General features: G+C 41.9%; 1 protein-coding gene across 2 annotated transcripts; it reads left to right on the forward strand.

Moving 5' to 3' along the window:
* Positions 1-18,200: 18,200 nt before the first annotated feature.
* BBIP1 (BBSome interacting protein 1) lies at positions 18,201-38,909 on the forward strand. Of its 2 annotated transcripts, XM_069239400.1 has the most exons (4): positions 18,201-18,330; positions 22,999-23,136; positions 29,744-29,809; positions 37,554-38,909. In XM_069239400.1, the coding sequence occupies exons 3-4, from the start codon at positions 29,764-29,766 to the stop codon at positions 37,721-37,723; spliced, it is 216 nt and encodes a 71-aa protein (XP_069095501.1). In that variant the 5' UTR covers positions 18,201-18,330; positions 22,999-23,136; positions 29,744-29,763; the 3' UTR covers positions 37,724-38,909. The 2 variants fall into 2 exon arrangements, with proteins under 2 accessions (XP_069095501.1, XP_069095500.1); XM_069239399.1 differs by lacking the exon at positions 22,999-23,136.
* The last annotated feature ends 33,180 nt before the right edge of the window (positions 38,910-72,089 follow it).

Raw genomic sequence — 72,089 nt, forward strand, 5'->3', positions numbered from 1 at the left:
TTTAATGTCATGGGAAGCAGAAAGCTACCAGACTGGAATTAGACATATGAGGCACCAATAGAAAGGGGAGAGTCACCCCCTTCAAATGATACTCCTCTACAATGGATTCCTGCTTGAGGGATCACAGTAAGGATTGTCTACCATCTTACAGTAATAACAAAAGGCTTGTGAAGTATAATATCCTGGAGTAAGTAATGAAGGCTATGACAAGCCAATGATTGTGGTGCACAGAGCATGTCTTGTCTAGTATCTGCCTATTGTTATTACCATACCCTTTTTGCCTTGATTATTTGCTTAACCCCTTCGCTGACAGGCCTTTTCCCCCTCCTGTGCCGAGCCTTTTTTTGGCTATTTGGGGCAGTTCGTGCTTAGGCCCTTATAACTTTTTGTTCACATAAGCTACCCACGCCAAATTTCCGTCCTTTTTTTCCAACATCCTAGGGATTCTAGAGGTACCCAGACTTTGTGGGTTCCCCAGAAGGAGGCCAAGAAATTAGCCAAAATACAGTGAATTCTTTTTTTTTTCAAAAAAATGGGAAAAAGGGGCTGCAGAAGAAGGCTTGTTGTTTTTTCCCTGAAAATGGCATCAACAAAGGGTTTGCGGTGCTAAAATCATCAGCTTCCCAGCTTTCAGGAACAGGCAGACTTGAATCAGAAAACCCAATTTTTCAACACAATTTTGGCATTTTACTGGGACATACCCCATTTTTACGATTGTTTGTGCTTTCAGCCTCCTTCCAGTCAGTGACAGAAATGGGCATGAAACCAATGTTGGATTCCAGAAACCGCAACATTTCTGAAAAGTAGACAAAATTCTGAATTTAGCAAGGGGTAATTTGTGTAGATCCTACAAGGGTTTCCTACAGAAAATAACAACTGAAAAAACAAAAATATTGAAATTGAGGTGAAAAAATCTGCAATTTTTCTCTACGTTTTACTCTGTAACTTTTTCCTGCAATGTCACATTTTTTAAAGCAATATACCGTTACGTCTGCTGGACTCTTCTGGTTGCGGGGATATATAGGACTTGTAGGTTCATCAAGAACTCTAGGTACCCAGAGCCAATAAATGACCTGCACCCTGCAGTGGGTTTTCATTCTATACCGGGTATACAGCAATTAATTTGCTGAAATATAAAGAGTAAAAAATAGCTATCAAGAAAACCTTTGTATTTCCAAAATGGGCACAAGATAAGGTGTTGAGGAGCAGTGCTTATTTGCACATCTCTGAATTCCGGGGTGCCCATACTAGCATGTGAATTACAGGGCATTTCTCAAATAGACGTCTTTTTTACACACTCTCTTATATTTGGAAGGAAAAAAGGTAGAGAAAGACAAGGGGCAATAACACTTGTTTTGCTATTCTATGTTTCCCAAGTCTCCCGATAAAAATGATACCTCACTTGTGTGGGTAGGCCTAGCGCCCGCGACAGCAAATGCCCCAAAACACAACGTGGACACATCCCATTTTTTGACAGAAAACAGAGGTGTTTTTTGCCAGGTGCCTACCTGTAGATTTTAGCCCCTAGCTCAGCCGGCACCTAGGGAAACCTACCAAACCTGTGCATTTTTGAAAACTAGAGACCTAGGGGAATCCAAGATGGGGTGACTTGTGGGGCTTTGACCAGGTTCTGTCACCCAGAATCCTTCGCAAACCTCAAAATTTGGCTAAAAAAAACACATTTCCCTCACATTTTGGGGACAGAAAGTTCTGGAATCAGAGAGGAGCCACAAATTTCCTTCCACCCAGCGTTCCCCCAAGTCTCCCGATAAAAATGATACCTCACTTGTGTGGGTAGGCCTAGCGCCAGTGACAGGAAATGCCCCAAAACGCAACGTGGACACATCACATTTTTTGAAAGAAAACAGATGTGTTTTTTGCAAAGTGCCTACCTGTAGATTTTGGCCTCTAGCTCAGCCGGCACCTAGGGAAACCTACCAAACCTGTGCATTTTTGAAAACTAGAGACCTAGGGGAATCCAAGATGGGGTGACTTGTGGTGCTCTGACCAGGTTCTGTTATCCAGAATCCTTTGCAAACCTTAAAATGTGGCTAAAAAAACACATTTTCCTCACATTTCGGTGACAGAAAGTTCTGGAATCTGAGAGGAGCCACAAATTTCCTTCCACTCAGCGTTCCCCCAAGTCTCCCGATAAAAATGATACCTCACTTGTGTGGGTAGGCCTAGCGCCCGCGACAGGAAATGCCCCAAAACACAACGTGGACACATCACATGTTTTTAAACAAAACAGAGGTGTTTTTTGCAAAATGCCTACCTGTAGATTTTGGCCTCTAGCTCAGCCGGCACCTAGGGAAACCTACCAAACCTGTGCACTTTTGAAAACTAGAGACCTAGGGGAATCCAAGATGGGGTGACTTGTGTGGCTCTGACCAGGTTCTGTTACCCAGAATCCTTTGCAAACCTCAAAATGTGGCTAAAAAACACATTTTCCTCACATTTCGGTGACAGAAAGTGCTGGAATCTGAGAGGAGCCACAAATTTCCTTCCACCCAGCGTTCCCCCAAGTCTCCCGATAAAAAAGGTACCTCACTTGTGCGGGTAGGCCTAGCTCCCACGAAAGGAAATGGCCCAAAACACAACGTGGACACATCCCATTTTTTTTTACAGAAAACAGAAGCGTTTTTTGCAAAGTGCCTACCTGTAGATTTTGACCCCTAGATCAGCCGGCACCTAGGGAAACCTACCAAACCTGTTCATTTTTGTAAACTAGAGACCTAGGGGAATCCAAGATGGGGTGACTTGTGGGGCTCTGACCAGGTTCTGTTACCCAGAATCCTTTGCAAACCTCAAATTTTGGCAAAAAAAATCAAATTTTCCACACATTTCGGTGAGAGAAAGTGCTGGAATCTGAGAGGAGCCACAAATTTCCTTCCACCCAGCGTTCCCCCAAGTCTCCCGATAAAAATGGTACCTCACTTGTGTGGGTGGGCCTAGCGCTAACGAAAGGAAAGGGCCCAAAACACAACGTGGACACATCACATTTTTTCACAGAAAACAGAGGTGTTTTTTGCAAAGTGCCTACCTGTGGATTTTGGCCTCTAGCTCAGCCGCCCCCAGGGGGGGCAGAAATGGCCTAAAATAAATGTAACCCCCACCCCGCCCGGGGAGCGACGCTTGTCTACGGGGTCGCTCCCCTTGCCTGACGGCACGAAAAAAAAGATCCCTGGTGCCCCTTGGGGGAAAATTTACCTAAAATCTGCCAATCTGCCCCCAAAGTGGGCAGAAATGGACTAAATACAATTTTCCCCTCCAGGGGAGCGACCCTTGCCTAAGGGGTCGCTCCCCATCTCTGAAAAAACAAACAAAAAAATAATAATTGCCCTGGCGCCTAGAGGTTTCTGCCCCCCCTGGGGGCAGATCGGCCTAATAACAATAGGCCGATCTGCCCCAATGGCCTAAAATAAATTCCCCCCCAGCCCCTCCCCAGGGGAGCGACCCTTGCCTACAAGGTCGCTCCCCTTGCGTGACGGCGCAAAAAAAAGATTCCTGGTGCCTAGTGGTTTCTGCCCCCCTTGGGGGCAGATTGACCTAAAATCGGCCGATCTGCCCCCAAAGCGGGCAGAAATGGCCTAAATACAATTTGCCCCTCCAGGGAAGCGACCCTTGCCTAAGGGGATGCTCCCCATCTGTAAAACAACAACAACAACAACAATCCCCGGTGCCTAGTGGTTTCTGCCCCCCTTGGGGGCAGAGAGGCCTAATTAAAATAGGCTGATCAGCCCCCCATGGGGAGCAGAAATGGCCTAAAATAAATTTGCCCCCCAGGGGAACGACCCTTGCCTAAGGGGTCGCTCCCCTCACGTGAAAAACAAACAACAACAAAAAACTCCCTGGTGTCTAGTGGTTTCTGCCCCCCTTGGGGCAGATTGGCCTCATAAAAATAAGCCAATCTGCCCCCAAGGGTGGCAGAAATGGCCTAAATATAATTTGCCCCCTTGGGAGCGACCCTTGCCTAAGGGGTCGCTCCCCACACCTACAACAACAAAAACAAAACAAAAAAAAGGTTTCTGCACCCAGGGGGGGGCAGAAAAGGCCTTAAAAAAATGCCCCCCATGGGAGCGACCCTTGCCCAAGGGGTCGCTCCCTTATGACAATTTCCACAAAAAAAAGACACCCCTGGTGTCTAGTGGGCGTTTCAAAAGCCGGATTGCAAGCAATCCGGCTTTTGAAACGCTTGGAGAGACTCCAAAGGGAAGGAAATACATTTCCTTCCCTTTGAAGCCTCTCCAGGCCTCCCCACGTGATCGAAAGAGAAATGCAAAGCATTTGATGTGGGAGGCTCTGTGATTGTCAGCGCGTGCTCGCGAGCTGACGTCACAGGGGGGGTGGGGGGGTCGGGGGTGGAAGGGGAAGGTCTTCCCCTTCCCTCCCTGACTTGGGGGGGGGGTTGGGGTGGAACCCCATAGAGGGGCTCTGTGACCAGGACGTAATGGTTACGTCCTGGGCACAGCAGCACTGTGCCTCAGGACGTAACCATTACGTCCTGGGCACAGAACCGGTTAAAGACTGATATATTTTTTGCCCTCATATATATTTCCTTTTCATGTGTGGTCTTACCAGAGACCCATACAGTGTTGATAGAGTCCTGCAGACGAAACGTGTTGGCTTCTTCTTTCATGGCTGCTATAGTGTGCCTGGAATAATTAAATTAAAATAAAACTCCTACTATTACAGACTTACTTATTTGTACTTTACAGCCACCTAACATTTTGCTTGTGTTCTCCAATATCTTTTATTTTCAAGTGTGATAGTGGAAGCCTCTGTTAGACCCTACGGTAACACCTGTTGGTAGCAGGGTCTCAGATGTCGTTTGATATGCACATGAATGTTACAAAATTCTTTACTAAATATACTGTTCCTTTGGCCTTGGTAAATATACTATGCTGACTGATACTTCTGGATGTGCAAGAATTTTATCAATTGCTACCTGTACTTATTGTCAAACTACCACAGGAAGACTGATGTCTTTCATTGACTTTCAGTTGGCCATTATTGATAGTCTTATTGCTGTAGAAGCAGCAGCCTCCAATTCATCCGATGTGGAGGATGATGCAAAGCTGTAAGATCTCTGGTTCGTTGGCCAGATCCATGCAACAGAGAAAAAAAGTAATCACATCACCCATGCAGAGTTTTCCCTTAACAAGGGAAGATGTGGGTGACTTGTTAATACTGTCACCAGTGCTCATCTCTGCCAGACCTATGTTTTCAAACTCTCTTCATTTTGTACCCCACCAAAGTGAAGTTCATGGAAACTGACTGAAGCGAAGCAATCAGATTAATAATTCGTATGTGCCTTTAAGTGGCTGTGTCTGGATAGGTGCCTTCCATGACTTGACTTGCTATGCAGACTTTCAAATTGTTCCATCTAATTTGGAAAAACTTTCTAATAGGTCTCAACCAGAGATACAATGGGCCAATATTGTTTTTCTTTCTAAATTAGAAATTAGTCATTGAGTGTTCATTGACTCCAATAAATAGGTACACATTGCTAATAGCTGTGGCCTGTTAGCCAAAATTACACGCTGTCAAAATGTGTCCGATGTCCATCTGCCACACAACAAATAAATTACAGTCAATGCACTGCACATAATTCCAAACCTTAAGGTCCTTACATTTTAGTGGAACTGCATGTTAGGGAACTTAGGGAAGTATGCCCCAGCATGCTTACCTTAGGTTTCAAACTTAGTTATGCTCACACTGTCTGAGAGATGGATTTACAAGACATCCTCGCACGGCCCCCAACTTACAACCATGCAGTGAAAATAGATGGGCTTAGTGTAGTGAATACTCTAAACGTGCATAAAAGACAAGTCTTGCTGAGTCTAAGCAGGCTGCTACAGAGTCATTAGTAAAGGTTAACATGGCACCTGCACTGTAATAGCCAAGAATTCCAGAGAGACATGAAGAGGCAGTCAAAGCCTAGGCAGGTGCTCATAGGCATCTTATTTAAGTGGAAAACAGATGGTCAAAGTAGGAGTGATCCACAGATCATTGCACTCATCAACATTCACGTCATTCTACAAACCCAAGCCTATCAAACCATGCATACAGGTCTCCTGTGATGAAGAACGCCAAATACGTAGATGAGGACCTTTCTTTTTTTTCCCCAGTCACTTTTTTTTCCTATGGCCAGAAACTAATTTCAAAAGTTATATCACATCTATATCACACTTTTCTTTACTTTGATCATTATTCCATTTATGTAATTGCTTTCTTTATGAGAGAGGAAAAGTTGACACTGCATCAAACTGCATGCAGGTGAATTAATGTAGGGTGTAACTGGTATATTTGGGCTTGGGCTTGGCTGCCACACTGGGAACCCTACTAAACCCAGACATTTCTGAAAACTAGAGTGCTTAGGAAGGGTAGTCTAACTTACATGGATGCCTGCAAACAAGAATGGGGGAAAACTGTGACAACAAGCAGTCAATATGGTCTTTGCATGGTCCCTGATTTTGTCCTTTTTTGTCTCGGGTAATGCCAAGCCATCCAAGTTGAATACCGTTTTTCATCAGAAGTGTGGGAATGCTGGGTGATGGGAATTTTTTGGATCCCTTCAGACTCTGAAACTTTCCCTTGCAGAAATGTGAGATTTTAGCCACAGTTTGAAGAACATTCCGAAAATATGCATGTCACATCACTATAGACTTCCCTGGGTGTCTATGTTTCAAAAATGCCTGGATTTAGTAGGTTTCTCTGAGTGGCAGCACAGCCCATGCCATAATACTGCTGCATCTAACATTTTTTTTCAAATGGGTCAATTTGGAAGGCGAAAACCAGTCTCCACATAGTATTTGAGCGTTTGCCTGTCATGGGCACTTGGCCCGCCCACACTAGTACACTAGTAGGGTACCATTTTTTCAGGTGAAGTGTGGGAACATAGAATAGTAGAGCACTTGTTATTATCAACTGAAGCTCTCTCCAGTTTTTCCAAATGTAACCCTACATGCAAGAAACAATACATTATAGCAAAATACCCTCTGAAATCGAATATGGGTAGCCCCAAATTTAGAGTTGCATAAATAAATAACCACTATTCCTAAACTCAGTATCTAGGGCACATCTTTAAAAAAATGCTGAGGGATTTTCCATACCCATTTTTTTCCATTAATTTCATTTTATCTTATGTACGGAGGCATGGTCAGCACGCCTTGAAATATGATTAGAAGCTGGAGCTTGGTTGTTGACCCTAGGTATTTGGACAAACAGCAGACACTAGTAACCTTGCAGCCAGAATGGGTTGACTAACCTAACATTATGGCCCTCATTCTGACCCTGGCGGTCTTTGACCGCCAGGGCGGAGGACCGCGGGAGCACCGCCGACAAGCCGGCGGTGCTTCAATGGGGATTCCGACCGCGGCGGTAAAGCCGCGGTCGGACCGGCACCACTGGCGGGGTCCCGCCAGTGTACCGCGGCCCCATTGAATCCTCCGCGGCGGCGCAGCTTGCTGCACCGCCGCGGGGATTCTGACCCCCCCTACCGCCATCCAGATCCCGGCGGTCGGACCGCCGAGATCCGGATGGCGGTAGGGGGGGTCGCGGGGCCCCTGGGGGCCCCTGCAGTGCCCATGCCACTGGCATGGGCATTGCAGGGGCCCCCGTAAGAGGGCCCCTACATGTATTTCACTGTCTGCTGCGCAGACAGTGAAATACGCGACGGGTGCAACTGCACCCGTCGCACAGCTTCCACTCCGCCGGCTCGATTCCGAGCCGGCTTCATCGTGGAAGCCTCTTTCCCGCTGGGCTGGCTGGCGGTCTGAACGAGACCGCCCACCAGCCCAGCGGGAAAGTCAGAATTACCGCCGCGGTCTTTCGACCGCGGAACGGTAACCTGACGGCGGGACTTTGGCGGGCGGCCTCCGCCGCCCGCCAAGGTCAGAATGAGGGCCTATATTCCTTATGTAAATCGTCCATTGGGACAGAAAATTACAGTTGAAAACGTTACCTATATCGAATTCTGAAACTTATTTTCCATGTTTTATTTAATTAATCTAATAGTTTGTTTGAGAAAACCATGACAAATCAACATGGTTCACACTTGCTTCCATCACAAATTGTAAGTATGTAAAAAAAAACAAAAGTAGGAAAAATTTACTACTACTTAGAAAAATGCAAAAGCTGTGGTATTTTTTTTTAGAACTTTGCTTATTTCGGGTAGCTGGGAAGATGATAATCTTATTATAAAAAATATATATATATATGCTTTTGTTAATAGCACTCTCCCCCTACCCCCATTTCTTTATTAAAAATCAAAACTTTTGTTAAGCAGCTAAGGGCTTAAAAAGATCAAGATTCTGATTCAGAGGAGGACTTTATAGAAAAACCCTTAATATGCTGAGAGGAAACCAGTCAGTGTGATAACATATGCCAAACATTAATTCTGAACAGCTGTATATATCACTCCGGTGCATCTGTACACCAAAAATAATCTGGAGCAACTTGATTCATTTTACCTACATTGTGCTGCTTTCATTATTTCACTGATGTGCTTCCCAAGTTTTCAATGATGTCCTCAAACGTGCTTAATCTCACTCCTAAACACATTCAATAGTTGAGCGCTCTGTGCAGAGCACAACTCGAGGTACATGTGGGTGGACGCTCTCCCCTTTGCGACGATGATGGGCCCAACTGAAATATGCTGAACTTGCCTAGTGTAATTTTCCAGCACCTGGACACATTCAGATGGATGTGCACATTGTCTGCTTTCTGCCCCCGGCAGCAACATGCTGGCAGTTAAGAGGCTTTTTTATTTTTCGTATTCAGCTCAGGGGTGTGCAATTTAATAAAATATCTACTTGTCCATGGGACGGGTTGCTTCTTAGATCTACTTGTCCTGTGAAAAAATCTACGTGTCCCTTTGGTGCCACGTAGTGTGGGGACAAATTATGGCAGCAATCTTATTATGCAAGAGCTCCGATAATAGCCTCTGTGATGTCAGGGCTACTATTATATTAGGGCTGGAATACTTGCAATTTCAATCCCTAGTACAGAAATTTCCTTATTCTGCCACCTTTATGCAGAGCTACATACCAGGGCTGGAGGAAGAAGTAAGCAATAGTTCCAGGACTTGAATGCCTTTGAGTCTGCAAGCCTATGAACTTGCATGTTTTAAGGATTTTCACCAGCTTTTCTCTAATCTTTTGCCATAATGAGAAAGGTTGGACATTTACTCCTTACAATGGCAGAAGTAGACGTTCTTCCAGGGTTGGGGAAAAAAGTGTTTGGAGGGAAACTGAACTTGTAAACGCTCAATAGATTTTCACATGAGCAAATCAACACATGCATATTTGTTCGTGCTAAAACACAGTTCACAAATATTTTCTAGCAGTATGATTTCCTGGTCTACTTCTATAAGTTTGTTTGAATTCATGAAATCCACTAATTCAAAGATATATACCATGGGTGCACTGTTGTGACTTTCTTGAAGAATTGGGCCCGTAATTAGGTCTGGCATTAACAAAGACATTTTGTTTTTATTAAACTTCTATTTCTCTCTCTATCGGCTGGCTTTACGGTGAGTGATCACATTCTGCTCTTCCACAAGGAGCATATTAGCATACAAAGTAGTTTTGTTCAGTGCGAGGAACTACTGTGGTGTAACAAAAGTGGAGGGGGCCTCTCTGCAAAGGACATGGAGCCCCCCCTCGTCCAGACTCACTCAGGGCAGGTACTGTGCTGATGGTGCCCACTGGCCTTTGTTGCGTTTTTTGAGACAAAAATATTTTTTTTTTCTTTTTGCAAGTGTTTGTTACAATGGTGAGGGCCAGTCAGCTCCCACAACAAAAAGGTGTGACAAAAGCCATGTCAAAACAAGACACGCATTGACGAAACCAAAAGACTCGCAAAAAATGTCAGATTGGTAGGCTTTGCCAGAGCTTGTTTATTTTCATGCTTCCTATAATACTGTTGAAAATGGCTACACTGATTTTTTCATTAGGTATATTTTTTAGCAATACTAACATGCATCAACACATTTTACTAAATGACGCTTCAAAGAAATAGCACCAAAAATATCATAGGGGCAAAACACTTTTTTCCTACGTGCATTTCTTTCTGAACATTTTATTTTGAAAGCAAAGAATAATCGCTCTTGCTTATAAGCTTCTGCAAGTGTTTTCATCTAATCAGAGAGCATTCTGAGAGCATTATATTTAGCCTCATATGGTTAAACTTTTCAAACTTGTGTACACTTTTCTTTTTTTACTGGAACCACTGTATGTAATACAGTGTGACCTTAAAAGATTTATTTACAGCACTCACCCTAACAATGAAGCCTTTCCATTAATGAACCATAAATACAAGTTCCAATAGCATTAACATGAATACACACATTACCTCAATTGCAGACAGTTCCCTTCCCTGTACACTGGCAGCCAAAGGGCCTGTGCTGCAGGGAGCTGGGCCCACCTGTCCCAAGGACAAAATAAACAGGAAAATGTGTTGCCCTTGACCCCAAACAATATGTCCCAAGCATCGGGCAATAGGAATTCCACATCCCTGCAGGTGGGCCCAAGGCAAAGGTCGGAATTAAAGCACCATCAGTCAGCCTTTTCTTCAAGTAACATCCTGGCAAGTGCTATGATTTACAAACAATCTTTTGACTTTTTTCACCTTCTATATAAAGGAGATGTATGCACTATAAGAATGTCAGATGTATTGTCTTTACACAAATAATTTAAATACCATAATTTTATTTTATTTCTTTTATGGAGATACCTATCCCAATGTAGGGTGTCAGAGAGCTTTACATCACACATATTATACACTGAAAATAAATCATACAAGTGTGTAAATCAATGTGCATGTTGTCTTACATTAGGCAATGAGGTTTACAAAGTGTAGGAGTCACACATCATCCTTCATAGCTCATTGTGCCAGCTTATAAGAATTGCAATTGATGAAGTGCAACTAACAAAAATGTTTTTTTTAAACAGATTTTATTGAATTGTGCACGAAACAAACAAGCAGCAATCTCCATTATTGAATACAAAGTAGTCAGATATTCAGTCAACAGTTAAACTTCCCTCCAAGCCCTCCCCACCGTTCCTCCCTCCTTATCTGGAAGCTAAAAACCAGGGACAGGAGTGGTCTGTTGCTGTTAGGTCCATTAAGCAGTCCATGGTAAGCCTTTCAATCTTACCTGGGCCTTCAGTCTGAGAACAGCAGATACATTATGATTATACATTATAGAATAGTTATCCCTGATCTGGGGTGGTTGTCCATCGTCACGGGACTCACATAAGCGTTCCAGCCAGGGAGATGTCCGGGTGTGTTAAACTTTCCACTATTGCTCCCCACACTCTAGCCATTTCCATGGATCCCCAACTGCCTTTAGCTTCAACATATCTCAGTGTTAAATGCAGTGACCCACTTACCTATCAACATAAATTAAAAATCTGTCATCTGCATGCTACACCAAGTGCTTTGCAAAAGACACATTATCTCTCTATGCTAGTTTGAGTCAAAACTGTGTCTAGACAAAACACATATCTCTTCAGTAAATTCATTAACCACCATAGTTATCTTACAATTTTTATTAGGCCCTGAAAATTACTGGGCACATGAACATCTCTGCAGCCGGTGCCTTAACCCCATAAGATATTTTAAAATGCAGCCTAAATTACCAATTAAGCCAAAACAAATGTCCTGGCACATTTCTCCTTGTTGCTATTGTGGCAGAGTTTTTTTAAGTTGACTGCCAGACTTCTTTCCATGACTCTGTCCCTCATTACTCCACCCTCTTTTCATTGCCACTCCTTGACCACCAATTTATGGGTTACCAGAATAAAGTTTTTCAAATTCCAGCATTGCTTTAAGGATCACACACAAAAACGTTTCAAGCCTTCCTCGCGTCTGCCCTGTGATTTTTTCCCAGCATTCCCAGCACCAGAAGCCCAGAAGAAAGCAGCAGGAAGATTACAGAAAAATGTCCACCCTGTGATTCTCCTTGAATGTGGCATGCTATAAATCCGGAAGATCAACATTCATTGCAAACCATTTAAAAATGTGAGCAGCTAGAATATGATTGGAGCTGGAGCACACACTGCACATGGAAAGAAAAGAAAGAAAGAATCCAGAAGTAGATTGCTAGTGGAGAGGAGTCTGCTATATCCAGACCTTCATTCCACCGCTTGGTAAGTACTATTACCCTAGCCAGAATTCACAAAAAGAAAAACTATACTTTATCTTTGGACAAAAAGCTGCCCTTGTGACGCAGCACCTGCTTGGCTTGCAGCCTGATTCCAAGGGAATGTTTCCAACACCAAAACTGGCTCCAGCCTTGCTTTTAAACACCTGCTTTTCAGAAATGGGTGAGCTAACCAATTAGCAGGGAGAGCTTGTGCAAGTTCTGAGCCATGAAACTGGAAAGCAATTCATGCATCAAAATATGCAAAGTTGCTTCACAGTTCAAAATCGTATACTTAGTTCAAATGCAAAAATGTTTCAACATAGTATTTCAGATTGTATCACTGCACTTACTAAAAGTGATACCTTAAATTTAATATCAACTCAGAAACATTCATGCCCACCTCTGCCCTGACAACAATGCTATCAGTGAGCTAAGAGGTAAGTCAATTGTCATGAGCACTGAACATATGTGGCCTAGGTTCTTATTGTGTACCTGGATCAGCATTATAACCATTTAAATCACACACAAGAGAAAGATTTATCCAGGATCACACAATTTGGTCAATTGTGGAAGCCAGGATTGATCCCATGTTTTCAGTTTTCACACTGTTCAAATTAGCCATTGGGAAACATTTCTTTATTTTTCCTGTTTTGCATCAAAGGTCAATCTTGGCACATGTAGTTAGAGCATGGGTGGGAGGCAGAATCCATATTCAAGTAAAATGTCAGGTGAACCCTATAAATTGCCTAGATTCTTATTATACATGGAACAACATTATAGTTGATTAAAACACTTAAAATAGTTATCTACTTACCACTCATAGCTATGCCCAAGTTCAGCTTCCACTTATTGCTGCATGTTTGTGAAAATACATAGCCCAATGTTTGCATTGCTTCATGTTTGGTCAGTACCACAGACTGATGCACATCTATTTGTCAACTTGTAGAAATCCTATGCATGTTTCTTTGCTTATCCATGCCACAATTGTGAATTTTTTTCCTTCAAAAAAGGACTGCCTTACATAATCCTGTTTGCTCTTCAGTGTTACCCAAATATTTCAGTTTGGGGTTTTATGCAGAAGTATCTAAATCCATCACACACAAAATGATTTCCATACATTTGAAATTATGTGCTTTTTTTACCAACTCCACTCACTAAATGTTGAAGAGCTGTTGTCCTTGAAAGGAAGACAGTTTGTATTTTTTTTATAGCTCTGTGCATTGGATATGGCAGTGTTAACATTTACCAAGTTATTTCCCTGTGTGGATATGGCTGTTTTTGTTCTTTGCCCTTCTGACCCATACCTACTGTAGCAATGCTGCAGTCTGTTGTATCAAAACAATAATACAGGGTAGCTTTACAATTAAAATGTTGTGAGGTCTGGCACGCTGATGTAATTCAGAGATGTGCTATGTATGGGATAAAAGATCATGCATGTTTACTCAGGGCTGGGTCCTTCAGGATGAGGTTACAGTGAACAGGTGAGCCCAGAGGTCAGTGTTGCTGAAAACAAGCATGCTTTCTACAGTGTACCATGTTGGCAGTGTACCATGTCAAGAATGTGCAAAGTTCTTATTAGCAAGCATAGTTTAATATAGATTTCGAGTACTGGACTTAGTTTGTGGTGTGTCACTCTTCCTACATATCCACACTTGTGTGGTTTTTCTATTCAAGCTAGCAGTATTTCGTTGTGAATCCAATATTGTTTTGACAGTGCAAGTTAGGGCTGGAATTGCATAAGTTCTTCTATTGGGAGTTAACTTCATTACCATTTCCTTCTCCTCCTTGGACACTGGGTAGCCTAAACATGTTTTGGTGTGGGGCTGAGCCTGTTAATGCAGAATGTATTAACCATTCTTTGCCAGGGTATTCTGGTATCACTGATTCCAGGGTTTGCTGTCCTTCTGTTGTACTGGTGAATGAAAGGGTGGTATAAATATACGTATGCCAACCATACGCACAAGAGAGATGTCTGCTGTTAAATGTGGAGGAGACAAACTTTTGGAAGTGTAGTTTGTAATTTGCCAGAACATAAGTGCAGAACCCCCAAATGTTTTCTTGCAGTCCCACTGCGAATGACAGGGTTGCCATTACTTTTTTTCCAGGATCCTACACTTGCTTTGACTTTATCTTAGTCTAGCAAGTTCCTCTTTCATCCCCTTTGTTCCTTCATGTTTGTTTTTCTAGCTCTCTTTCTCCTTCTTTCTCTCGTGCTTTAGGTCAAGATCTGTAGGTGAAAAATGACCCCAAATCTCATAAAATGAATACAGAAAGGACAGTTGCAGGTGCCCACCACAAAAGCATTAAGTAGTTGGTACAGCTGGTAAGTATACTTCACATAGAAGGGTAGGTTAACTTCTGGAGAGCGCTGTCATGTAATACAATCACATCTACATGCAAATGCGCTGCATATGAAATGGACAAGTTAAATTGTTCAATCTTTGGTAAAAGGAACTTTTACACTGACAAAAGGCAACTCTGTTTTACATGTAACTTACAAAAGTGTGAGTCATCTTCTGCCAAAGTCAGGAGTGTTGGCGTGTATACGTCTTGTTCCTTGGCTTCATTATCCACTAAACAATCTCTGCAAGTATGCAGGATGGTTTCCGAACATGTTAAGGGCAGTACTCTTTATGTCCCAGGCCTTGGCCACTGATCTAACAAGTTTCTGTATGATTTTATGCAGTTACTCTTGTCAGTCAATGTACCTACTGCATATCTTTAGATGTTCCTAATTCAAGTCTGCAGTTCTAACTACATAATTTTTCCACATTGATGAACATCTGAGGTGTTGTGGCTTTGATTCAAATGTACATGCATGCTATACATAGGTCTCTGCAGTGCACACTTTTAACACAAACAGCAAAATAATCAGTTCACCACTGTGTTAAATTTTTGACTTTATATATTTAGGCCTTTCAGGGAATTAAAAATACCGACAATGTTTTAGATTTTTTCTTTATTGAAGTCGACCACTTGATTCTTGGATGAGAACTGTCCTTCATGTATTCTTTTACTACTTTTGTTGGACATTTTAAGGTGTAGGGTTAAAGGTGAAATGTGGTGCCCGCAGAGCATGCATGGGCAGCCAAGTGCTGGCAGTCAATGTACTTAGGGACACTGGCATCATTAATGACTGCAGAAACACCCTCTTAGAAGGACCCTCTAACAAATGCACAAGAGAGTAATTTTGAGTGTGTGGTGTTTGTGTTACCATATAGACCTGTGCAGGTGATTCATTCTAAATTATAAACTCATATCAAAAGGTTTCAGGGACTATATTGTCAATAATAGCAACCTGTTTTGGTGGCAATAAACCCACTAACAGTAACTTCAAGTGACTGCAAAACAGTTTTCAGCGCCATGAACTTGATCATGTCATCCTGTCTTGCTATCACACATCTTTCTTCGCTAATGTTCATAGATCTCCTGGGCACTCTTCTACCTCTTTGGAATCCATTGCCATATGTTAAGAGCTAATTCACTGCTCATCAGTATGTAAATGATACTCAGGCTAGGACGCATACGATTTTTTAAAGTGATTTTGTTACCCATATGTTAGGCATTCAATTATGTAAAAGGTCTTACTAATTACTCATTTCTTTTGATGAAACACCATGTGGCAATAAAACATGGTTCATAATGTCCAAATTATTATATGTACACAATTTTCAATTATAACTGCATCTTCTATAGGGAATATTGTTTGCCATGCTCAGAATACCAAATATGGTCTGCAACTTGCATTTTTTATTTTTAATAACAGACAAAGTGTGCTTCAATTATCAGGGTTTATTATAACGGTGGTAGGTTTGGTAGGTGTAAGAAATTGGGTTACTGGTTGAGGGGTCCATGACTGGGGTGGCGCCATGTGGCAGTGAAGGGCTCACAGGTGCCACAGTCCAGATGCTGGGTTCAAGGTTTTTGGAGTCTTTGGTCTCTAAAGCTCTAATTAGGAGGCCAGCCTAGTAGCCCTTGGAGTCACTCTGGGGTCCTAGATTCAGCCATTGAGGATCCAGTCCTTCTTACCCACGCAAGAGGGCAGCAGGACAGCACAACAGATCAACAGTCCTTCAGAACAGCAGTCCGACAGAGTGGCAGTCTCTTTAGCAGTCCAGGTCCAGAAGTGTACTGACAAGTTGGGTTGAAGGTTCAAACATTTATACCTGTGCCCACTTTGAAGTGGAGAAAGCTTCTAGAGGTTTCCACCCTTCCAAGGTGTCAGACATCTCCTTTGTCCTTGTCTTGACCCCAGCTTGTCTGGGGTCACAATAGACCAGTGTCAAACTTTTAGCGCGAGTGCTCAGGCAGAGCCTTTGTGATGTGCAAGTGTGGTAGTTAACTCCTATGCCTCATTACCTCAAAGAGGCCCATCCCGCTAACACCTGTCTTCTCTTTGTCTCACTGTCTGGGAAAAATACACAAAGACCAACTCCCAGCTACATCTAGTCACGCAACCCAAGAACAGGCACCAAATGGTTATGACAAGAAAATGGTATCTTGCTAAAAGTGGCATTTTCAGAAATGTGTTGGAAAATGTGACTTTACTATTAAAGGTAGCTTTTAATTACACTTCTTTAGATACCAATCTCAACTACTCTTCCTTCTCCCAAATGGAAGTTACAGCTTATTAAATGTAAATGTAATAAGGTAACTCCAATATAATCCTATGGCATAGGAAGATCTTGCAGTAGTGAAAAACAACATTAGGAGTTTTACACTACCAGGACATGAAAAACTTAAATGTACACGCCCTACATTTTAAATATATTGCACCATGCCCATGAAGAGTTCTGAGACTACCCTAGGGGTGACATATATTAAAAGGGAAGGTTTGGGCTTGGAAAAAGGTTTATTTTGACAGGTCAAAACAGCAGTTTAAAAAAACTGCACATCCGGGCAGCAATGACAGTCCTGAGACATGTCTTAAGGGCAACTTAAGTAGGTGGCACAATCAGTGCTGCAGGTCCACAAGTAGCATTTAATATGCAAGCCCTGGGTACATGTAGTACTGCTTTACAAGGGTCTTACAAGTAAATTAAATATGCCAATTGGGTCTAAACCAAGCCTACCATTATTTTTAGGAGCGAGCACAAGCACTTTAGCACTTGTTAGCAGTAGTAAAATGTACTGAGTCCAAAAGCTCTCAAAAATTAAGTCAGCAAAACAGCAGGTTTGAAGACAAAACATTATAGGACCACACCCAGGCTTCCAGGTCTAACAGTAGGTTAATAAATTTTATATTTTTTGTATTCACAATTGTAGTGTATAATATTCTGAATACAATGCATGGACTGTGCGTTGTTCATGGCGCCAGGTTTAGTTTGCCTAACTTGTCAAACTTAATGGCTGGTCTACTGCAGCTAGTCAGACACCAAACTTAATCCACATTTGGGCTGTTAATTCTTTCCGACAGGGAACTCAAGTCACAGGCTTAAGTACTGATTAGCTTTAAGTTGTTACATCTTGTAATGCTCTCAAATGTAGTCACGATGGACGTTCTAAACATAAGTGTGAGACCTTAATATCTGATGGCCTTCTACTCCCCCCCCACCTTTTAGCCCTGGTGCTACGTCATTAAATACTAACCATGCCACATAAGCCTGTGGGGCGATGCCGCGCACCTTTTCTAAGCCAATGACCTGACGTGAGTCACAGAACTGTTGGTAGCACTGCAAGCAGCATCCAGCAAGACCAGTCTCGCCACCCTTGGGCTGCAACCGGCTTTTAATCGTGAATGTATCCGTCTGACATCTGACTGCCACCGCGGATATCTGACCATCACTAAAGTTCAGCAGCTGAAGTCAGACTGCCACGCCAACTACCACCCGACTTCCCATTAAACACCGCACCCCTTCAATGTTTACCCTATAATACGCCCCCGTACTGCTGTAAAGAGAGTTAGACTGCGTTTATACGCCATTGGCGGATGTGCGCACCCAACAGCCATTGAGGACTTCGTAATTGCCTGCGCCACACTACGATTGGCTGAGGTACCGGAGATGCACCAATCCTATGTTTATTTACACATTACGATACCAAAATGCTTTCTTCCGTGTGGTTGGTTGTGATGGGACCCGGAAGTTATGAGATTAGTGAGAATGTCCATCCGTTAAAATACCAAAAAGGGACGTCGGGTATTCAAATTCACGGCGATTCTTCGAAGTAGCGCACCGGAGGTAACTTTATTTGGAGACCTTTTAAATGTCTTGTACCGTGAACACAATTCCTCCCCCGGCATCCGTTTTCCGTACTCTTCCCTAACCATTTTTTTCATTTACGCTTGCCCTGTCCCATTTACTCACATTGATCGATACTCGTACAGAAAGCCTTTCACCCACTCTCACTGAACGACATCTAATTTGCCATAACTCCATGCTTGTTGACGTTTCTAAACAAAAAATAAGGTGATGTTAGTGCACTGCAGCAGATACTCTAAAAATGAAGTAACCGTGCAACTGTATTAACAGAAAGCCAGAACAGAAGTGAATGCTTATCCATTACTTTCAGGGATTTCACACTGCTTAGTCTGTGGCATTGCTCCATGAAAACTATTTTCGACATAATTTCATTATATGAGAGCGAATTCAGACTAAGGCAGTATTTCTGAAAACACTGCGGCTTTGCTCCAGATAACATGTCGGACGGTAATATCACCAGTGCTTTAAATGGGCCGTTACTAAGTACCGGCACTTTTTTATTTTGAGAGGGAGTGTATCTGCACTTCTCTAGAAAAACATAATACTTTTCATTGGAGAGTACCGGCACTTAGCAGAAACCAGCAGGTACTGTGATGCAGAGTACCTGAACTACTATTTTTCCATTTCAAGCACTGAATATCACTGTTGATGCCCAAAGCCTAGATGCAGTGCTACCCCAGGAATCCTGTGTCAGTCTATGGCATCACTCCAGATCTCAGGCAGTGAGTTTCACACAGGAACCTGATATCAGGCAGTAACGTCCGTGAGCGCGCCCAGGCTTATCTGTTTAGTTATAGTAACTAATAAGCAGACATGTCGTTAAGGCCAATGAACCTGTTTCTCGTTTAAGATGATCATACCCTAGGTAGCACATAAAAACATCAAGTTAAAAAATACAGATCATGAGAGAGTCAGTAAAGAACCCACCATAACTCATTTGTCCACGAATAACAACACCTTTGATATCAGTTAAAATGTTTATTTCCATATATTAACAATGCTAAGATCACATAAGTTAGTCTCAAAACCATATGATAAAGATATATAAACAACACAGGCTGTCCAAAACGTCTCAATAATCTTAGCTTTATCAGAGCTACAACAACTATGATTTCAAAAGCAACAGTACAAATCAAAAGTAATAGTAATTGAGCAAGGGTAATAACATACATTTGATCAGCAATTAAATGTTTTCAGTTCAAAGTCAGAAGCAAATGAATAGAAAAACACCTCACAAACTCCAGATTAGCACCAGCATGTTGGGCTTCATGCAAAAGTTTTAGTAACATGTATTTGGAAAAAATCTAACTATGGTTCTATCCAAAACAGCTGTTGGTACGTGGAAAACAAAAGACAAACAACAATAAACATTGCAAGTTATACCTATCTTAAGGATCAGCAAACCGGCGTCTTCGTCATGGGGACATCAGCGTCAGAACTGAGGGAATTTGGCAAGGTGGGACGGTTCAGTATTTGGGCTCTAAGTTCTCTGAACCATCAAGTCAATGTCAAAGGCAGGCAGCAAAGTGCTTTAATTTTAAACATCAAGCGCTAAAGTAAGCACCAGCATCGTTGCATGGAGCATGAGAAAATAACACAAAAATACTAAAGTACCAGAACGTCAGTAGACAGATTGGTAAGTGTCAAAGTGACTTGTTAATCAGCAGAAGAAGTAGGTCTGCAAATCGGCAAAGAAAGATTGGCCCGCACTCCAAGTGCAGAGTGGTTAAGACAAAGTTGTCCCACGTTGTCCATTAATCAGAAATATCTTGCGATGAAGATTGTCCAATTGCAGATTTACTACATATCAGAAAAATATGCTAGACAGACATCCGCATATCAATGATTGGTTCTTCTCCATTTGCGCACATCCAGTTGATACAATAAGAATCAACGAGGAAATCTTCAGTTCATTATCAGGGGGTCATTGTTCATCTAATTTCTAATACGCTTCAAATCGACATTTACAGTAATGTAGAAACATTCTTGAGTTACACATCGTTGCCTCAAAAGAAATACATTTTATTAATACAAGCTATGAACAAGTTTGAGACTTAGACAAAGAATTTAGAGAGAATGTTCTACTAACATTACAACTTACAATGTTTTGGCAGACATTCAATTTAGTCTTGGCCTTGTTAAACTTGAGGTCTTTTAGTTAGCACAAAGAAAGTTCATAATATTTAGCTGCAGGTTTGACAGAGTAATGCATTTTCAAGCATATATAAACTCTTAACACATATTAATACTTTATTAGTTAATAACCCCATAAATGATGATGGCCAATCAAGTAGGCACATTATGAGGCACATGTTATTTTTCTATGCTAATTTATCTTATATGTTAATTCAAATACAGGAATACATGTAAAAATTATTAATGTTAATTTCAGTGCTCACATGTCACTACAAGAACCTGCTGTCAAGCACTGAGGTCACTTAAGATTTGTGATGTCACTCTGGACTACAGTCTGTCATGTCACCACAGGAATCCGGTAGTAGACTTTATGCCTTAGAATGTAAAGTCTGACAAGGACCCATTCATCAACTATGGCATCGCCACAAAAACTTGGTGTCAACTTATTACACTGTTACTGATGAAGTTTACATTAGACCAGGCGTCTCCAACCTATTATGTCATGAGAATCATTTATTTTCAATGAAAATCACCCCAAGCCACTTATTCTATTAGTGTCGTAATACAGACCACATCACACAGGAGTTTGTGGACGCATTTTTCATCATTTGCAGGAATCAATTGCACAATGAGGTTGACGTACCTTTGTACCTAGAAGGATATGTGGTGAGCCATCAACAATTAGATTAACACCACCCCATTAATTTAGATACAGTGACTAATGTGGCCATAGAAGGAAAACTCCAGTAAGGAATATAGCTCAAAGCTTTATTATAAACACAAACTCAAAGTCATGTAGACTATGCACAAAACCAAGTTATACAGATACATAATTACCCAGGGTTGCCCAAGGCGACAAAATACATTCAGGAACACTAACATTAGCAAAACTAAGCATTTAAGAAGAATGATGCAGAAAGTTAATAATAATATCTGAGACACATAAATCACATGGTGCTCAGATTTCACAATCATCCGGTCAATTTAAATTCAGTTAAATCAATAATTATTGACTGGGCATAGGTCAACCCTACTACTAACCAAATTAGGGAAATACATGTGTGGGGAGAAACATGCAGGCAAAATACAAATAGGAAAAAAATAATTCGGAAAAATCTTTAACTTGTGCTACAGAACAGTAGCTTAAATTGGAAATAAAATTAGCGTCAGCATGTTGGAGAGTCTAACCTAAAAGGGCTTTTCAAGGGGCAAGGGCATATGGCAGAGAGGAGAATACCTCTCCAAGGGATACAGCATTCAGGGAATCTTCATCAGCAACGCATCTGCAAGCATCAGGAAAGTGTCTGTCTCTGCTTCTGCACTGCATCGGAGCAATGTTTGATCAGCAACCGATCTGTTAATCCATATGAAATGTTCCAATTAGTTACCAGTGTCAATTCCTGTTATGCTAAAGGGGCATTATCCAATCATAGATTAATAGCAGACTTCAGATTGCAACAGTTAGACATTCTCCCAATCCTGTCATAGAAGCATCTCCTTTTCCATTTGACTCCGATGGGTTGTAACAAGTTGTATACGATTTCAGTCCATGTTCATGCATTACAGGACTCTTCAAGTCAGATGGGTAAAGATCTTGTACAGTTAACAATAGACGTTTTACAAATGGGACTTTGTTTCTTGTGGAGCAAAAAATCAGCACGTTTAAATGACTGTGAAATGCAACCTCTGTAGGCCTTAATTATGCTAACACAAGGAAATATAGAATGTATTGTGTTAGACCTGACAGCCTTAGGGTGGTCACCCCCAAAATTTTGCCTACCTACCTCCACTTTTCTGACACTGTTATTGCTGGTTTTAGGACTCTGCACACTTTACCACTGCTAACCAGTGCCAAAGTGCAAATGCTCTCTCCCTTAAACATGGTAACATTGGTCCATTCACAATTGGCATATTTGATTTACTCAAAAGTCGCTAGTAAAAGTGCACTAGCTCCTTCACAATGTTAGCTAACAAGGACTCCCTGTTGTTATTCCTAGCTCTTTTGTGCGCCTGATTGACGATTCTTGGGGGGTAATGACGCTCAAAAAGTTTTGTTTGCAGGGAAATAGCCTGCTGATCAAATTCTTGAAATGTGCTACAATTGCATCTCAGCCATCACCCAAAATCTTTAAGGGATAATTTACCCGTTGGACAGTTTTTACAGCTGAGACGCAATTGTAGCACATTTCAAGAATTTGATCAGCAGGCTATTTAATTCATCACATTTCATAACCAATGTGAATAACTCATAACCCATGGCTAACCCATCATTGTCTTACTGTGCCATATGTAAAATCTTTTATATTAGGCCCTTGTTGGTTATAGGCACGTTTCATATTTTATTCCTATAATATTGGGGGCTGCCTTTCCTCCGTCCATTATCAAGTGCCAACCGATAATGCAGCCCACCGGTCCTCTGGTTTGTTTAGGAAGGTAGTCCTTCCTTTATTTTGATTATTTTTTCTAATGGTCCACACCGCGCTAGTCCTTTTTCTATTTTTATTATCCCAGACACGCGCGAACCTGGAGATCCTGCTCTTCCGGGTTTACGGCGGCTTATTTATAACTCTGACGGTGCCCGATTCAGATGGTTTTTTCGGGACACCGTTCCAAAGGGTAGGTCCACAGTATTGGACCAGCGACATAACTGTGAGTAGAGGATATTTTTGGTGTGATACACTCAGGCTGCTTATATATTGGACAATCTAGCATATTTTGCTACTTTTATTAAGTGATGAAGCTAACTTGGACTAAAAGTCTTCCGTAATGATGTCCTTCTAAGACAATTAATTTTGGGCTATACTCTGTGTGCTATCAACGAGACACAATAGTTTTGAGTACTTTCTTGAATGCTGAGCATATTCCAGTCTTCTAATTTTTCTCTGCATATATATTTTTTTAGTGAAATTGCACAAGTGACAGATTTCACTTCACATTAGGATGCCTGTTTATCATATCTGATGTTGTCCTTATTTACCATGTACAGTGTCAATCTGAGTCCCAGGAATGTGCTTCCCAAGGGGCCCTTTCTCGATTTAGGGATGGTAAGCCCGTTCTTATACATATTTTCACGACCCATCACTTGTTTATTTATTTGACCACCTTTTTAACCACATCTTGGGTACTTTTGGTGTGTGTTTTTTCTATTTTCCTATGTGTTTGTTTTCTAGGGCGTCCTGACTTAACCAGTGTACTTTAATGTAAGTGACCGGTTTATCCACCCGAATTAGAGGTGTTTCTTCTTTTTGTCTTATGAAGAGGTGATCTATTTATGTAAGTGTTTGGTCCTGATGAAGCGTCAATGGATCCGGCTGGACCGCTAGACGCGAAACATGTCGACCCGAACTTAGAGATCCTATAATATTTGGGGTCCTCTGAGATTGTATTGATTTTTGAAAGTATTAGAGCATTATACTCTGTGTGACTTTCAATCTTTTTGGTTTTAATCTTGGTCTTCATCCTTATTATACTGATTAAATTATGATGTTGATTATGAGATGAATAACCAATTTTAACTATCCGTTGACCTCTTTTTTTTGTTTACTGGTGCCTGAATGTAAGCATCTTAGACTGTATAGTAGATATCACCAGTCACGATTAGATTATTATGGTCTAGAGCCCCCCGCTTGGGGTGCCCGCCAGGCATTGCAGTGCCAGCCTGGTGAGGAGCAATTCCCGATGATGATGCTAGTCATCCATTGTGATGCTTGAGGGCTCTCGCTCCTGAGACCGGTGGTCCCCTAGGACGACAGTTTATTATTTTTGGAACAGTGTACCTTGTAATTATTGTTCACTGTTAACTCACCTTGTCAGATTCCGGACTAGAAATACAGGAACTTCAACCTGCATCCAGCTTTGCGGGAGAAAGTTGACCAACTTGTCAGAGGGTCAGCGAAGGTGGACTTGCAGTAGGGAGATGCTGCTCAGAGATGGAGGAGCTGTGAACGGAGCTGAGGTGAGACGAGCTGAAGACATCCGAGGTACACAAAGGGAGAACATGCATCGCTCTTTGAGTGTGAGACGCAGAAATCTCCAAAGTAACTGCAGCGTGCGGAATGTGTGTTCCAGAGGACTGTGGATACTGAGGAACTCAAGTCTGTGCGAATTCCACTATATCATCTGTGTTCCACAAAGCTGTGAAGTGCTAAAAGGAATCTGAATTCAATCCTGTCAAAAGATAAGGCAGCGTGCCAGAGTAGAAATGTGCTGATGAGAATCCAAGTGCTCGCCATGGATGCTTACCTAACTTTTTGGTGTTTTTGTGTCTGGGTCTGAGGAAACTCCTCCATGCAGCAGGATCTGCCAAGGCGTATAGACCAATTGCTTGAAATTCTCTTTGACTGGTGCTGGCTCTTCCTCTGCTCACAAGAACACACCAATCAGCTGATCCAGGCGATGTCCGTGTTTGCTGTGCTCCGGAGTCTGATTTTGAGCACATTGCAAACAGTGCAGTTAAACTTCTGATTAATCTAACAACAAAATGTACTCTTGCTATCCTGGGGCCCCTGAAAAAGTTCAGATGGTGGTATGAATATTGTTTCTATAATACTAATGAAGAAAATTGAGAAACCCTCTTCAGCTGTACCATGTGACTGTACTGCATTGGAAAGAAAAGTAAAACTGACATGAAAAATTCTAAGTAAAAGCTCAGTTTCACACGTTAACTTTGCTTTTGCTGAGGTATCAGTTTCATTGACATACACATTTTGGAAACTCACACATTGCTTGATATTATTAATCTGAATTACAGTATACAGGGAGTGCAGAATTATTAGGCAAGTTGTATTTTTGAGGATTAATTTTATTATTGAACAACAACCATGTTCTCAATGAACCCAAAAAACTCATTAATATCAAAGCTGAATATTTTTGGAAGTAGTTTTTAGTTTGTTTTTAGTTTTAGCTATGTTAGGGGGATATCTATGTGTGTAGGTGACTATTACTGTGCATAATTATTAGGCAACTTAACAAAAAACAAATATATACCCATTTCAATTATTTATTATTACCAGTGAAACCAATATAACATCTCAACATTCACAAATATACATTTCTGACATTCAAAAACAAAACAAAAACAAATCAGTGACCAATATAGCCACCTTTCTTTGCAAGGACACTCAAAAACCTGCCATCCATGGATTCTGTCAGTGTTTTGATCTGTTCACCATCAACATTGCGTGCAGCAACAACCACAGCCTCCCAGACACTGTTCAGAGAGGTGTACTGTTTTCCCTCCTTTTAAATCTCACATTTGATGATGGACGACAGGTTCTCAATGGGGTTCAGATCAGGTGAACAAGGAGGCCATGTCATTAGATTTCCTTCTTTTATACCCTTTCTTGCCAGCCACGCTGTGGAGTACTTGGACGCGTGTGATGGAGCATTGTGCTGCATGAAAATCATGTTTTTCTTGAAGGATGCAGACTTCTTCCTGTACCACTGCTTGAAGAAGGTGTCTTCCAGGAACTGGCAGTAGGACTGGGAGTTGAGCTTGACTCCATCCTCAACCCGAAAAGGCCCCACAAGGTCATCTTTGATGATACCAGCCCAAACCAGTACTCCACCTCCACCTTGCTGGCGTCTGAGTCGGACTGGAGCTCTCTGCCCTTTACCAATCCAGCCACGGGCCCATCCATCTGGCCCATCAAGACTCACTCTCATTTCATCAGTCCATAAAACCTTAGAAAAATCAGTCTTGAGATATTTCTTGGCCCAGTCTTGACGTTTCAGCTTGTGTGTCTTGTTCAGTGGTGGTCGTCTTCCAGCCTTTCTTACCTTGGCCATGTCTCTGAGTATTGCACACCTTGTGCTTTTGGGCACTCCAGTGATGTTGCAGCTCTGAAATATGGCCAAACTGGTGGCAAGTGGCATCGTGGCAGCTGCACGCTTGACTTTTCTCAGTTCATGGGCAGTTATTTTGCGCCTTGGTTTTTCCACACACTTCTTGCGACCCTGTTGACTATTTTGAATGAAACGCTTGATTGTTCGATGATCACGCTTCAGAAGCTTTGCAATTTTAAGAGTGCTGCATCCCTCTGCAAGATATCTCACTATTTTTGACTTTTCTGAGCCTGTCAAGTCCTTCTTTTGACCCATTTTGCCAAAGGAAAGGAAGTTGCCTAATAATTATGCACACCTGATATAGGGTGTTGATGTCATTAGACCACACCCCTTCTCATTACAGAGATGCACATCACCTAATATGCTTAATTGGTAGTAGGCTTTCGAGCCTATACAGCTTGGAGTAAGACAACATGCATAAAGAGGATGATGTGGTCAAAATACTCATTTGCCTAATAATTCTGCACTCCCTGTATGAACATCAAGGAACAGATACTTGAATGGAAAATTGGTGTATGGCCTTGGTAATTAGGAAAGGTTATACATAGATGGTAGGATTGATTTGAAGGTTTACCTTTCACATTTTATATCTATTTGGTATTTTTGTGTGTTTGTCATACTTAAACCAATATTAGTAGAATATTCAGCGAGTCTTTGCAAGACAAGGCCTTTCTGTGGCTATTTTATATGTATAATATAGATGGGATTTTCTTACACCCAAGCTCCACTGCCTTATACCAAAAAAATGCAAAAACAAGCTATTATGGTAGGTTCATAGTTCTTCTGTGTCACTTTGTAAATGAAGAGTGAACCTAGTTGATGTTCATGCAAGGGCGGTCCTTTCAGCAACACAGGATACACTGCCAGTCCTGTGATTCGCATCTCTTCATGGTCATTGTCACACACAATTGGGGAAGGCAGAGACTATCATTTTCAGAAAGTCAAGTGGCAGACATGACTGGAGAGAAACCAAAAATGGCACTTATTGTTTTTAGCGTGTTGGTTTTTTACTGTGTATCATAAAGAACAAAAAAAAAAAAAGCTAGTTATGACCACCTCCTAGCTGCTGAATTTCCTACATTGTGGCAAAAGCAGTTTCAGGTATTATAAGGACTATCCCTTGGAGAATTGATCTCACTGAAATAAGTAGTGCTAATAAAAATAAAAGCTATATGTTGATGGTGAGAAGGACAGATAAATCTTACACGGTGATTGTTAGAAATTGGGTTTTTGGTCGGCAGTCAATTTACCCTCTGTCCAAGCAAGAACCCTCAGTCTAGTCAGGGTAAGTCACACACAATCCAAAATTATCCTGTGCCCACCCTCTGGTAGCTTGGCACGAGCAGTCCAGCTTAACTTAGAAGGCAATGTGTTAAGTATTTGTGCAATAAATCATACAATAACACAATATAGCACCACAAAAAGACACCACACAGTGTTTAGAAAAATATATAATATTTATCAGGATAATTGTAGGTCAAAACGAATAAAGATGATATGTGAAATTGTAGAGATATCACTGAAAAGTGATATAAAGTGTCTTAAGTCTTTAAAAAGCAAACAAAGTCTCTTTCAAGCACAAAGTACCTGGTTTAAAGTGGAAAATCTCCGCAAAGGTTCGCAGAAGAAGAGATACGTGGAAAATTGGTGTGTGTGTCGATTTCTCCTCTGCACACACGGACTTGCGCCATTATTTTTCACGCGGGGAAGTCGTGCGTTGTTTCCTGGCGCGCGGACGGTCTCTCTCTGTGGGTCGCGGGATTACCAGATGTCCCGGGGTCTGTGCGTGGATTCTTCGGCTTGTTTTCCGGCTGCGCGTCGTTCCGGGAGGCTGTGCGTGGAATTCTCGGTCTCACGGCAGGTGTCGCATCGATTTCCCCTCTGGAAGTCGGGTGGCGTTGTCCTTGCGAGACAGAGTGTCGAAGTTCCGGTCTCCCCGAAGGTGTTGCGTCGATCAGTGTCGGTGTGCAGCGATTTTCTCGCTGCGGCGCAAGCTGTGCAGCGAAATTTTCAGCGCACAGAGAGTCCAAATGAAAAAGAGAAGTCTTTTTGGTCCTGAGACTTCAGGGAATAGAAGGCAAGCTCTATCTAAGCCCTTGGAGAGCACTTTTACAGCCAGACAAGAGTACAGCAGGGCAACAGCAAGGCAGCAGTCCTTTGTAGAAAGCAGTCAGGTGAGTCCTTTAGGCAGCCAGGCAGTTTTTCTTGGCAGGATGCAGGTTGTGGTTCAGGTTTCTTCTCCAGCAAGCGTCTGATGAGGTAGGGCAGAGGCCCTGTTTCATACCCAAATGTGCCTTTGAAGTGGGGGAGACTTCAAAGAGTGGCTAAGAAGTGCACCAGGTCCCCTTTCAGTTCAATCCTGTCTGCCAGGGTCCCAGTAGGGGGTGTGGCAGTCCTTTGTGTGAGAGCAGGCCCTCCACCCTCCCAGCCCAGGAAGACCCATTCAGAATGCAGATGTATACAAGTGAGGCTCAGTACCCTGTGTTTGGGGTGTGTCTGAGTGAATGCACAAGGAGCTGTCAACCAAGCCCAGCCAGATGTGGATTGTAAGGCACAGAAATAAAGATTTAAGTGCAAAGAAATGCTCACTTTCTAAAAGTGGCATTTCTAGAATAGTAATATTGAATCCAACTTCACCAGTCAGCAGGATTTGGTATTACTATTCTGGCCATACTAAATATGACCTTCCTACTCCTTTCAGATCAGCAGCTACCACTTCAATACTGTATAAGCGCAGCCCCAATGTTAGCCTATGAAGGGAGCAGGCCTCACAGTAATGCAAAAACGAATTTAGGAGTTTTACGCAGCTAGGACATGTAAACTACACAGGTACATGTCCTGCCTTTCACCCACACAGCACCCTGCTCTAGGGGTTACCTAGGGCACACATTAGAGGTGACTTATATGTGGGGAAAGGGGAGGTGTAGGCTTGGCAAGTACTTTTAAATGCCAAGTTGAGGTGACAGTGAAACTGCACACACAGGCCTTGCAACGGCAGGCCTGAGACAAGGTAAAGGGGCTACTTAAGTGGGTGGCACAACCAGTGCTGCAGGCCAACTAGTAGCATTTAATCTACAGGCCCTAGGCACATATAGTGTACATTACTAGGGACTTAAAAGTAAATTAAATAGTCCAATCAGGTATGATCCAAGGTTACCATGTTTAAAAAGGGAGAGAGCATATGCACTTTAGCACTGGTTAGCAGTGGTAAAGTGTGCAGAGTCTAAGAGCCAGCAAAAACGGAGTCCAAAAAGTGGAGGGAGGCAGGCAAAAAGTTAGGGGTGACCACCCTAAAGCATGTCGGGTGTAACAGTGATCTCTTGAGATCATTATTAACTATAAGTATGAATCCAATGATCAAACTACTTGCTGATGTATGTAGTTAATTATTATTTTGTATCTTTGTTTCGAGGTTGATCAACAGGATTGGCAATGCCAGAAGTGAAGTCAATGTTTCGTGAGGTGCTCCCCAAGCAAGGTTAGTGATGTGTTTATGTTTTAGTATTTTTACCCATCGATATTACCATACACCCTTCTTTATTACTGCATAATAATAGATTGCCTTAACACAGTGTTCACAGGTTTCTGTTACGGGTAGCCTAACATTGCACACTGTCTCGTAGTGTTGCACCATGTTGGGCACATGCTGGTCTCCAAGTTGGCTCTGCAAGAGTAGCAAAATCTCAAAAGTGGTGCTTAACTCTTTCTGCACCCCTACCCTCCTACATTCCTCGGGAACACCAGTTTTCACTGCCAGCAGACCATAGTCAGTAAACCTAAACATGCCAAGCTGGTTAACGTTCTTAGTGATCTAGTCCTCTTCACAAAAATCAAAACATGTCTTATCAACCTCAATAAATATATTTTTGTTATTAACTGAATTTTCGCCATGGAAGTGTATCTACAAACATTTCTATTTTAGATGGACTTAAAATAGGCAACAGAGTTTAAGCTCAAAGCAGCACATGCACGCTACCACAAGCATGCATTTCACTAAGTCTTTTGTAAAAGCAACAGGTTTTTAGATTCCATTGATTTAGCTGTTGTCTTTGAATGGATTTGTAGTTCGGTTTTGTCAACATGCCTCACATAAGTAATAACAGTTTCCTCATTGGGTGGGTATTTTGCCAACCTTTTATGTAAGCAGAAATTTACAATGAGGAATGATAACAATATGAATTTTGAGCATACCAGATGAAGCAATTGGATGAGAACGAGTCTGATTAGAGGTGATTAGCTGTATCCGGAGTGTCTGAATAGGTTGACAGTAAAGCTTTGATATGAGGCCTTCAGGACAGCTCATAGGTGTCCATCCAATTTAGACACACGAGCGACAAGGTGTTAGAGAAGGAGTGAGCTGAAGTTGTCTATGAGACATGTATAGCAAGGTTTTTAGCATTGAGAAAGACAGTAATAACTGTAGGTCACTCAGAAGAGAAGAGCCTACAGGCCTTAGCAGACACACAAACAGTCTTGTTTTTGTGTCATCAGAGTCTCCTCACAGAGGCAATGTGGCAGGAAATTTGCCTCCTGTTATAATTGGTATCATGGCGATCGGGTAGAGTAATATCTTGTTTGAAACAGAGGTTTTTCTCTACAGGGTGTCTAGGAGCCAATTCAAATCTGTTTGTCAAAGTAATATGTTGAATTTAAATAGCTTGCACGCGTATGCATATGCCCCATCCCTTGTAACCTTTTAAATCTAGTGATTTATACACCTGACCCAAAATCTAGAGCTGTCTCCATCTATAAAAAAAAAAGCCGGGCGGTCTCATATTCAGACTAGGGAAAGTAGATTAATTTCATCAGCTGCAGAGCATTCAGCGTGTGAATAGTAGACTACTGTTGCATACTAGTTCTGCTACACAGATTCCATTCAACTACACAAATTCAGCAGGATCCATGCACATCAGTATTCCATTTTTGGAAATAACTGATTGTGAGGACATATCTAGGCATTTATCAAAGGTATCACAGTTTTTAATACACATAGATTGTCATGGTGTGACAATATGAAACGCTAGTAACTGTTTGTATGTTTTCATACATGTAGAGGAATCTTCCAGTCTCGCCAAAGAGAGAAGAAAGTTACTTCAGGATGTGCAGTAAAATACACAAAACGCGAAGGGAGGATTTCTTGTAATTTGTCTGTCCTCTGGCAATCGTTCGGGGTAGCATTCCAACCCATTGTTCTTTTGCCCACCATGTCATCTCAGTTTGGACCCAGCTATAAACATATCAGTCAAGACCCTGCTCCAGTGGGAACAGTGCAGCCCAAACTGGATCCAAAAAGATATGTGGACACTGCATGTTGATATGATGGAATTTGTATTGCTTACAGTAAAAATAACAAATATATAAATGCATTTTTTAATTTTTTTATGTTGTGATATAGAAAAAGTTTAAGTGCAGCATTAATTTTTCTGGGCTTCTTGCTGAAATAAGCTTCTATTGTTCAGGCATGTTCATTGCGTGGGCATCCAGGTAACAAAGGATCCCATCTGTTGAGCCCTCTGAGAATGTATATTGTCTCCTGTCATTATCAACCTATACATGGCGCTGTAGATAAAGAGCATGAAGATTCACCAATCTGCCCTGATACATAACTCTACTTGAAAGTCTCCTCTGCTTCAGACATCCAATGTCTCTCATACTGCCTGTACATTATCCTAACTTGGATATGTAGTGCATACATGAAGCGGAACCCAACAAGACAGAATTTCTGTTATTTGCTAAGAGCAATAAACAAGACACATTACAAACCTGGCTCAATTATGTACACCTTAGCAGCTTCAAACCCCAACTTTAATCGAATGGCAAGTCATTTGGATTCACCCTGGACATGGAACACACTGCTAAAAACACAGAGAGCCTGGTACCAGCTGTCTCTTCTAAAGAAAGTAAAATCATTTGTTCCTGAAAACCACTTAAGAACTTCTGCTCAGGCCCTCATACTCCCGCATTTAGATGGTGGCAGTGCCCTAGTCCAAGGCCTCCAGACGTCACACTGGCACCTCGTGGGGGCATCCTACCTGCTGCAGCATATCCCATCTAGTGCTTGAAGCAATATGATCACATCACTCCCATCCTGATGGAACTCCATTGGCACCTCTCACTGATTTGCACCTGCTTTACAATCAGCTGGGTCATTTACAAAGCTGTTAGAACCAGCGCCCAAGCTTATCTTGCAGAATGAGCTCACCATTTCTGGTGAATCTGGGCACAAATGGCAGCCAGCCACCATCAGACTGCAGACTAAGAAGTGTAAAAAAAGAAAAAATGATACTGCTGACCTCTTCCTTCTATGCACCCAGGATCTGCAACAACATCACTGTATCCACCAGGACTGCCCCAACACTGGTACAATTTTGGAAGGAGTTGAAGACCCACCTCTTAAAGAACACTACACCAAAATGCATTAATCATCTTCAACCCAACTCATCTCCTCTAACTCATTGACTTTAGGCTTGTCTTTGACCATGTGCTATCCTCAGCTGCCTGTATGTTTGCACTATAAAAATTCCAAATACTTAGATACTGTTGCTCACTCTCATTCGAGAGGGTGCACATTGCTCTGTAGTAAGGAAACGTAGTCAGCTGTGAAAGGCAGGCTTGTCCTTCCTCCCCACCCACACCCTCCCCCTCAGGAGTGAGCACAAGTGCAGCCTCCTCTTGAAAATTTTGAGAACGGGCAGGTGGTATATATTATATTGGCGGTCATCAGTAGATAGTTACAGTTAGGACCATGTTTCCATAGAAAAAGCATTTTTTTGACTTGCCTATATCTTTGGCATCGTTTGACGAATCTTCACAAAACTTTCCTTAAAAAGTGTACTGGTGATTCTTGTTGCACATCGAAAGTTCGGGGCGAGAAAACAGGGTTGGGGTAAAAAATCTTGTGTTTCCCATGTTAATTCCCATAGGAGCTTTAGCCACACCTACAGCCTGAAGTAATAGATTGAATTACACCAAATTTGGCAAAAAGCTTGCTGTCCGTACTCAGATTGTGCTTTTGGTTAGTTGATGTAAATACGTTCTGTCGTTTTTGAGATATTAAAGGGAAAATACATTTGTATATCTGAAGTTGCAACGTTTTCGCGACGTATTTGCAAATGCCCATGCGAATAGGAATGCTGGGATTGGCTGACCGCAACCGGGCTAGAAAGTTGCAGCTGCCATTTTAGGGAATGGGACACTGACCCTGGGTCAGAAATTTTTAATTATAGGTGTCATAAGGGGTCAGGGTGGAGGTACCCTGACCCCAGAGATATGGGAGGGTTTGAGGGTCAAATTATGGGTGTAAAGTGTTTTTTTTTTTACCATGCGTGATATTCACGGATATTTGTGAATAAGCAAAAAAAAATCAAAAAAACATTCACAGACTAATCCATTCACTCCTAGATGCACTCAAAGACTAATGCGCTCACTCACACACCCACTCAGAGACTCATACACTCACTTTCAGACCCACTCAGACACTCACAGATCTACTGACAGAGACGGGCCCTGTGGCCAACCCCGCTGTTCACGGCCAAAGGCCGTGTGCATGGTGGTTGGATTAACATATAATAATTAAAATTATTTTAGGTTAAAAAAGCACTAGAAATTCACTGAAAAAAACAAAGGTTACAGAGACATTATAGTTAGGTTCTGAATTTACTTGTACAAAACCATAGAAATTCTTTAGTTGTAGTAAGTTATTTCAGGTGACTATAACTCGCACCCTAAGGTAACTATAACTCACACCTTCGCCATGCACAGCTAATTACTCCACATATTATATCATTGATAACAGTTTCTGTGGCATCTTTGATATTATCACTGGAACATTTTCAATAAAGTTATTGATGAGAAACCTGTGCATAGTGAGGGCACGAGTTATAGTTACCTTAGGACGAGAGGAATAGTTACTTGAAATAACTCGAACTGCTGAATTTCTATGGTTTTGTACGAGTAAATTCAGAACCTAACTATAACATCCCTGTAACCTTTGGCTTGTCTTCCCTCAAATGTTTTTGCCTGCTTGCCTCCATTTGTGCCAAAATAATATTGTTGGCCTTAGTACTTTGTGCACTTTACCACTGCTAAAATGCATGTGCTCACTCCCTGAACACGGTTTTGATTGTCATATACCCAGTTGGCATATTTAATTTACCTATAAGTCCCTAGTAAAGTGCACTACATGTGCCCAGGGCTTGTAAATAAAATGCTACTAGTGGGCCTGGAGCACTGACTGTACCACCCACATAGGTAACCCTCTAAACATGTCCCAAGCCTGAATACAGTATCCTACTGCCATGTTGACTTGGCATTTAAAACCTCTTGCCAAGCTTTGGACTCCACTTTTATAACATATGTCACCCGAAGGCAAGCCCAACCTAGCCCATAGTGCAGAGTACTGTGTAATTAAAAGGTATGACATGTAGTTTTAAGTTTTACATGTCCTAGTGAAAAACTCCCAAATTCAGTTTTCACTAATGGGAGGCCTACCCCTCGCATCAGATAGCATTGAGGATTGCTTATTACATTTAATACGCTGTAATTCCCGATTGAGAGGAGGTAGATCTGTCATGTTTAGTACCTATGAATTATAATGATCAATCCCCTTTAATAGTGAAGTCAGATTTCTTGTTACAATTTTGAAAATGCCACTTTTAGAAAGATGGCATTTTCCTGCTATTAGTTCTGAGTGCCTGCACCCCGTCTCTGATCGCTTGTCTGGGTGGGTGATAGCTGAGCTTTGTGTATTCCCACTAGACAGCCACACACAGTGGGAGCTTAGATGTGACTTGATGGGCCATCAGAACAGGATGGGAGGTAGGAGCTAGCCACGGCCTCACACTTACACCTGAATATGCTGTGTCCTATCTGCACACAAAGGGATGCACACCCCCGTGGTGAGTCTGGAGCCAGCGTAGGAAGGGAGGCCCTATGTACACTTCAAAGACTCCTTTGAAGACTCCCCCACTTCAAAGGCACTACTGGGCATAAGAACTGGACCTCGAACCCTACCACTTCAGTATACTTCTGGACCTGTGGATACTCCAGCAAGAAAGACTGCTGTGCTGCTGAAGAACTGCCACTCTACTGGACTGCGTCTCTCTAAGAACTGCTTCCTGCTGCCCTCTTTGCATGGGTGAGAAGGACCGAATACACATCACTTTAACCTAGCACCCAGAGTGACTCCAAGTGTCAGCTGCTGGTCTCCTGTTTACTGAAATCTCAGGGACATAAAAGACTTCCAACCACCCTACTTCTGCACCTGGACTCTCTGCCAGTTGTGAGTCTGCACTGACAAGTGGTGCCCATCCAACCCAGGACTCTTGGAAGTGGGCCTAAAGTGCATTGCCAGTAGAATGCACGCATCACTGTTGACGCGGAGCCCAGAACCAGTGCATTGCCACCATTGAGGACACATCGCTGTCTTTGCGAGAATCAACACCAGCGCATCGCTGCCGTTGTGAGGATCAACACCGGTGCATCCCTTGTACTGTGTGCATCGCCGTCGTGCGGATCGAACTTGTGCAAATGCTCCTGGCTCTGTGGACCCTCGACATTGCAGCACCCCCTCTGAACCCCGCATCTCGTCTTCAACAGCGCAACTCAGGTACTTTTCAGTGGGCCTTGCCTAAGCCCTGTTGCTGGTCTGCGCTCCATCGCGGTCAGCCTGACCCTTTGACTTTGTCCTGGTCTGGCACAACTACCTAGCCCCAGCTAGCGCTTTTGGCTTCCAAACGCTTTCTTACTGTTTATTCTTTGAAAATATATAACTCAAGTTCTACATAATGGATTTTTTTCATTTTTATCTTGTTTAATTCATTACATTAAGCTCTATATTTCTTACCAGGTGTGGTCTTTTTGTGTGGTGTTTTCACTGTTTTATTGTTTGAAGTGTTGCACAAATACTTTACATTGCCTCCTAAGTTAAGCCTAACTGCTCTGTGCCAAGCTGCCGGGGGTGAGCACAGGTTAATTTAGGGTGTGTGTGTGTGACTTAAACCCTGACTAGGATTGTGGTTCCTGCTTGCACAGGGTACATACCTCTCTCAACCAGAAACTCCAATTCTGATGTGTATTATGTGTATGTGTGTGTGTGTGTGTGTGTGTGTATATATATATATATATACACACACACACACACACACACATACATATATAGTCCCTGAAAAAAACAAAGGTTACAGGGAAATTATGAATTTACTTGTACAAAACCATAAAGATTCAGCAGTTATAGAGTTCTTTCAAGTAACTAAAACTTGCACCCTAAGGTAACTATAACTCGCGCCTTTGCCCCCCCACCCCCGTACTCATTTCTATCATTTGTATGGTCCTTTGCCACTTTAAGAGATTGCCCTTCTCTCACAAACACCCTTTTGCAGTTGTCTTGGACCATAGTCAAGTTGTTGGGGTATTATTGTGTTTGGCCTGCCCAGACCTATCTGTCTTATGTGCTATTTAGTACTATTCATAGGGAATAGAGGGATTATTAAGATTCAGTCCAACCTTTTAGGCATCTTTGTATTTTATTATTTTATTATGTTATTATGTGTAGGCATATGTGTGCTGATTGACTCTGCAGTTTTTTTTGTTATGCTAGTTTTTGCGCGGTTGTCTGACTGAGCCTGAGGCCATTGTTCTGCTGATAGGCGGTCATCAGCCGATTATTGTGGTTTTGTTGCAATCTTGTGCACATTCTAGTGTAGTGTGTTTAAGTTCATTTGTTCTAAATGGACTCGGATACGAAAAATGGTACGAGTTTATGAATGTGGTGAGGAGGTGCCAGCACTTACTTACTCTATTTGGTTTTCGTGCCGTATTGTACGTATGCTAGTAACAGGAGGTGTACTTGGTGTGTTGTGTAAGGCAAGGAGAGATACATCCGAAATAACAGCCATTGCTGGATACTAAGTGCTGTTGGGAGTTTAGTGCTAGTTAACTACTTGGCATATTGGAACTGTTATGGATGTTTGTGAGTTGTATTGTCTAACGGATTGTGTTGAAGAAGCATCACTTTGTGATTGTATTAAGTTGCTGTAAAAGTTAATGACAATAGACGATCCAGTTTTCATACATTCAGCGCTTTACTTTGTGTTTTGCGGGCGATGAAACAGCTAATGTGCCTTTCCACTTTTTGTCGACTATGTCAGGTTGTTGTATGCACATTGAAAGTTCTTGCATTCTTTCATGTAATAATGTTTTTATGTGTTTTCTTCGAACACCAGGGCAGCTGTGTGTGGAGGATGTGCCTGCCATGGTACTGTGTAAACCCAAACTACTGCCCTTAAAATCGGTCACGCTAGAAAAGTTGGAGAAAATGCAACGCGAAGCTCAGGAAACCATTCGTCAACAAGAATTGGCTCAAAAGGAACAGCTGCAACTCACTCAGCAATAGATGCCCAATTTCAAACATCTGTTATGAAATCGGACAGCTGTGTGGTATCAGGTTTTTAGACGCACGAGTGTTGTGCAAGCACTTGTTATCTGCAAGCGAAGACGACATTCCCCTGATTACGTGGGCCGGTACTGCAATATGAGCTGTCGTGTCATTTAGATTACTGGTGCTCAAATACTATTTTTCCCTGCGTCTTTTTCATCAGCACCTGATAGAATTTGTGCAAGTAGGTGAACGTGGGTTGAGAGCTTTGTAGGGAAAACATGAGGTATTAGTGCGGGCAGAACTCGTAATCAGGGGGTATTGATGCACCCAGTAGGTACCGCTCCCAATGTAACCTGCAACGTACAATGGGGATCGAAAATATGGATTTCCATGAAAAATGTATATTTCACATAAGAGCAAATGAATGCTACATTCACTGTTGCGGAGTTTTATGTTTTTAGACGATACAGAGCGGTTGTCATGCTAATTAAAATGATGCTAAACATGTCCAACTATAAATCAGTCCGTGAAAAAAGAAATTTGTTCGAAGGGTGAAATGTATCATTAACTTTTGAGATTCCACTAATATCTTAGGCCGTCTACCCCATCACTCCACTGTTTTAATTAAAATGGTTTTACTATCCTCTCTGTTTAAATTAAACAATGTATTGTCCCTTATTTCATCTTATTTATTTATTATTCATTAAAACGGGTATTTAATATGCATTTGGACATACCCCGATTACTTGTTTATGTTTTACACTTTCTAATTGTGCAAATTGACATCATACTTTGACGTTGGAGCCTAATTAAGATAGTTTACTCACAGCCGCGCATGGATTGGTATAATCTCGATGTGATTATTGAAATAATGCTCAATAAGATCTGTATTGAAACATGTTTATTCAATTTGATTTTCTGTTTCGCCTATTTTTTTTACGGTCGCAAGTTTTTTATGTCCACAGTTACCTTCGCGGATTTGTTCACCCATTTATCTCGGACCGCCTTGAAAAAAACTTTCCTTTCTTAATGCACGTGTTCATTCAAATGTACTTAAAATGTAATTTAATACTCTGCCTTTTGTCCTCATTCCACATTTAAAGTGTTTTTTGCTCCTGTTTTTTTAATCATGTTTTTTACCCGTGATCGAGAGTGGTCCTGCTTGTAACGTTAAAAATAAATAGTATAGATTTTTAACTGATAGTTTTGTATGCTTTTAGTTTCCTTTTCTTGTTTTCGTTTAAATCTTTGTGTGCACTAGAAGAAACTTTAAAGGTGTAGTAGGTTACCCCAGCAGTGCCCTCAATAAGTTTAAGTACTCTTTAGTCCTGCCCTCTTGGGTGATTTTCAAGGGCTGCCCAGTTTCGAGTCTGCCAATGTGTGAAATGTTTACAGTGTACCAACGAGTGACATTTCAAAGTCTTGTATGAACCTACGAGTGACACTTTACCACACACTTTGTCATTGACCAAAGAAGAGGAATGTCATCCAACCATAGCAGAAACGTCCATAGAGGCATTAAAGTAGATCCTTAGCAAAAGTGAGTATCTTAGCAGCAAGAATCCCCCGTAGCAAAAAATGGCTGCGTTGTGACCTGTGACCACATCAGGACTTATTTACCAACAATAATTCCTGGAAAGTCACCTGCTCTCGTCACATCCCTAATAAAAACTTGTGCACTCTCCCCTTGCCCTAGACCTTGCATGATTGAGTATCACTGATAACTTGTCGTACTTGATGTTGACACCCTATTCTGAAGACTGGAAGTCTAATGCAATCAGTGCTGCTATACATTCATGTGTCATGAGAGCTACGACTTAGAAAACACAAATATTCGTGACAGACATATTGCAAATAAAGGATCATATGTCACGAAGTCTGCAGGACAACCTTAATTACACCTTTCTACAAAAACACACACCGTTCTTAATGAGTCCAGATTACATTATTCCATTGCATTGTGGTGGCACCCCATGTGACGATCTATTTTGATGCCCACTCCCCCTCAAAATGACAACCTCTTAAGATTCCCTCACTTTTACCTGGCAAAAGTGCCCCTCATCTCTCCATAACCCCTCTCCTACATACATTTCATTTGTTTTAAGGCGCTGGTAAAGACTGGCTTTACTAATCCACTCAGCTATCCACATAAAATACAGATCTGTTCTTTGCAGCAGGCATATTAACTCTCTGTGCTACTTTATGGTGAGTCAATACTGGCACTAGGCAAAACTCCAATCTCTCTCTCTGGCTGGAATATTAATCACAAGAGTTATCTTGACATTTTTATTTTTGCCTGAAAGGTGGATGCACAACGAACTCTGCAGCAGGTGCTTTTTAATAATTAATAAGTTATTGCTAAACATAGCACCCCTCCTGAGGTCAGTGCTCTTAAGCCGGCCCTCCTTATAGTCCCAAATCTATAATGGGAAAGCAAAATTAAACATATCAGAGCAAACAGAAAAAGCAAGACTTGCGCTTAAAAATAGACAACTTAAGCTCTTTACAAAAGAAAGGCATTAATAAGAGTGCTTGTTCAAATCATCTATGCTTTTAAGTGTGATTGAGACATGATTTGTTTTCTTCATTTAACACAAGGCAACACAATCTACCATCATAAGTTTATTGACAAAGCAGCTAAGACTCACCAAGAGACTATCCAGAATCAAATGACAAGCGGATAAACTGGCACTGTAGATAGCACACAGCTTTTCGTCATATTCTATTAACCATGTGAGATGTGTGAAGCAAGTAAACCTACATGACATTAAGAGCTTCTGTGTGGATTTGAATACACCATGGAAAAAAATACACAAACTGCAATAAGATGTAGCTGGTCACTCATGTGAATTTACCCCTGTTAAAAGAGATCTGTCGGTATGACACAGTTTAAATACTCATTTATGAACACAGGAGCAGTATTAGATTGGGTAATTTGGCTCTATGCTAATATGAACATACAACCCCTCACCAACACTGGCATGAAAATGTGAAACGTTGGCACACACAGGCCAGTCCTACAACAGCACGGAGTGGAGTGTGAGAGCATAGGCACACAGTTTTAGCAGCACACGTGTATCTAGCTTGTGAAGCATATTTACTGAAAAAAACAAAGGTTACAAGGACGTTATAGTTAGGAATTACAGTTTGAAAAAACTGAAATTCCTTAAAAAAACAAATGTTACAGGTACATTACAGTTAGGATTATATTTTTCACGTACCAACCCATAGAAATTCAGCAGTTATAGTTATCTGAATTTACTATAACTTAAGCCCCCGTAATGCACTGTTTGACCTCACATGACATCACTCATGACATTGTCCGTGACATCATTGATGACATCTTAAATGACATAATTGATTACATCATCTTCTGAGTGTAAGTATTTCGTTACAGTTTTTAAATGGTAAATATTTACAAATGCATTTGAAAGCTGTTACCTTAGTAGATGAATTACTAAGTAGTAATACTACTTGTAAATAAGAATATACGTGTGACTTTCTAAATATGTGTATATGTTGGGTTGGTGAGTGAATATGTGCACTAGTTGATGTGTGACTGAGTGTGCTAATACTTGCATAGCTGATTGGGTGCATCAGTAGGTATATGGTTGATTGAGTGTATGCATGAGTAACTGTAGGGGTAAGTTAGAGGATGTATGAGTGGCTGTGTAAGTGAGTGACAAGATGTTTGAGTCGTATGAATGTGTGATTTTGTACAAGAGTGTATATGGGATATTGATGGGGTTTAGGAATAGCTGTATGAATGAGTGAGTTGGTGCATGAGTATCTGTATAGGTGAGTGGGTGTAGGATTGTTAGTAGGGGTGAGAGACTAGGTGTATGAGTAGGCATATGGGTGACTGAGAGTTGTGAGGATAAGTGAGTATTTTAATATTTGTAGAATACGTGATGAGTGGTTTGGTGACTACATCAATTAGTGAGAGACCGGGTGTATGAGTGAGTATGTGTATGAGTGAGAGCATGTATGAGTAGTTACATGTGTACGTGAATGAGTGCATGAGTGTGTATTTGAGTGAGTCAGAGTGTACATGACTGGTTGAATGGGTGCATTAGTTCTTGTCTAGGTGAGTGAGGGCGTGTATGAGAAGGTGTATTTGTGATTATGTACCTGAGTGGCTTTATAAGTGACTGGAAGACTGTTAAAAGCTGTACCGATGAGCAAATACTTTTGTAAGTCCTTCAATAGTTTTGTTACTGGTTTTGTGAGTTGTTGTATGAGAGGTTGTATACGTCTGTGAGATGGTCTGTGATATCTTTATTTGGATGAAGTCATCAGTGATGTCACAGACGCTGTCATAAGTGAGGTCATAATCAGTCTGTTGCGAGGGCGTAAGTTATAGTTAGCTCAGGTAACTATAGCTGCTGAAATTCTATGGTTTGGTACGTGTAAAATGTAATCCTAACTGTAATGTCCCAGTAACCTTTTGTTTATTTTAAATGAATTTCTATGGTTTTTCTTAAATTCTATCTCCTAACTATAACGTTCCTGTAACTTTTATTTTTCTTTCATTGAAGTTCCATGTTTTTTAAATTCGATTTCCTAACTATAACGTCTCTAACCTTAAGTTATTTTTTTATGTGAAATTCTATGATTTTTTTTTAAGTGCAAAGTATGTACTTTATAATATTTTGTTGTAACCCCTGCTGTGCATGGTCCTTAGCTGTGCACAGGGGTGGTTGGGAGCAGGAACTGTGTTGCGACTAGGCCCTGTCACCAACCTGCTATAGCTGACCAAGTTTGCACAAATTACACATGGTTCTTAGATACCTGTAAGGATGTCATGGTTTTATTTTTTTAGATTTTTTTTAAGTCTCTCACCCTATGCGAACCGTTGCGGACAGTATGCGATTCAACTGTTATTTTCATATTTACAGAAAACATATATATATATATATCTTATTAAAGTGTAGTTTAAGTAAAAGGATTATTAAATACCAGAGTAATAAATATTAAATCTTAAAATTGTCCTTTTACTTTTTGTAGGATTTGCAATGTCATCGCAAATTTCCATGATCGCGCAGGATACGCAACTTCGACTTTTTCTTAACAAATAAAAAAAAAACATATGTAGACATTCTTAATGTTAATGTTACAGACAGGTTTACTAGCAGAGAAAAAATAATATATGTAGAAAGGAAATAAGTTTTAAACACAATTTCAATAGTTTTTGCGGAATCGCGTCCCCACCGCAACAGCGACGCCTTCGTGCATCTCATGTGATCTAGGAAAAAAATGATTTGATTGGCTAAACACCTTTCTATCTTCTATTTGGAAAAGTTCCACCCATTCTTCTTCATTTGGGAGTGGCAGTTAGTTTTCACACTTCTGCATCCATCATCATCCTTTGGAGTTTTATTTGGTGTTTCCTATGTTTGGAATTTGAACGCCATGGCATCTTCTGCACACCATCAAGAAGGGTATGAAGAAAATCTTTTGGTGGAAGAGGAACCTGACCCAAAGAAACGGAAGAAGAGTGTAGTCTGAGAATTTCTTTTCATCTCTGATGGTGAAAAAAAAAGTCAATGCATGTAAAGTGACGTGGATACTCTGCAAAAAAAAAAGTCTTGTCTCATGGAATCAAGAGTACTCATGTGGAACTTCCAGCATGTATAGGCACTTAAGTATTATGCACCCCACTTGGCTCGCAAGAGCTAAAATGCAGTCTACAACTGGAGCAAGGCATTTTTAATACAACCAACAATCAGCCTGGGATATCAACAGCAGGAGAGCAGCTTTCTGGAGTTCCAGTAACCTTACCAGAGTTTTCCAAAGTAGGCATTTTCTGTCCAAAAAGCAAAAAAGCTTTAAGTGTAGGTGAACATGCAATCTCTACACTAGTGCAGACCATTAATATTATTTTTTTTCCATTTGGGGCTATATCACAGTTTGTGTTTTTTTTTTTTTTTTTTTTTCTACTTGCCATTGCAAGTCGTGTTCCCTTTTTTCCTAAAATAACGAAGACAACACAAAAAAATCCAAAATTGTTTAAAAAGTAAAAAAAAAAGTAAAAAAAAAAATAAACCACACAAAAAACTAAGAGTTTTTTTAGAACCATCTTCAAAAAATATGCATGAGTGTATGTGCAAGTAACTGTATACATCACTTGTATTAGTGACTTGAGTGCAACAGTGCTATATGGGTGATTGGGTGCATAAGTGGCTAAATGGGTTAGTGATAGGTTACATGAATGAATGTATGGCTGAGTGAATAGGTGCAGGAGTGATAGGATGTATGAGTGGCTGTGTGGGTGAGTGAATGGGTGCATGAGTGACTGCATGGGTGAGTGACTGGGTGCCTCAGTGGTTGTATTGGTGAGTGACTGGGTACATGAGTGGGTGTATGGGTAAGTGAATGGGTGCATGAGTGGCTGTATGGGTGAGGGACTGGGTGTATGTCTGCCTCTGGGCGAGTGAGTTCATGAGTTTATGTATGAGTGAATGGGTGCATGGCTGACTGGATGTGTGAGTGACTGTATGGGTGAGTGACTGAGTGTCTGACTGTGGGTGAATGACTTGGTGCTTCTATGGGTAACTGAATGGGTGAATGAGTGATGGTATGAGTGAGTGAACGGGTTTATGAGTGAGCGGATGGGTGAGTGCCTAAGTGACTCAGTGAGTATATGGGTGAGTGAGTGGGTGTATGGGTAACTGAATGGGTGCATGAGTGGTTGTATGGGTGAGAGAATGGGTGCATGAGTGAATGTGTGTCTCAGTGATTGTAGGGTTGAGTGACTGGGTGCATGAGTGCGTGTATGGGTAACTAAATTGGGTGCATGAGTGGCTGTATGGATGAGAGAATGGGTGCATGAGTGAATGTGTTTCTCAGTGATTGTAGGAGTTGAGTACCTGAGTGCTTAGTGAGTGTATCGGTAAGTGAATGGATGCATGAGTGGATGTATGGGTGAGTGACTGGATGTATGACTGCCTCTATGGGTGAGTGAGTGCACAAGTGTCTCTGTATGAGTGAATGGGTGCAAGAGTTACTGCATAGGTGAGTCAGTAGATGTGTCAGTTACTGTATGGGTGGGTGAGTGAGTGGGTGTCACTGACTATTACTGAGTGACTGGGTGTGTGAGTGGGTGTACGAGTAAGTGAATGGGTGAGCGAGTGGGTGTGTCACTGACTTTATTAATGAGTGACTTGGTGTATGAGTAAGTGAATGGGTGCATGAGTGGCTATATGGGTGAGTGATAGAGTGTATAAATGACTGGGTGCAGGAGTTGCTGCTATGGTGAGTAAGTGGATCTATGAGTGATTGTATATGTGAGTGACCAGGTGTAGTAGTTGCTGCATGGATAGGTAAATGGGTGCATGAGTGGTCTATGTGTGACTGAGTGTATGAGTAGTCTGTGAATGAGTGGGTGGATGTAGGAGTGCTGTATGTATCCATGAGTGATAGTATTTCTGTCAGAATGAGTGAGTGTATAAGTGATATATGTACAGTGTTATGAGTACTTACAAGACACACTGACTGAGCGTGTGTGTCATAAACATAACACACACTGGAGACAGCATATAAAAAATACTGTGTAAGCTTAAACACTGTTACATAAATGTCTGAAACAAATATTTTGCTGCCACTCCTAGTATATTCAAAGGTTTGATGAGTTATGTCTCCAAACACTGTTGAAAAAAAATAATATAACTATGCTAGTATCATGCGTATAAGAGCTGTAAAACAAAGCAGTATATATTAGGTATGTTATAGCAGTATATCCCAATTCATGGAAACATTTGATTTTCCCTCTTTTCTGTTCTCAGTCTTTATACTACTACCTATAAACAATCTGTATAACCATCATTGAACAGTGAGGAAAAACAAATCATAAAGATTGTAGAAAAAAACCCATAACTCCACAATATTTCACTACAATCAAGCGAAGCTGTGAATTGCACTCACTGCAATTTCTAATATATTTAATGAAGCCACAGTTACTACAGAAACCGAAAGACCATGTGTTAAAAACATGTCGGTTATTAATATACCTAGTACAAAACTACAAAGTATTATAATCCACACTTGAATTTTCCACATCATTTTGCAGACATCACCCTTGATAGGCCAAATTATGTTTTAGCCAGACAGTGATGATCCATGTTGAGAGAAGAACATATATATATATGTTGTAATCCGGCAGGGCAGTGCTGCCCTCTGGATTACGAGTCCCCATCCATCAGCTTTTCCATTGCGGTGAATGTACACTGCCAAGAAAAGGCTGGCGGGATGTGGGTGGCAGGGGGTCCCTGGGGGCCCCCACACTGCCCATGCATTGGCATGGGCAGTGCAGGGGACCCCATGCACAGCCCCATCGCGCAGTTCACTGCCTGAATTATGGGCAGTGAAGTGCGCGACGAGTGCTGCCGCACCTGATGCACCACAACATTGCCACCGGCTCAATTATGAGCCAGCGTCAATGTTGTGGTGAGTGTTCTGCCAGGCCAGTGGACGGAAACGCTGTTTTCGCCCGGTAGCCAAGAGGAACACTCCAAATTTGGGAGGCAAAAGACCTCCAATACTGGCGGTCTTTTGCCTGCAGCGGCTTTGACCGCCGAAGTCAGAGAGATGCCCTGAGTCTTTAAATATACAGTATAATGCCCAGATGTTAAATTAAGGCCTCTTTGGAAGATGATAGCCAAAGTACAGTATGTTCTCCCAGAAATAGATATTTGTCCAGCTTTAAAGTTTGTAATCTCAGTGTCCAATTTAGATCCATCTGCTCTCCATCATTGAAACATTGCTATAAGTTATTTACCAGTTCTCTGTATATGCAATGTAGATAATACATTTGATTTACAACTTGGATAGGTCATGTTTTTATCACTGTTTTTTATTAGTTTGTCAAAAGACACAAATACAGAAATCGCTCAGATTGGATTTCAATAGTAGATGAGAGAGCAATCTTCACACTTATGGTTCCATGTATAACTGAGTCCAAACATATCATCAATATTTACACCTTCTTATTCCAAAATGCCAATGATCACCATAATAAATGCCTGCACACATTATTTGAGCTTTCGGAGTAAACACTACAGATTAACCATAGTTGTCTCCTAGTTTTCGAATGCCTGAAGCAGATTGTGTTACACTTCTGTTACGTAATAAGTGTTTAAGGCAATTAAATAATGCTGTGCACAATGTGTTCCGTGTTTTTTTTCTGGATTGCATTTACAACATGTGGTAAATGGAAGAGAACATTGAGAACAACCTTAGTGTAGCAGATTACACCAATAGTGTTATCCAACTGTTAACCTATAATATCTCCATCCTTTTCCAGTTTTCATTTCTTCACATTCTTATTTAGGTTTGTTTTCTGTCTTTTTTTTAAATTGTTTTGTTAGTTTTTGCTTAGGACATAATACATGTTTCTCATAAACAGGATTCTGTCTTAAATGAGGAGCATATTTACTTCTTAGACTGTTGTATTCTCTCATAATTTGTATCTGCACTAAGGTTCTTCTCATCAAAATCAACCAAAAATAAACCAGATAATGTTTGAACTCGTGACAGTGCTACATATGACATTCCTTCTTTAAAAAACGAACTTCCAATATGAATAAATTCAGCATCAACACTCAAACCATGAGACTTGTGGATAGTTACGGCATACACAAGACAGACTGGAAACTGTTTTCAGCAGGCAAACAAATCTTTCACAAGTGAAAAGTCTACAACAATTAGTCCAATTTGCTTGATGCCATCAATTTGATCAAACTCTATAGCTAAGAATTCAACCTCATCATGGTTAGGAGAGTTAATGAAATCAACAACTTTACCCATGGCACTATTTGCCAATCCTTCTTCAACATTTAAATTACATCTTAAAAAATTACTCTACAGTTTTTGCAGACATATAACTATTTCTCTAGTCCAGCAGTCCTGGATACAGATCTCTCCAAAGAGTTCAATTTATCTTGTAATTTTTCACTCAGCAGTACAGTTACTCCTTGGTGTTCCATTTTGTCAATATTGGTAATCTCTAAAATGTCTTCATTCTCCAGTTTCAGTAACTCTTCATTAAATGCACCACACTCTTGAAGTGTAGGCATCAAAGAAACTATATGTTTCCCCTCTTTACAAAAGTATATACATTAGCTCTGCTGCTGTCTTGTTAGAGGAAAACAGTTTCTTAATAAGTTGACTTTCCAACATCAGTTTTCCCTTCTCTGTCAGAACTCCTTCTCTAATGTCCTTTAGAATGTTTCCATACTCCATGTCAGGGGCTTAATGCATATTTTTCATAAGTTCCTTATATTGCAAATATTGCCAAATATTTACATTGCCAATACTTCCTAATGAGTTTTGGGATGTGCTTGTTGCTGGCTGAAGGCAGGAGCACAAGTCCCAGTGTGATCTGCAGCAGGAGCCGCTGGAAGGCTGTCGGCTCGCACCAGGAGGTCCTACAAAGTCGCGTTATGGGCCCGCCGCACGGAATGTGCTTGTTGCTAGTTGGGGGCAGGACCACAAGCCCCAGTGTGATCTGTGGCAGGAGCTGCTGGAGGGCCAACAGCTCGCTCCAGGAGGCCCTACAGAGCCACATTACGGGCCCTGCCACATCGGATGTGCTTATTGCTGGTTGGGGGCAGGAGAACAAGACCCAGTGTGACCTGCAGCAGGAGTTGCTGGAGGCTGTCAGCTTGCACCAGGAGGCACTACAAAGCCACGTTACAGGCCCCCGCCATGCGGGACGCCTGCCCGAACCAAGACCGGGTCCATCTTCACCCGAATGAGGCTGGGCCATCCCCATTTTTTTTTTTTTGCCACAAACCAGGTACGATACGCTGTTTCCTTCTTGTGTTTTAGATTCAAGTAAGCCTAGTGAGCTGATTATCGCTAACTTTTGTGACAATGGGGAAACAAAAATTGCCAGGCAGATTTAATAAATACCATATGCCTACTCCAATGTCTCTGGATGGCTTTTTTCAACATGCAGTGGGGGTCATTAGCAAAGGGATAAATTGGCAGAATGCTGCCTATCTCTCAAAATCCCCCCCCACCCCCAACCCATCGCACATCTCTGTGAGGGGTCGTCTCCTGTGCCCTTTATGACCATAATGGGGAAAGGGACCTCGTCCTTGGGCAGTAACATGGACCAAGAGGTGGATGATCTAATGCTACAGGGGCGTGACAAAATAGACATACCATTGGAATCTGAAATCTTGGTGGTCTCTAACAGGATGAGCCCGTCTTAGAGAAAAGGAAGAGGGTGGAGGCTTGAGGGAGGCCTAAACGGTCACGCACAAGCACTTCGACACCTCCTTCAGTATGTGATGCACTGCACCTGCACCTGATTGAGGAACTGATAAACTGGGACCATTGTTGGATGACCTTTATCCCAAATTTATAATTATTTTGAATAGAAAACTGAACCTGATTTTAGAACGATTGACTGAAATTGAATTGAGGTTTTCCAGTTGTATACTATCTCTGTCGCCCGGTGATAAGTGGGGCAGCAAAACCTTGTCCTGTGAATCTAGAGTACTACCGCCATGTATGACATCCTCAGAAACCCCCAGCTATAACTAGGTGGGGTTGCCAATGTGGGGGAAGTATCTACTACTGATTTGGCTAATGTAAAGCACACCCCAGTATGTTCAAATGTGCATGTTCATAGGGTAGGAGGAGATAAGGAATGCAGGTTAGGATTGAGGATCACACAATGATAAGACCTTGTGATCCTATATGCAAATTGTCTTTTAGAGAAGGGGCTGGTGCCCAACCAAGGGGGAAAATCCAGCCGGGGCCAGTAGGAGAAAAGGTTATCAACTATGGTGAAGTACCTGTTTACAAGTGCTAATCTTCCTCCCCTCAAAAGATAGATTGGACCTGCCACCAGATTGCTGCCCATATTTGGCGGTTTTGATCAACATCTCCCATGTTGGCTATGACAAAAAAGAAACAACACTTGAATTGAAAAATAAAGTATGCCACTGCTTAGCGCAAAACATAGATTTTAGGTTGCGCAAGTCTAGTGACATTCTGCTGGTGAGAAGGGTCGGGTGGATTGGGCCATCAGCTAAAACTAAAAGCGGGGATTGTGTAGTAGTTAATTGCAGGTATCTAGAGCTTGCGGAGAGGTTGATGTTTTGGGGCAACACGCTTAATTTAGATAAGTTGGATACAGTTGTGAGGGTTGTTCCACTGGGGTATTTCTATTCCCATTTAAGGAAGTTACAACCTGAAGTGAGAAAGAGAGGGGGGTTTGAGGTGGGTTCAAATGTGGCAAGGTCCCGATACAATGTCCCTGTTGCCAACAGATTTGAGATTCTCACAGACCTTGAGAGCCAGGACTGACACTACAGTGGCCATAGTAAAAGGCAGGTGCTTGCTGTTGAGTATAGCTCGGGAGGGATTTGCTCCGCTAAGCCTGATATGACCTAGAGAGCACCAAGGGGAATTGAATCCTGCTGCAAGGCAGGGGAGTCTACACAGATACTCCCTTGCTCAAGTACATCAATCACAACTTTTTCCTCTGGGCTCCTAGTCTACCAAACTGAATTTGAAATAGACTTTAAAGTCAAGGCTACGTCACAGGCCAATGCCCAAACTTTGGCAACTGTGGAGTGTAGTGCACTATTGTCTTGGAATGTAGCAGGGTTAAAAGATAAATTTGTAGATCAGGAGTGGGGAATGTATATGACTCAATTCTTATACAGAAGACGTAGGCATTAAATAAGGTACATAGATTGGGGTATTCGAATAATAGTTTTGAGTCAGTACCCTCAAAAAGGGGGTGTCCATCTGGTGGGTTGATTATATGGATCAAAAATAATTTTGATTTGGAGATCAAAAGATTGGATGTAAATAGCCAAGATATTCTGGGATTAGCTGTAAGAGGAGGAAGGGGGTGTGGGTGCATTTATATAATATCTATAATCGGACCACACAGCGCAACAGGGGGACACCTACTATGGGGGTTTTAGTTTGCCATCTGTGTAATGGGAGAGAAAGGTATCCGCTAATATTAGCAGGTGATTTCAATACTACCTTCGAACCACTGGAAGGCTTAGCATCAATTTATGGTGATGAGGATGAGGATGTGGCCAGAGGCATCCCCTCTTTAGGGTCTGAGCCTCTCTGGTCTTGGCCCCAGGCTGCCATCCAGCTTCTGTCTTTAACATTGAACCAAGGGATACAGGCATGTAATGGGAGATTCCCTTCAGATGTGAAATGCTGTTTCACCTTTATTCGCGGGCCAGTATCAAGTAAGATTGACTATGTTTTTTGGGATTTGGACATTTGGCATTTTGCTGTGGATTTTGAAATTATAAAATGGTTGGATAGCAACCATAATGGGCTTCAACCTTTGTTGAGGGGGCTTTTTTTCAGGTAGTGTAATAGCCCAGGGACCCAGCTCAGTAGCAATCTTTTTGCTATGTAACAATAGGAGAATGGTAAAATGGGCGAAGTTGTGCCTAGATTGGGAGTTTTTGACTGGTATTTTCTGGTTTGACCTCATTGTTTCAAAATATTCGAGGCAAGCTGGGGATCATCTATATTTGGCCTTTGTGGCCCAAGGCCAGTTTTTGATCCGGTCCTTAGGCGGCTTCTGTGGCCCACACTGGGCAATATGGGTATGGAAGGGAGTTTATTGGACATTTTAATGAGTCTCCATGATAACATGGGGACAAATGGTGATCTTACAGAACCCATCCCAGTACACTGTGGAGTCAGATAGGGATGTGTTGTGGCGCCATCTCTTTTCTCGCTGTATATAAAGGATGATGTTGTTGATTTTCTGCGCGAGCGTGTCTATGATTCTCCAAAACTGGCAGGTACATCAATCCCTGCATTGTCATTTGCTGATGAGACACTTTTGATTTCTCGCATGCTGATTGGCTTCCAAAACCTTTTAAACAAATTCACTGATTTCTGTGATGCCCACGGCTTAGCGGTCAATATCCCAAAGATGAAAATTATGTTCTTTATCCGGCATAGATCAGGCAAAGGGAAATTGAGTATGAAAGGGGAAATGCTGCAGCTAAGCCAGGGAGTCTGTTGGAGGATTTCTTAGATCAGAAACCGCTGCCAGTGAAAGAGCCCTACACCGCAGTTACCACCAACTTCAGGTTGGTGGTAACCCATTCGCAAATGGGAAGGGGCCCCACCTTTGTGAATGGAAGTGAAAATATTTTTTCAGAGCAGGAAGTGGTCCCACGGACCACTGCTTACTCTGAAAAAAAGAAAACGTCATATTTTGTTTGAAATGCATCTCAACTTGGCTGTTCTGGCATTCAGAGATCCTACTAGATGGTTGGCTACCTTTAGGGCATTTAAAAATAAAACAAAAAAAATGTTTTTTTTTAAAGTACTCACAGGCATGATGGTTTGCTGTCCCCAGCAGGCTACCATCCCTGTGAGTGCTGGCAATTCCCAATGGGGTTGCAAATTACGACCTGCCTCATGAATATTGATGAGGTAGGTAATGTGCGACCTCATTGGGAATCGCTAAATGTGTCTAAGACACACTAGTACATTTCATTTTGTGACTCTCTAATTGCGAGTCGCAAATAAATTGCAATTAAAGACTCGCAAAATGAAATTGTCTTACATCTGGCCCTTAGTGCTTTCCAGGACATCTGCCAACTGCTCTGATTACCCCTTGACCCCTAAGTAGGTCATCCCACCAACGCTTTTTGATTTTAGCACTGCACTCAGTATCAATGGCGAAGGGCTCTCGTCCAGTTTGTAGCAGTAGCGCTGGGCCTGTTTGGCTAATTAGGAAAAAAGGATTGAGCTCTAAACTGAGATTGTATTGTACTGTCAGTTGTATTACCAAACTATTTTAATAATGATGAGGATGATTTTATTTCCTTTTTTATTAATGTGATTTTTTAATCATTATTACAATCATAGGTCTTATTAATTTTAAGAAGTTTAAATGTATGAATTGTGGTGATGTATTTAATTTCTTTAATGGGCGAAGCCCGAAATAAACTAATATGAAGGGAGTTTTGAGTCTTTTCATGTGAAAGTGTTTTGAAAACAGGCTGTCCTTTTACAGCAGTAAGTTGTAGTAGGTCTCCTAAAACAATCAAATGTTTTCCTCCAAACAAGATGTCGTATTAAGTTTTTAATATCTGTTGCAATCTTGGGTGAGCAAATGCAAGCATTAGATTCAAAATCATGCTCACCTCATCAATAATCAAATGTTTAAGTTTCTTCAAAACTCTTGCCATTTTATCACAAGCTTCACCAGATAACGTCTGGTATTCCAGTTTATTGTCATGTTCAACCAGTAGCATTAGTAGTCTATGTAAAGTAATTCCTTTGATATTGTGTGCAGCTAGTCCAGTAGGCGCTGTTACTACACACAATAAGAATGAATCTGTAGTCTTTAGTAAGTAAATAGAGATAACTTTAATTTAAAAGCCTTTTCCGTTACCAGCTTTACAATATATATATATATATATATATATATATATATAATACCAAAAAGATTTCACCGCACTCCACGAGGTACAAGTAGTGTGTATTTTATTGCAGTAATAACCACGAACGCGTTTCAACTCACCAAGGAGTCTTGATCACAGTAAGTGAGTCCCTTTTTTACTTTTTCTTTTTAAACTCAATATCCCTTCATCATGCACAATGCAGTCTAGATACCGTAGTACACACAAGTTAAGATTGAAATCAAAATTCCCATTTTACAACACATAACTCTCATTTTTTCTGTTTTTCAATATTCCTCAAATCCTTTCTGACTATTAATTAATCACTGCTTTATTTACTGTTGTTGTTTCCAATATTTCACTAATTCTACTACACATTTGAAGGTATTACTTGTTAGTCATTTTCTAAATGAAGCAAGGGCTACTTTATATGTAGTACTACATCTATATTTAAGCTAGAATCATACATTGTCAATCTACTACTTCTCTCCTTGTACATTCATTAATTTTCAAAGCATTTCCTGCCATCTTTTTCATTATATTTCAGCCCTTGCATGATGAATATCAACTACAAGTTCTGCCCCTTCATAATTTCATTTCTATCATTACAGTGTACTTTGACATATTTCAAAACACTCTAATTCATAAGTGGACATGTAATTCCTCATCCATATTCAACCCATATGGCATTTTAGTACGGAGCTGAATAATATATCTACTCTCCAATTGTTGGAGCTTTCAGATTCTGTCACCACCTCTCTCACTCTTTTTCATTTGTGCTATTCCCACAAACCTTAATGATCTCCAATCATTTGTATGTGTTCTAGAAAAACGTTTTGCCATTGTGTAACTCATATCTTGATTCATAATGGCTCTAGTGTGCTCTAAGATCCTTTTCTTAAGCGGACATATTGTGCTCCCAATATATCTTAATCCATATTCACATTCAAGCATATACACCACATATTGGCTGTCACAAGTAATTCTCTGTGAGATATGTGTGACCTTCCCTTTGTAATCCATAAATGTTTTTGTGTTTCTTGCAATCTGACACACTTTGCATTTATTACATTTATAGAAGCCCACTGCCTCAATCTTCAGCCAATTTTTTGTTATTGGTGCTGCATAATGGCTGTTCACCAATATGTCTCTCAGTGAGCTTGACTTTCTATGTTATTTGTGGTTTGGAGCCTATTCTTTGTGCCAAATCTTGATCACTTCTCAATATTTTTTCTATTTTTTCTAAATATTGTTTCTATGTTCTTGCTTTCCTTACTAAAAGTGAGAATTAAACGTGGACACACTTCCTCCTTGTCATTTCCTCTTCTCACACCTTTGTCTATCAAAGTGTCCTGCCGAGGTATCTTCTTAGCTCTTTTCTCACTAAAATCAGTATTTGCTCTTGGATCCCCTTGGTGCATAAACCGTTTTCGTACCTTGCTAAATTGTTTTTCCATTTCTTTATCATTGGAGCAGTTTCGTCTAGTTCTTAAAAATTCTCCAAAGGGAATACTTTTTAGTAATGGTTTCGGATGAAAACTGCTTCCATGCAGAACACTGTTTGTAGATTTTGCTTTCCTAAACGTAGTTGTATTTATCTGATCATTTTCTATATAATGTCTATGTCTAGAAAATCAATTTGTTTGTCATTGATGTCATATGTGAAATTTAAACCACAATCATTTTCATTTAAAATTTTGAAATATACATCAAATTCCTCCTTGGTACCATCCCAGATTAAGAACAAGTCATCAATATAGAGTAACCATAGTACCACTTTGTCTAGATGTTCTGAATATTTATCTTGCCATGCTATTTCTCTCTCCCACCAGCCCAGAACAATCTCTTCTTTTTCAACGGGATTGCCATCCTTCATCTCATAAAATGCACCAGTTGAATCAACTTCATGCACTAGTGTGTTCTCTTGCAAATACCCTTCTTCATTAAAGAAAGGCTCTGTACTCTGTACCATTCACCTCTAAAGATTTTATAAAAATTACCTAACAAGTAATTTCCTTTGGCTGCATCACTTAATACATAACACTGTTTTATTCAGTGTTCTCCATTCTAGTGAGAATCAAAATAAAAAGCTGCCTCTTCAAGGCAAATGCTCTATCAACTACAGCCTCAAGACGTTCTTATTGTTTCAGTACTTCCCTTCTCCTTCTGTACTTCTTCATATTTAAAAAAAGATTCAGAATGGCTCTGGCACAAAACATTCTAAATCTAATTTCTTTTATCTGTTGCTGTCTTCTGTTTCACCTATCTGATTTCTTCAATGATTTCTTACTCTTCATGTCACATGACATTTTTCCTTTCTTGGTTGACTTCAAATTTCCCTTATTATTACCGCATTTTCCACACTTTGCAATTTCCCACATATAATTTTAAGATATTTTCTGCTTCCCTTACCAGTGAATCTTTCCTCTTTAACCATAATCTTCTCATCTTCCACCTTTTGTTTCTGTGTTGAAAGTAGACAGTAGACTTTTCTCAGATGTTTTTGTTTCAGATTTTTTTGGCATCTTGAATGTCTTTTCTTCGTAAAAATAAATATCTGAAACACAAAAGAATTATGGCGACAGATTTTCATTTACAATGTAAAATGTTCAATTGCATAGCATTATAATATACTCCTAATCCAATCAGTCACATAACTATATTGTAGGCACTATACATCTGTGTTTTATTAGTTTCCTGGTTGTCCCACCAATATCTATGAGTTCCTGCCTTCAACTCTTTCTTTATGCAGCAATGTGTATTTGTGTCTATTACTGTATGCATAAGTGTGAAAGTCAACGTGGCACTGTATACATTATTGTGTACCTGATACTGTTGGTGTGTATCATTGTACAGCATGCATATAAACAGGAAAACACCTCTTATGATTGGTGTTTGTTAAGTAAGGTAAGCATTCCTGCCCAAAACCAATCATCCACAGAATGCAGGCACCCTTGCATCATATTACAGGGTGCCTGCATTGGCGCTAGATAGTAATTTATGCATCGGCACGGGGGAGAGAACAGAAATGTGTCATATACGGTAGAAACAGCACATTTCCCCCCTTTCCCTGAGTCACAAAGGGGCGCAGCAAGACACTTGTGCCACTGTCCTGTGCTATATGCCTCATTAATGAGGCCCTTTATCTCTTTTATTATGAACAGATACCTCTCTCCCTGTAACAAATATACATTCTAATTTACACGTAACCTCTATATACTAAAAAAGTGACTGTATACTTTTTTAAGTGGATATAAATACCAACTCAAATTGCACCATAAAATGTTCATATAAAATCTACAGTTCTAAACAAAAGGCATGATTTTACACCTTCTACAGTTAATCATTTTATAAAACATTAAGTCCATTACTATATATAGTATTAACCTTTTCAAAGTCATAAGGGGCCCCTCAGACATCTTTTAATAAACTTCATGGGGTCAGAGTACCTCTACTCTGACCCTTTCTATTGTTTTTTTGTCCCCGATTCCATCCCCCGGACTTTTGCCTGGTTCATAACATGGCCGCTTCAACTTTCAGCACAAGTTGGGGCCAGCCAGTCACAGTACTGCTTCCCATGCGCAGAGTCGCGAAGCTCCATGCTGAGCTGCGACAGACCCCCCTCCCTATATATACAAATTTGTTTTTCACTTAATAACTAGAAAACTACTGAACAAATTTACACCAGATTACAAAAAGTGCTCTTTCTGGGCCAACAGCTACCTTTCTTCCAAATTTGGTATAATTCCATCCAGTAGTTTGGGCACTATGAAAAAATGAATGGGGAAAATGGGTTTTGGGACCACCCCCTTTTTCTCGGCCCCACTTGACAGATCACCCTGAAACTTTCAGGACAGCAGCCGAAGTGAGCATTGTATTTTCTTGGAAAAGGTTATGAAGATTCATTAAACGGTACCAATATTATTAGCAAAACAAAAAACTCAGTTACTATAGAAACTAGGGCCTAACTATAACTACCTATTGGCGACTGCCACAGGGTAATATATATATATATATATATATATATATATATATATATATATATATATATATAAACCAAAGGTTACAGGAATGTTACAGTTAGGTTCTGAATTTACCCGCACAAAACCAGGGAAATTCAGCAGTTATAGTTAGTTATTTCAAGTAACTATAACTCTCGGTCTAAGGTAACTATAGCTCGCACCCCCGGCATGCACAATTTTCATTACTATACCTTAATCCAATCACCGCTGTGCACAGCCTTTGGCCGTGTGCGATGGGGGTTGGCCACATGTTTTGCTTTACTTTTGACTGAGCCAAGCTATACAAACTGAAAGGAGTTGAAAAGATTCTCTGGAATGCACTTCTTAAACTGAAGAAGACATTTATTATAGCTTTTTGCAAGGTTCGTGAAGGAAGGTTTGAATAGTAAAAAGTGTACTTTCAAAATGTGCAACAACAATGTAAGAAATAATCTTCAATCTGTAAACAGCAAATATATACATGCAAGGATACAAACACTTATATTGATATATAGATATATATTCATATGCAGTGTAAAGCAAATAATTAATAAAAAATCATCACCGTAGGGCCTGTCAGATGCTTCATTTTTCTCATGACAGCAAGAAGATGACTCCGTTCAACTGCGAGAAAGAGATCCTCACCCTCACGGGAAAACTGTCAGGCATTTGACGTCCAGTCCTGACTGAGGTCTTGGAATTCATCGCTACTGAGCAGAGCCAACTTTTTATAGCTTAAACAACCATGGGAAGGGCCTTCTAGTAGACCCCCCTCTCAGATGGAAATATTAAAAAATGCTTGCTAGTTTAGGTAAACCTTGAAAGGAATGTGTCGGGAGCTGGCTACCTTCCCCAGGCACGCCTCCCAAAATCAAACCATTCTCTTGCCTATGATAAACACTAGCTTGTTACGGTCTTATCGTACTGACTGCTTACCTCCTACATATTGTGTACCAGTCCTTGCTTTTTGGTGAGAAGGAAAACGCACAGAAGTAGAAAAACACATTGCATAACATGTTTGCATGGAAAAATACTTTAACGTGGTGGTGAAGCTAAGCTCAACACAAAATGGAGTCTAAGCTGAATACAAAGTGGAGTCTATAACCAGTGACCACTAAAGTGACAATAGGCAGCATAGCTAAGTGTAAAGCGATGTGACATGACATCAGTGGTCAACATGCAAATAACATTACATTCCACCCTTTGACCAGTGTGTTGTGTAGCCTACAGATTTAAAATAAACTTTCTTCGGTCTAAACATTGCAAGCAAATTAGGAATACATTGTACACAGCAACATAATGATGTAATAAGAACTAATGCTAAAAAAATCCCACCAAAAACTTTGCGTAATAGTCCAAAATCAGGTAACCATTGAAATAACCAGTCCCATCATTCCTGATCTATATCCTGCTTTACCCCTTTCACAAATGTATGTAGGGTATCAATGTGGGCCTAGATAGATTTAGAGTGGTCAGAAAGATTAAAACAACACATGCCTTCAAATTCGTTACAACCATGGTTATGTTTTAGCAAAAGATCATCTATAGCAGCTCTGTTTTGTAATGCAGCTTTCCGGGTACCACGCACATCTAGTAAAAATTCAGATAAAGCAATAGACGTATGGTTAATATTTTTAACTATTAGACACGCTAACTTATTGATTAATCTAATGTTGTATATAGTTAAACCAAGCACACCTACAATGGAAAGACTAAAGCTTAGATACTCTGATTGGGATAAGAGTTGAATATCTGAATCACAATTTTCATCTAGTTGCATAACATCTCTGGGATAGCGAGTATGTATTGAGTTAGATGGAAATATTGTGGTCCCAGGCATGTAAAGGTACACGGCCCGCCCGCTATGTTAGGTGGAATGTAAGTGAAAGTCAGGTTTCCACATGAAAACAGCCAGCCAACTGGCAACTTGACATGGCGGCAGTCACTAGATGACGACAAACATGTGATTGGACATAATTTTACAATGTCTGTCCGTTCAGTAAAAGCACAAAACTCTGTGTTCCCACGGTAAGTTTTGAGAGGTTGATGTTTTATTTTCTAAGCGCAATTGAATGCATTTTCCAATATCACGAGAATTACAGGACATGTAGTAACACACGTCACCGGTAGTAATGTTGTAGGTGATTATATGAGTGAGATTGACCCACTTTTCATTGGTTGTTTCCTGACAGTCCCTGCAATACTCATAGGGACTGAAGTGGGTTTCAACATCATGTTCTTGCACATCTTTGTCATGGTTAGTAACTTTGAAAATTTCTAACAAGACGCGTGTTAGCATTGGTATGGCGATCAAACATGTTGACAAAACATCCACAGTGCTTCGCATGGCACCCATGCAGAAATCAGATCTGTTGAGCACTGGTTGCGCCAAATGAATCCAAATGTTGTCATTCAGGTGCAGTAAAGGTGTTGCACGATGTGATCGATCAATCAAGTTGAAATTGGGGGTGTTGGGTCCCTCCTGACCCCACACGCACACGCCCAAAAGAAGACCACACGGAACACTTGTGGCAAAAACAAGCTGTAGTATGACCTGTAATAGAAACAAGTATGATCATTCCCACAAATAACATTTATCAGCTGGAATATGTTCCTATTTTTCCTTTCCTGGTTTCATGATCAACAGAACATTGTTGGGGCCCTTTGCTATAATTTCTGCAGGTTCTGGAGGGCCATTTGGGGATTTAACCCACACTTTAGCACCAGGGATTATATCAGTGGAACCGAGGTCTACCTCCCCACGTACAGTAAGAAGGGCTGGGGCAGTCCCCTTCCTTACCAATCCTCCATACGCTGAAATTATGACAAGTTGGGCAATTCTGTCTCCAATTTCAATGAATAAGTCAACTTCTCCACTATTTAACAGAACAACTTTGATTTCTCCTTGGTAATCTGCATCAGTCACTCCCCCTAAAACCTGAATACCTTTAAGGGCCAACCCAGATCTGGGAGCAATCAAACCAAAATGCTCTGGGGGAATCTGTATTCCAACACCTGTTTCACACAATTCTATGTCTTGAGGTTTTAGTCTGTAAGATTGTAAAGCATGTAAATCAAGACCTGCAGATTCGGGTGTGGCTCTGTAAGGAGCTAATGCTCCAGGTTTTATTTACCAGTATGTGATGGTATTGGTGGCCACATGTGGTTGTATTTGCATGCTGGAGTTAACATTTGCATCAAAGGTGTTTCAGCATTTGTTAATGGTCTGTTGTTCAGAATCTGGAGGGCTTCATTTAAATGCTCTCACCAGTTTTTCAAAGTTCCATCAGATATTTTGCGCAATTGAGCTTTCAGTAAACCTTTCATTCTCTCAATCAGTCCTGAGGCATGTGGATAATAAGGAAGGTGGTATATTCACTCAATATTGTGCTCAGAACAGTAGTCCTGTACCAATTTGCTTTTGAAGCGTGACCCATTGTCACTCTGGATCTGGAGTGGTACTCCATAGTATAACATTAATAAGTCCAGAGTTCTGATAGTATTGTGCTGAGTAGCACGTTTGCAAGGGACAGCAATCAAGTATCCAGAATAAGTGTCCATTACGGTGCAGGCGTATTGACACCCGTGACTAATCAGTAGTGAGCCAATGTAGCCAATTTGCCATATCTGTCCTGGTAACTTTCCTCTCCCCAACTGACCTTTAACTGTTTGCGGGACAGATCTCTGTTGTGTGTGCTGACAAATAGGACATTGCAAAATTACAGTTTTTATCAAGTCTAGGGGAATGTGCATCCCTCTAATCTCTGCCCACCTGTAAGTAGTTTTTTCTCCCAGGTGTCCACATTTTTTGTGCACCCATTTAGCCATCCCCACCAGGTCAGAATCCGGTATTGCCACTTGTGTCTCTGAAATTTTGGCTTTATCGTCTGCAAGGGAATTGAACCATCATTCTAATGAGTCAATGGGACAATGAGCATCCACATGATAAACTGTGACTTTACTTAGTTCTAACATTTCCCAAATTTCCTGCCACAACTCTTTGACCCACACCTCCTTTGAGTGAATGAACCAGTTATGTGCATGCCGTGTGGGAAGCCAGGTGGTTAACCCATTGGCAGTAGACCAAGAATCAGTGTAAATATGACAAGTTCCAGGCAGCTCTTGCTTTAGAGCCTGATGCACAGTATACAATTCTGCATATTGGCTACTTTTTCCTTCTCCTGTGGTGGTCAGCAACTTTTTGGTAACTGGATTGTATGACACTGCTTTCCAATGTCTTGTGGTACTCACATATTTGGATGAACCATCCGTGAACCACACATGTTTCTTATCCTCAAGGGACAAGGATTCAAATGGTGCACCCCATCTTACTGGTGACTCTTTTATCTATGGTACCTCCTGCACCCTTTCCTCATCCTGTAAAGGGGCTTGTGATACATGTTCATGTAGGGCTGTAGTGCCTGCGGGTCCTACTCGAGCCCTGTCTTGTATATAGCATTTCCAGCATATGATGCTAGCCTCTTGGGCATGTCCTATACGGTGAGATTTAGGTGAACTCATCACTCGCTGCATCATTGGGATTTCAGGTCTCAGAATTACATTATGACCTAATGTTATTTGCTCAGTATCCACTAGAGCCCAATAACAGGCCAAAAGCCATTTTTCAAAAGGAGTATAGCGCTCCCCAGAGTCAGGTAGCCTTCTGGTTCAAAACCCCAGGGGCACCCTCTTCCTTCCCTGTTTTTGCCACATACTCCAATTGGTATATTGTCCCTGAACAGTTACATGTAATTCACTGTCTCCATCCTGCATTGGCCACAAGTCTAAGGCCAGTTGAATTGCTTCCTTAGCTAAATCAAAAGCATGCTGCTGCTTCTCACCCCATTCAAACTCATGTTTCTTTCTTGTCACTTTGTACAGTGGGGCCAAAATTTCACTCAAATGAGGAATGTGCTGTCTCCAAAAAACAAACAATCCAATGAATTTCTGTGACTCCTGCTTAGTGCGGGGTGTGGCAAACTCAGTAATCTTTTGCTTTGCTTGTGGTAACACCTCTCTGTGTCCCTGATTCCACTGAATGCCTAGAAACTTTACATTTTGAGATGGTCCTTGTGTCTTATCTGTGTTAATCATCCACCCCTTACTCTGCAAGAGTTCCATTACTCTCTCCAACTGAATCTGCACCTGTTCTTCTGTCTCTCCCTGAATCATCACATCATCAATGTAATGGGTCAGTTGCACACCCGGAATGACATACACTTCATCCAGGTGCTCTGCCAGCAGCCGGTGACAGATAGTGGGACTATGTAAGTACCCCATGGGTAAAGATAACATCTTAAATTGTCTGCCACCATCAGAGAACGAAAATTGCTCTTGGCATTCTGACGCCAATGTTATTGAGAAAAACGCATTGGCAATATTGATGGTGGCTTACCATGTCCCTGCATATTTCTGTATCTGTACAATCAAAGTGATGGTGTATGGGAACGCGGTGGTCAAAGGAGGTGTATATTTATTCAGCTCGCGGTAATCAATTGTCATTCTGTACCACCCGTCAGGTTTGTGCACAGGCCATAGAGGATTGTTCCATTCATTAGTAGTTGGAGATATTACACCAGCGTCAAGCATATTTTTTACGGTTTCACTTATTTCATCATGCCCTCCAGGAATGCGGTACTGTTTCAAATGATGTACCTTAGTTGCCAAGGGCACCTTCACTGGGGGAATTCTTGAACAACCCACTTTCATGGCAGCCACGGAAATGTATCTTTTTATTCCAATATTCCAAACTGATAGCAACCATCATCCAAATACAGAGTCGTTCCTTTTAAAATGTCAATTCCAAGTATGTATTCTAAAAGAGACACAATCAGCACAGTATATTCTCTTTTTGCTGTTCTCCCTATTTTCCTTTGTACTGTGGTTTGTACAGCGGGGGTCTGCCTTCCCCCCAAGCCTGTGATGGTGTAATGCAGTCCATTAAACTTCTTAGGGTTCCCATAAATCAAAGAGGCCTCCGCTCCGGTGTCAACGAAGGCTCAAACTTTTTGCACATTTTTGTGGTTCCAGTGTATTTCTAAATCAACATGAGGCCTGTTATCTCGATGAGCCCAACATTGTACTGGAGCTTGGCCAGTTTCCTAGTCTGATTTAAACCTGTCAACTTTTGCCCAAGTGAGATCTGGAAATATGCTTTCATATTTGTGAGCAGGCTCCCCCGTCTCTGTTCTCAGAAGTTAACCAGTCACTGTCCAGGTTTTCCTCACTCTCTCGTGAGGAAATATTTTTCTCCCTTTTCTTTCCTTCCCTTGATATCTGTGACTGACTCTGCGTTTCACGCTTTTTATCGTGCTTGCTTATCTTTCTGCTGCCATCTTTTCGATCTAAGCCCCTTTTACGGGACATTTCCCACAAGCTTTTGGTATCTATCCCATCAATCTGTTCTTTTTTGACACCATCTTTTAGTAGCGCTGTGAACATGTCTTTTCTGTACACTCAGTTGTTATCTGTGCGACCCTCAGACCTTGAAGATCTCTCAGGTTTATCCCAAATTCCTAATTCACCTAACTCTCTGACTGCTTCTAGTACATCTTTCAAAGCCTGCCCTGTCTGGTTGATTAATAAAGTCATAATTACTTGTTTATAAGCAGGTGGAGCAAGGCAAATTATTTTGTTTCTTATTGGCACAGTAAGCTGTCCATCTAACAATTGGTGTGCAGTGCCCAGGAAAATGGCAGATTTCATTGCCTCTTCCTTAATTCTCTGCAAGACAACATAGTAACATTATTCTTTGAATCCACGAGCTGCTAGTCCAGCTGCCCCTTTACCTTTTCTAACTGTTTATATTTGTCATGTATTTTTCTGTCGGCAGACAAAAGTATCCACCCTTGTCTGCCAAGAACTGAAAGATCATTCCCTTCAACCGGTACTTTCTTTAAGCAGGACAGAACATTAACTGGTTCCGCTTCATTCAAACATTCATCCCAGCTTTCTGACAAACCAGCTGAATGTGGAAATTCACTAGCTAACTCACCATAATGTGCACGGCACCATCCAGGAATTTGAAAAACATTATTTTCACACACGTTTTTTGAAGCAGATGCTTTAGTGTTCCTGCCAAACATATTTTCACTTTTAAATGTACACTTTTGACCTACAAACCCTTCCCTTGTCGAACTACGCCAAAGTGTTTTGATTTACTTTTGACTGAGCCAAGATATACACACTGAAAGGAGTTAAAAAGATTCTCTGGAATGCACTTCTTAATCTGAAGAAAACATTTATTATAGCTTTTTGCAAGGTCCGTGAAGGAAGGTTTGAATAGTAAAAAGTGTACTTTCAAAATGTGCAACTACAACGTAAGAAAGAATCTTCAATCTATAATTAGCAAATATATATATACATGCAAGGATACAAACACTTATATTGATATATAGATATATATTCATATGCAATGCAAAGCAAATAATTAATAAAAATTCATCACCATAGGGCCTGTCAGATGCTTCATCTTTCTCATGCCAGCAAGAAGATGACCCCGTTCAACTGCGAGAAAGAGATCCTCACCCTCACGGGAAAAATGTCAGGCATTTGATGTCCAATCCTGACGGAGGTCTCGAAATTCATCACTACTGAGCAGGTCCACCATTTTAGCTTAAACAGCCATGGAAAGGGCCTTCTAGAGAACCCCCCCTCTCAGATGGAGATATTAATGAATGCTGGCTAGTTTAGGTAAACCTTGAAAGGAATGCGTCAGAAGCTGGCCACCTTCCCAAGGCACGCCTCCCAAAGTCAAACCGTGCTCTTGCTTATGATAAACACTAGCTTGCTACGGTCTTATCATACTGACTGCTTACCTCCTACATATCGTGTACCAGTCCTAGCTCTTCTGTGAGAAGGAAAACATGCAGAAGTAGAAAAACACATTGCATAACATGTTTGTACGGAAAAATACTTTAATGTGGCGGTGAAGCTAAGCTGAACACAAAATGGAGTCTAAGCTGAATACAAAATGGAGTTTATAACCAGTGACCATATGCTGCTAAGCCAGGTGTAAAGCAGTGTGACACGACATCAGTGGTCAACATGCAAATAACATTACACCACAGGGCCTAGCCGCCCTGTGGTCAAACCCCCCTAACCACCCAACACTGCGTTGTGCACTGCCTTTGGCTGTGCGCTGCAGGAGTTGGCCACAGGGTCTGTCTCTCTGGGTATGAGAATAAATGTGAGGGCCTCTCTAGGCGTGAGAGTGGCTGTGAGAGTGCTTGGGTTTAAGAGTGGGTGTGAGATGGTCTATGTGGGTGTGAGAGTTTTCTGTGACAGTGTCTTATTGCGCTCCAATAGATGAAAAATGCATTCACCTCCACAAAGTTTATCAGATCTATGAGAGGATGGTTCTGACTATCTGGTCTGCCCTGATTTTTCACTTTTGGATCACCTTGTTTTTGACCGTTTACTGTGAGGGAGCCTCATAGGTTGGGACTCACCCACAGTATACATTTAGTAAGATGGACTGCACATGTTTACGGCTGATGCCACCTTGTTAAGCAAAGTCTGCTGTGACGCAGCAATGATAGGAGTCACAGGGCTGGTTACACAAGATCACATGTGCACACACATGTGCAGTCCTGTGAGGGCTGCATGGGGAGTATTCCTGGTATGCACAGCCCAAGAACTGTGCTTAGGTAGCCTGGTGCACAAGGGCCATGCAGAGTGGATGATGACCTTGAGTAGGCCTTATGAGATGGGTGTATGCGTGTGAGAGGTAGCTAGTGTGCTTTACTGTTTTCACTGTAGTGACACATCATTATATGCCAATAGGAAAGACTGGTCTAGGGTGCAACTCCAGTCCCCTAGAGTACACAGACTCCAGAGTTGCATCAATGTAAACTGTATGAAAAGAATAATGCAGTAAGTTACAAAAGCATGTTTGTACAGCTTATGGGTCATCCAAGAATGTCATCTTTCTCTGACCCAACTCAGGATTAGGGCCAATAACTGCTCTGTCCAGTTGCAGGAGCAGGGCCTTACATCAATCAGTCAGCTGTCATTCCATACCAGAAACCAGGCCTGAAAGGCCCTGGAAGGAATGTCAGGTAGGAGATTCTGAGTCTCTCAGAACACGTGTCAACTAACTCATGGACAATGCCATTTTGAGCTATCTCAGAAGATTGTACAGGAAGGTTGGATCTGGGCGGAAAAGTGATGTGGCACATCAGGATTGGATAGAGGCGCAGCCCGGCTGGACACTTCTGCCCCCACTTAGTAGGTCTTGCACAGGGGAGGGCTCCCTTTCCTGGCTGTGCTTCTCTGCAGGACACTGGGACTGAAGACGGGCATCATGGACTCCTGGAAGGAAGAAACCCCCTGACTGCCGACTGGGGCAAGGACTTTGTCCCTGAAGGACTTCAGACCCACTGGGGCACACTGCAAAGCCAGATGAGCTTTCCCCCTTATCACCTCTGAGGACAAGTTGGAGGACAGAATGGGCCCAGGCACAAAGAGAGCATGCTGCTCAGAAGAAAGGAAGGCACTCAGAGGAACGTTTTACACAGACAGTCATTGTGACTGGCTCCTTACCAATTTGGGAACCTTCTACGCCAGGAGGCCTGAAGAAAGTGCTCCTGGTGACAAGGGCTCACCACCAGGAATGAAAAGACACCGAGATCAGCCCACGGGGACCCGAGATATCCCAGGGGGAAGTTGTATGACCTTTGACCACCCAGGGAGGACCGTTAGCGAAGGACGTGGGGCTCCACCACCGATACCAATGTTGCCCCCGGCGTGGACCAGGGTCTCCCTCCACAGATGAGAGGAGCCAGGGGGCGCTGTCACGCGTCCCTGGCTAAAAGATGAGTTAAAGAGGGAGCACTGTTGCGTTCCCTCTAAGGTGAGGGGCCCAGGACCCCATCCTGAGGCCCCACAAGGAAATAAAGTTGGGGTTTCTGTCACGCCCCTGTTAAGAGAAAGAGAGGGGCCCTGTGCCCCATCCTGGGGCCCCGCAAAGAAGAGAAACCGGGGAGCGCCATTGTGCTCCTTGTGAAGATCACCAGAGGGGCCATGGGCCCCATCCTGATACCCCAGAAGAAAGCAAAGTCGGGGTGATGTTGCATCCTGCATGAAGATGAGGAGAGGGACCCTGGACCCCATCCCGGAGCCCTACTAGGAAGAGAAACCGGGAAGCGTCCTTGTGCTCCCCGTGAAGATGGCTACTGGCTGTGGGCGGGGCTAGCGGCTGAAGCAGAAGCCAGGGAGCGCTGTCGCGCTCCAACTGAAGAAGGTGGAGAGGGGTTCTGGACCCCATCCCAGGGACACACACAGCAGTAAAGACGGGGATACCGTTTCACCCCCCTGAAGATTGCCTGAGGGGCCCTGGACCCCATCCCAGGGCCCTGCGAAGAAGGCGAAGTCAGGGAGTGCCGTTGTGCTCCCCATAAGGGTGGAGGATGCGGCCAAGGACCCCATCCCTGGGCCCCAAGGGTGCAAAGGAGGCAGAGAGGTGCCTTTGCACCTCTGTATCCCGACCACAGCACCCAACGTGTCTTCCCCTGTGAGCGGGCAGATTGGAAGTGTGAGTCAGCTCCCGGGTAGCACAGGAAGGCGCTGGCCATGCGGGGATCTGGCAGGAGCAGCCAGGGGTGTGCTCTCTATGCCGCTCTCAATCACCCAAACCCTTACCTGATGGAGGGGGTATCTGGGTGGGACTGGACACCCCAAGGCAGTGAACTTTCTCCTGGCAGCAACACAATCGCAATCCAGCATCGAAGTGGCTCTCCCCTGTGCAGCGGGAGAGCCACTCATAAGGTATGCCTGCTCCAGCAAGAAGAGCCCCATAATGCCCTGCGGGGCCTGGACCACATTTTAGGGCCCAAACTGCCCGTTCTGGTCTTGTGGGAGTCCCAGGAAGATGGGGACACCACCAACATGCCACCAGTGGATGGGGGGGTGGGGGGGAAGAGGAGCGCAGCCTCCCCCAAGGAATTGCCCAACATCCCCACCCCAGATTGGGTGGCACTTGAAAATGATAACCTTCCCCCTCCCCCACCAAGGGCTCCAATGTGTTTTAACCCAAGACCCAGCTGGAACGTTTGTTCTAGAGTGCTGGAACTGCGCCAAAAATCAAGGCTGCAGTCCTTGTTGCCTGAATGAGGATGATAATAGGATTGAACACCCTCTGGGGGTGAAAGGCTGTAATTACAGGTGTTTTTACAGTAATGAAGTCCCTTAAGTACTAAAGCTAAAATGATAGCATGGTATGCTAAATGTGTTTTAAAATGTACAGACATCCTCTAGGGGTGGTCATGATTAATCACCAAGTGATGTATTTTAGGGACTCCGTCATCTGTGCATCATTTTTATGTTGAATAATTCAGTGTGGATTATGATGAGCTTTGGCCCACACCTTTAGAGATATGGGTAGACTGAGCAGTACATACTGAGAGTAATCCTACCAATGCCAACCACTCCAGCCTGCTTAGACATGTTCCTTGATGAGGCTTATTTGAGTAATGAGTCTGACAGCCACCAGTGATCAAAGTAGATGTACTTTATTGCCAGTATCAGGTGTTCTCACTCCCAAGTTACACTCAAATATTGCATTAGACTACAAGTAAATGTTCTGCCATGTACGTTGTTTGTTTATATCTCCCCTTGGGAGAGACGAGAATGATTATGCAATGTCATCCAAAAGTAATTCCATCCACTTATGTATATTTGTAAATTGTTGCGTAGTATTGAGTAGTGTGTGTGTAATAAATGTACTTTTACTTTATCAAAAGAAAAAGCACAGACTGGGCAATCATTTATTGAGTGTTATTCTTGTATACTCATTAATGGTGATTACTAGCTCACACCACCTCCCTTGAGTAATCCGTGGACTGCTATGGAACTCTACCGTATGAGAGTCAAGCGCTACAATGGGTTGTTTGGTTCCCAGTGGTGGATGAATGCGGACACATTACTTGTGCAGGTCACACAACTAATGACCCACCCTCCAACAAGATTGTTTTTCAATATGGAATCGCGAAGTAAACATACTTGCATTGCCTTCGCCAAGTCTAGGAGTTAGAATCATTTGTCCTTTCCAGAAGTGCAGCTTCAACAGGGACACTTGTGATGTTTATATTTGTAAGTTCTTCCTGTTGAGGTTTAATTTCTGTGAAATGAGCATCATGGTCAGAACGGAAGCTCGCCTGCTTTTTTATTAAACAAGAGTCCACAGTTTTGCACAAAATGTCTACCCAACTGGAGTACTTTCTACTGGTTAGTTAGTAAGTGGTACCTCATTGGGTAAATGTCCAGTGTGAATTCTACACAACAGGTGCCTAATGGACCATGATAAAATGTCTCAAGGAGCCAACCACTATTGAATGGGGTAGGAGGGCTGTGCGTCCACCTCACAGACTTCTCTATTGTCCAGTTCTTTAATAAAAAAAGAAACCTTTACTTTGCCTCTTCTTCTGCACCTTTACTCCGACCAACTCTGACACGTTACTTCGGTTATTAGTTATCTGCCATGTCTTATTAATGTTCACAAAGATTAAAAGCTGTTTGTAGCTAAGCAAGATTTATGTACAAGTATTGTTCAAAGTGTATAAGCAGCTATCTATGATAGGACTGGCAGTTTCATCCACTTGGGTATTCTCCCATTTGGTGGAGAATGGCATCTCACTAGGTGAGTTAACATTATGTACGGAGACTAATGCAGTCATGTTGGTTTAAGTGCATTTGTCTCAAATTAACACAATCGCTGTATAACAACCCTCACGCTGGAAGCGGATTGAATAAAGATCCTGATGAATTTTCCTTATTAAAGAGAGACTGTCCTTTCTCTCCTGCCTTTTTTGGTCTGCTTTTTCAGCTCACTTCAGATGTTTGCCACTTCCAGCAAGTAGTGAGTTTACAATCAATTCTAAGGATCTCAAGATTGGTCTCTATGAGGTTGACCTTTTCAATTTTTCTTTAGTTCCTACCAAAGCATTAATGGCATTCAAACTGATATGGTCTGAGTTTAGAGCTTCATGTGTGATCGATTTTGAGAAAACAAATTTATACTTTGGAATTATCCACCTTATACTGATTCTCTGTAGGGCCAAAATATCCTGGTGCAGTAGCCATATGCCATCCTGCTCTTAAATGTATTGTTCCATCGGACTGGCTATGTTTTTCAAAGCAGGGGAAACGTCATAACTCCCCTAACAAATGTTGTATGTGATTTTGTGTTACTTTCCAGAAGAATTCTAGACTGTTGGACTGTAACCGTATGCTTAAAGTGGTGCTCCTTTTAACCAGCGGTGGCCCCTCCGCAATGGCGGAGAAGCGTTGCTCCTCCACCCCCAGCAACAGCAGCTGCAAATTGAAAAATAAAAGCATAATAAACGATGTTTATTATTTTTTTTAAAAGCGGTGGGGCCATGGGGGATGACAGGCAGGGAGGGAGAATGGTGTGCACTCCCCTCAGTGTGCATGTGTGTTTGGCTGGCCGTCTCAGGATGGCCAAACACACATGCGCACTGAGCTCTCACCAACCCGAGCTGTGTTGTTGAGTTGGAGACAGCAGGCACAGGCTCCCAGTCTGCCTGGGAGCTCAAAGCGAGGCGCTCGTGCCAATCCTAAAGCTGCTGTCATGCTGCCAGCAGAATGAGAGCAGCGATAGAATTGGCTGCAGGGCATGCTGGGAGCCTGTGCCTGCGGTGAGTGGAGCCACAAGAGGGGTGGGTCGGGTACGTTTTTTTTTTTAATTTCTAATTTTTTCGTCTTTGTCTCATACCCCCCACCCGCCGCTTTGCCTCAACAGGCGCTGCCCCTGCTTTTAACATGGGATGCTGCTATACCTGCAACTTAATAGAGGATTTCACAACCAATTGTTGGTGCCTTCTGGTTAGCAGTCAAGCTTGTATCACCAAAGAGAGAATACTTGTAACTGGCTCTCCATGATTAATTTTGTGCAGTCTGTCATGACTGGGCATCCTCAATTTCTGCAAAAAGGGGTCAAGAGAGTGGTGGGGAAGGAGAAAAAACATTCCTCAATGTACATGACCGCAGGTTTGTAGCTTGTTACATATGAATAATGATAATCAGAGGTGTTTTGTTTCCTCTTTCTTCTTACAAGTGACTATGGGGGTCATTCCTACATTGGCGGGCGGCGGTCGCCGCCCGCCAAGCGGGAACCGCCGAATGACCGCACCGCGGTCAAAAGACCGCGGCGGCCATTCTGGCTTTCCCGCTAGGCCGGCGGGCGACCGCCAGAAGGCCGCCCGCCGGCCCAGCGGATAACCCCCTTCTACGAGGATGCTGGCTCCGAATGGAGCCGGCGGAGTCGAAGGGGTGCGACGGGTGCAGTGGCACCCGTCGCGATTTTCAGTGTCTGCTTTGCAGACACTGAAAATCTTAGTGGGGCCCTGTTAGGGGGCCCCACGACACCCGTTACCGCCATCCTGTTCCTGGCAGTGAAAACCGCCAGGAACAGGATGGCGGTAAGGGGGTCGGAATCCCATGCAAGCAGCGCCGCCATGGAGGATTCCCTGGGCCAGGGGTAAACCGGCGGGAAACCGCCGGTTGCCCTTTTCTGACCGCGGCTTTATCGCCGCGGTCAGAATGGCCAAGGAAGCACCGCCAGCCTGTTGGCGGTGCTTCTGTCATTTTAGCCCTGGCGGTCGCCGACCGCCAGGGTTAAAATGACCCCCTATGTGCTTTTCTTACTCCTCTTACCCCTTCCTCCACTGGATATTACAGGCCAGGGTGTTAGAAATGGGGTCTTAAGCTGGCAGAGGTATGTACCCTTGACCAAGTAGGGACCACAGTCCTAGTCAGGGTAAGTCACACACAATCCAAATTATCCTGTGCCCACACTCTGGTAGTTTGGCACTGAGCAGTCAGGCTTAACATAGAAGGCAATATGTAAAGTATTTTTGCAATAAATCATTCAGTATCACAGTGAAAACACCACAAAAATGCACCACACAGGATTAGAAAAATAGTTGATATTTATCTGAATAAAAT

The sequence above is a fragment of the Pleurodeles waltl genome, chromosome 6, assembly GCF_031143425.1.
Source record: "Pleurodeles waltl isolate 20211129_DDA chromosome 6, aPleWal1.hap1.20221129, whole genome shotgun sequence".
NCBI lineage: Eukaryota > Metazoa > Chordata > Amphibia > Caudata > Salamandridae > Pleurodeles > Pleurodeles waltl.

Coding starts and splice junctions, on each gene's coding strand:
- BBIP1 (XM_069239400.1), top strand. CDS start 29,764: ATGCCAGAAGTGAAGTCAATGTTTCGTGAGGTGCTCCCCAAGCAAG. Junction 29,810..37,553: donor TGAGGTGCTCCCCAAGCAAG/GTTAGTGATGTG, acceptor TTCGAACACCAG/GGCAGCTGTGTGTGGAGGAT.